General features: G+C 41.5%; 1 long non-coding RNA gene across 1 annotated transcript; it reads left to right on the forward strand.

Annotated features, from left to right (window-relative positions):
- Positions 1–24,214: 24,214 nt before the first annotated feature.
- Positions 24,215–45,731, forward strand: LOC129736813 (uncharacterized). Its single transcript, XR_008733897.1, has 3 exons — positions 24,215–25,326; positions 39,297–39,373; positions 45,557–45,731. It is a non-coding gene; the product is annotated as an uncharacterized LOC129736813 (long non-coding RNA).
- The last annotated feature ends 26,358 nt before the right edge of the window (positions 45,732–72,089 follow it).

Consider the following 72,089-nt stretch of genomic DNA (forward strand, 5'->3'; position numbering starts at 1 on the left):
CTTTTCATAGGACAGCAGAGATGTGCTGCATCTTCTGAAATGGTCTTATTGTATTAGTGCCATTCATGGAAGCAGATGGCGAAATGGAGCTTGGGGCAGTTCTCGTGGTTGCAGTTAAGAGCGACGTGGTCACATCTACCTGTTCTTCAAATTCATGCAGACAGCCTTTTTCCTAAAGCCAGTTAATACCCGTCTACCACTTGGCAGGTCTTTCATACTTCAGAAACCATAAGCTACTGGGTGATGCTGTTGTGTGGCCATTGGTGGCTTCAGGTCCCAGTCTGCCGAGGGACACTGGTGTTGGACTCCTGCCCTGGTTCTCATGAAGCCTGCTCTCCCATGCCTTGGCTCTGTCCAGCACCCGATACAGCACAACTGCCTCATCCACACATTAACAAGAGAGGTGCTGCAGAAAAAATAGGAAATAATACTGTAGGAAACAATTTCCCAGTTAAATTTAATGCAGAACAGTTGCTGCTCTCTTCAGTATGGATGTAGCTATTCCTTTGGCACTAAGAGGAGAACTAGGGGTTTTGTCCTGGCATTGAACTGTTACCCCCCGCCAGGCACGAAGGGAAAGGTCCTTGCACCCTGCACCCTCCTACGCGAGACACCAACCTCAGCCTCCACGCAGAAGTCAAAGGGAGTTACTTTTTTTTCAGGTGAGTTTCTGCCTCCCTCAGCTGGTGGAAATGTCAGAGTCCATGTTAGCCCAGTGAACACAGTTTTACTATAATTTTGTCCCTGGAAAAAGAGCTGCCGAGTCCCCTGGCTTCGATGCCCGGGCTTGCTGTATGTGGAAGCTCTTCTGCACTTCTGCAGGTGCCAGTCGAACAGGTCTATGCTAAGCGTATAGAGTAGGGCACACAAGGAATAATGAGACTTTTTAACCTTGAAACTTAAGCCAAAATCTGAGCTTAAAAGTGTGTGAATAAATCCTTGTCTGCAGTTTAAAACGCTCTTAAAAGAAGCAGTGATATTCTTACTACTTTTTCCTTGCAAATATACAGATTCACCCTTTCCCCTTAAAAATACACCTGGGATTCCTGCACATGAAGTTGACCTGATTATGAAGATGTTTAGGATTTTATTGGTTTCCATTTTCATCAATTTTTCCAATGTAAATTTCGGATTTATAGTCTCCTGTCAGACACTGTGTAAAGGGAATAATAATCACATACTAACATTTTTTTGCTTTACAGCTTAACGTAAATCTTTATTAGAGTTTGCGAGCAGTGAAATAACCTCTGACATGAGGCACTTCAGAGGTGATGTAAAACCCTCCTGAAGCCAAAGGGAAGGCTGCAGCTGGGTTCAGCAGACAGGCTCTCCAGTTTCCCTCAACTCTCTCTTCGTAGAGTTGGTCGTCCATCACTTTATTTTAATCCCCTTTTCTCTTTACGGACTTGCTGCTGGTTCATCCTTGTGCATCTGGATAGTCAGTAGGAGAAAAAAGAAAAGCTGGTGCACCAAGAAACTGAGGGAAGTCCTGGTAAGGCTGGAGTATATTGTCCTTTAGCATGGAGACCACAAGATAAATGCTGTTATAGTTGCCTACCTTTAATATACTATGTTATATGCACATTGTGCAGCAGCCTTGATTATTTATCAGCCCTAGATTTGTCAGAACGTATATATAATCCACAAAGATCTGTTAATTTGTTGTAGTTTGGCATTCCTGTATCTATATATACATTACAAAAAAAAGCTTTTCAGCCTTGTTCGATGAGTTAGCAGCAGCTCTGGGAATTTTGGCAATCAACGCTTGCTATGATTCCCAGTGTTGTAGCTAATTTGAATATAAGTTAATATGTTTATTAAAGGAAAAAAATAAACTTTTTGGTTTTTAAAATTGTTCATTCTTTGCCAAAGGATTTTCATTTGTGCTGTAAATTATTTCATTAATTTTCTTGAAATGTTCATAAACTGTTCATTAAGAATTTCTTTGGTGCTTATGGTAATGTTCACTGAACTCTGGAGGGGAAGAGTGGTGATTTCCTTCAGAGGAAGCAGTATATCAGTGTGGATCTCCACAGAAGCATGTTTGCAAAACTGCTTTATGCTGGAAGTAAGCAGCTTTGTAAACTCTATAACAGCGAAAAGTTGTTGCTGGCAGCTTTGAGAGGTGGCTAGGCCTTGGCTAGCATTCGGGCTTGTGTCAGGTTTGTTCTCACCTGGCAATTACTGGGAGAGCACAGCTCATGACCATCCTATTGATTCATCACTTGACCCTTGAACCACAATTTTCAGCTGTGCTAAGCAGTAGCATTCTCTTGCTGATTTCTTTGGAGTGGGTATTTCCACTTTTTTTTTTTAATTAATTCCCATAATGCAAATTAAGTTATAGAAAACCTCTTAAAGATGTTGGCAACTCCTAAGATCTCGAGGAATGTTCTTCCTATATTGCTTCAAGGTACCTTAGATGTATTCTAAGGTTTGTCTTCCATAATGCATTGATCCTGAAAAGAAAAGGAGCCCAGAGGATGCAAACCCTGCTTAGCTGTGCAGTCCTGCCCGTTTGATGCAATGGTGAGAGACTTTTGCCCACTGGGTAATGGTTGGACAAATTCAGATTCGCCTAGGCTAGCTTCCCAGGTCTTAACCTGGCTGTTTTCTTTTTGCCTTTTTAAATTAAAACTAAAGGCGATCTGCCAGCAGGACCAAAGCACACCCTCGGATTTGTGCATGTAACAGTGATACACAGTGATTCTCACAGCTGATGGAAATATGAGAAGGGAACTCTTCTTCTGCTGTCCTTTGCTCCTGGTGGCTTTGCTCCAAAGCTGGGAGGTTTTTCTGAATTTTTACTGGGTGGGAGTCCCACTGGGTGGGAACTGGAGGCCAGTCACAAGTGGTGTGCTGAGCACTGGGCAAAGGGGATTTTTGAAAGGCTTTTTTCTTCTCAGCATCACTAGAGCAGGTGAGAACTCTCTCCATGGAAAGTTTAGGCTTTGGCAAAACACAAACACAGAACAATTTCAACTCTCACCTGAGATACATGGGCACAGCAAAGAGAAAATTCACAAGATTTAGGAAAAGAAGAGAAAAAGGAGAAAAAAATAGGAGAATTAAGGTTTGGTAGTAAGGCAGGTGGGAGGTGAATTATACCGGTAGCAGTTTGCAGGACAAATTCATGTGGATGCCCAAGCCCTTCCCCTCTCTCCATGGTCAGATATGGTGAATGCAATTGCTGCTGCTTTCAACCAAACTGACAAACCTCATAATTTATTGCTACAACGCAGAGTGTTTAGCTGCTGACTGTGTATCGCACGTCTCCTCGCACAGCCCATGCACCCAGCTGCAACAGGAGCACTTGATGTTGTGCTCATTCGTGACTACAGCAGTGATGGAATGAGGGATGCAAGAATCTGGGAGAAAATACCAGCCCCACTGTGCTGCCTGCTCTTATCTGGTTCATGTTTGTGCTCTGGAAGACGGAACGAAGAGCACACACTGTGCTCGGTGCTACTGAGGAGCGAGCCGGCAGGCAGCCTGCCAGTACAGGTAAAGGAATAAAAAGAGACAGAGTTTAGAAAAATAAAGGAAGCATAACCAGGGAATCTGGGAATGTCATGGGTTTGGTGGACAACATGATTTGCCTGCGGTTCTTCCCAGCTTAATGCCATTCCCCAATTTAAAATAATTCCAATTCTCAGTCTACTTTAGCCCTCTCCTTGGTCAGGTAACCCAGGCTGTGTTTCCCTGGCCTGTTCCTGAGGGGTGGGGCAGTGTCAGAAATCTCCCTGGAGTCAAAGCACGGAGGCTTGCTGTCTTCTTCCCATCTACAAGAGCTTTTGTTTTGTCATAGGGGAAAACCTGGCTGATTTGATTAAGCTTATTTTGGTTGTTTCTCATTTCCCAGCTGGCGTGCTGCTGCTTGCAAAGGCACACACATGTACTTGGGACCATGACTTTCCTCTGTAGGTATTTCTCTCAACTGTTCACATGAAATACGAATCCTAACAGCAGATACTTGATAGACGGGAAGCAGGGTGCAACAGTGGTAAAAAAAAAAAAAAAAAAAAAAAAAAAGGGGGCGAGAAAATTTAGAATTAAAAGGACGTACCGTCTGTAATGAGGTGAAAAAAGGAAGATTTAGGCAAAAGCTGAACTTCTGTAGAACAGAGCCTGGGGGTAATTTGTTGGAGACCTGTGTTTAGAACCAAAAGTAGCAGGGAAAAATACTCTTAAGAAACCACCCACCACTGGTACTGAGGCTGAAGGCTGCCCCTCGCCGCTCACATCGCATTCCCGTAGCTCTCCCGTGGTGGTGGCAGAAAGGGCTGCTTTGCTGTCAAACTGGTTGGAGAGGTGAAAAATGTTTATTGCCTTGGAGTTTCTCCTCTATGTTGTACTTCTTGCCTAATTAAAACACTGGTAGCCCCTATGAGATAATTTATTATTTTTCTGCAGTCAGCACTGTAAGGCTTTACTTGTCTGTTTAAACTGGATGCTCTGCTTTACATTGAAGGTTTTTTTTTTTAGAAAAGAAAGGTACAACTTCGTTGTGCTGCATTGTAGAAGAATGTGTTTAACACAGAAACTCCAATCAATGGGATATAGATTTTGTGTTCTTTCTTGCCCTTTATTTCGTACCTACACTGCACATGCTTAGCGTTGGCTCTGACTCTGCTCCCAACATCAGAGCTAGTAATTTAAAATTCACAAAGCCACACAGGATTCACAATTGCCTGTGAGTAGCTGGTTGCTGTTGAAAGTAGGTTCATCGTGAAATGCTCCTCTGGTGTTTTAAAGCCGCCAGAAACCATTCATGCCCGCTATCGTGTGATAGCGATAATGTTGGAAATGATAATTTATGATATCTGCCACGTTAAAGACCCTGCAGTCTGTCCATCTTTGTGCTTGTGCTTTTGATTTTATTCAAATATATTTATTGTAAATACTTACAAATGCCAGTGGCTGCCATTAGTCATCTCTCTCAGATGTCATGTTGAAAGGTAAGAGATTCCACCCACAGGACATTTTGGGGAGGGTTGAAGTAGTCTCGTAATGAAGGGGGAATTGGGGAGAGTAAGGAAACAAGTAAACACCTGAGGCAAAACCATGTCTATATATAATTAGATTAACTATAAGGGCCTGCTTAATTTTAGAGCTGTTCTAAGCCTGGGAAAGGAGCAAAACTGGGATAAACAATAATAAATAGCAATGTACAGCTGAAAACAGTACTTGGTCTAATTACCATAAGACATATTTCCTGTTGGAAAATAACATAATTAGTCATATATTGAACTTAAAACCTCTTCTGTGGTAGTTATTAAATTCCATGACATTTCAGCTTGATTAACTTTTTAACAGATATGACTTGGGGCAGTTACAGGGAACCTTCTAAGGTGGATGGGAGATCTGATGACCTACCCCACTGACAGTCCCAATTACTCAAACTGAAGAAAATGTATTATAAAACCTCATTAGCAGAGAGGAAACTGATAACCCTATAGTCTGATCTTTTCCTGTTTTAATGTTGGCTGAGATGAGGGGATAAGATGTGGAAGAAAGCGGGCAGAGGGAGAGCAATGAGAGGTTTCCTGAGCTCCAGCTCTACCTCTGCCTTGAGGATGTTGTTTTGCAGGAGTTAATGATGACTTTTGTATAGGATATTTATTTATAGGGATAAAAATTCTGTTATTCTGTTCTGGAGAGTACCCCAGCACTACAGCTGCGTTTGGGAGTCTCTTTGCTCATCTCTCTGCTAACCTATATGGCTGTCCAGCGGCACAAAAAAAGCTGTACAGCAGCTTGTCAGTGGTTTCTGCCTCCTTTCATCTTCCCCCTATTCGGTGAGAATGACAGCTTTGGATATAATAAAGGGAAAGGGGCTTCAGGTAGGCGGGGAGTAATCGGTGACATTCCCAAGAAAAACAGTAATAGAAAACCTTTTCTCACGCTGCGGGATCTCCAAATGCTGCCCCGGTCCCGGGCACTCTCCAGGCCACTGCCTCCTGCCTCGGCAGGTGTTGGGGCCGGGGCCCTGGAAGGAGCAGCCCAGTGCCACCAGTGCCGCTCGCGGGGCCACCGGGGACCAGAGGTGAGCACGTGCCGTAAAGCAGACCGGCCTCCTGGCGTGCGGTTTGTCAGGCTGACAGCAAAAGGGTGGAAGAAATGGATGCACAACTGCTAATGTTTCCCCACTTGATACTGGAAATATTATTTATATGTTTTAAATGACATGCGCGGAAAGCCATGCCCATCTCATCATTGCCCAGTCTTAACTGCTGATGGCATTTGCCTATATTTTCTACGTTATAGAACAGCAACATATATATTTTCAATTTTTCCTAAAAAAGGAAAAGTGTGGCATTATTTTATGGATTTATTTCAGGGTTTTTTTGGTCTAAACTTGTACCTCTGCTGCGCAGACCTGCTTGGTGTAATGCCCAGAAACCACTGCTATTGAGGTGATATTTCCTGACTCTGTTATATTTGGCTGTTGCAGGTCTGGGGGCTTGATCCTGCTGGTGCTGGGCTGTAGGACAGGTGCTCACTGCTACGGTTCCCAGGGTCCTCTTGGGTCTGGTGCTGCAGAATTCCAAAGATTTATCCATTTACAAGTCTTCATGGAAATAAAAAAAGAAAATGTAACTATAATCTGAGGGCCTTTCCTGGAACGAACCATGGAATTTATATCAAATATTTAGGGAATGTGTATGGAGTTGTTTTTTGGGATGGGAAATTGTCCCTTGATTCTTCAGGAGTTTTCTGTGCAAGGGATCACAGATATAAATCTAGCTGCTTCTAATATTGTTGGCTGCTTTACTACATAGTACATAAGGAAATGTAGAATAATTCAGGTAAAAAAGTTATTTTTTTCAAAAATTTTTACAAAATACCAAACCCTAATGCAAAACAAACTCAGAGAAATAAAGCTCCAAACCAAAGTGATATTGGCTGAGTTAGTGAGTAATGGTCAGGGAGATGACGAAATTAATTTCAAATTGCTCTTGCTCCAAAGTACTGAAAGTGCATATAATGAAGGATTAATGGAATTTGCTTTTGTCTTTCTGTAAAGAAGAAAAAAAAAAAGGCTACTTAAATCAGTAGTGTGCTTGTTATGCATATGAAGACAAAAAGGTTATGAAAATACGGCATGAGGTCCTCAGTTCTGTGATTTAATTAAGATACGCCTCTGAGAAAAAGAAGCGAAAAGGCTGCTGGCTCTAATGGTAATTGATAAACTCGCGTTCTGTTTCTTGAAGGTGCGAAACAACAGCAGTAATGAATGACTGCTTAATAGTATAAAATGTTTGCTGAGGAGCAGTTGAAATCAGTTTTGAGGAAAAAGGGATAATGTTAATTTTACCAAATCTGTGAGAACAGTAGTTGAACAGCATAATTGGAAGACCCCAATACTTTGCAAAGACACACCAGGCTGAGCTCTCCAGGTGTTTCTGGCTGACCTCAGAGTGTAAATACCAAATTTTTCCTGGCAGCATTTTTTTCTCTGAGTTCTTGAGAGGTAGCATGGTGTCAACAGAGGCAGAAGTAGTTTCAACTATCACTGGTATCTGTAGAGACTGAAAAAATGTATATTTTTTCACGTGAACACAGCTCTCTAGATGCTTTTTTTCCCTGGCAAATTCAGAGTTAATCCAGCAATATATGCCATGCTTTAAACTGGATCCTCAGGTAACACGGTAATCCTAGGTTTGTCACTGGCCTTTCTTGCCATGAGAGTCCTTTTCCCAGTTTGATTTTAAAAGTTTTTAATAGGAAAAAAAAACAAACGTGGCAAGGCAAGTTTTCAGCTGTTGTGACGCCATTCTCAGCTGAGACTTACCGGATTTTGTAGGCTGCTCCAAAACTGTGTTTAACTGCTTAGTAATCCTTTGCTGCCATTACATGTGGATACAAGTGTAATTTTTTTAAATAAATGAAGGTAAAGAAATTCATTGTTGTACATTTAGAATGGGACATGTTCATATTAGTTCCCAGTGGAGCATACCTTTGGGCTCTCATACTAGGAATATAGCCTGAGAGAGCCTGAGGTTCAGCCTTACACACCAATTCCCTCCATCAAATACAATCCGTGCTTAGCTAAGGACCTCCCTGAGCCTCCTCTGGACCATACCTGTGAGTCAGGGAGCAGAGGTAAGTACATGTGGTTTGTTAGTTTACTTTCTCATCTAATACCAAAAAAAAAAAAAAAAAAAGTTGTTTTCTTCTAGTAACTATTTTTTTTTCCAGTTTAAATGATCGTTTCTCACTGTCAATACATGTGTTAATCAGTCTTAGTGCTGCAGTACCTCAGATACATGCTGAAGAGTTGGAGGATAATTAGTATTTAACCAATTAAGCTTGCTGCAAGCTCAGGAACACAGCTCTCTAGATGCTTTTTTTCCCTGGCAAATTCAGAGTTAATCCAGCAATTTAACAGCATTTTCAGAAATAAGCAGAGGAGCTGGTCAAAGAGTTGGGGTTTTTAATTTTAACAGCAACCATGGGATTTCACCTTTCTCTCCCAGCTGTCTCCCAAGCTCCCTCCAATTTCTCATTAGACATCATTAGATTATAGTTGTTAGATTATGGCTCTGACTCATGTAACCCCACAGTATTTGTTTCCACGTATTCTTAATGTAAAAATGTAGAAGTACTAGTCTGTGAATTACGATAAAGACCAATTTGGTTCTCCTTCCCTTTTTCTTGCAGACTGTGGCCATGTCCCAGTCAAGCAATTCTTGCAGTTGCCGTGGCACCTTTGGGTGCCTCTGTAATAAAATTGAAAGGTTCTCACCTTTCTGGAAGAAGAAAACAGTTAACAAATGATTTGTGAGTGTGTCTGAGGGGGAAAAAATCCTTAGTGGCTGAACAATACCACCAGGGCTTCTGAGCTCTTGCATGATGAAAGATCTAAATTAGGTTAATGTTTATGTTCATTACTAATTGACATACTAATTGCTAGTAATTCTTTTTACTCAAATTGCATAGACTTCAAGTGGGTGTTAACCTCCTTGTCTAGCAATCATTTCCTGCAGTTGACACAGTAGCTAACTACTAGGGTTGCCTGAATGGTCTGTTCCTGAGATGTCTCTCAGTGTGAAATGACAATACAAACCATAATTGGGGACCTTAGGTTTCTTCCTTTCAGCTGAATCCCTACATGGGTAAAACAGGGGGACAGGGCTCTTTTGGTAGTGGGTGAGGGTTAGCATCGGCTTCAGCACCTGTGTATGGGGATAATTCCCAATACCGCCAGTTTTGAGGGACATGCCATACCTCATTGTATCATAGAATCACAGACTGGTTTGGGTTGGAGGGGAGCTTAGGGACCACCCAGTCCCACCCCGTGCCCCGGGCAGGGCCCCCTCCCCCCAGCCCAGGCTGCTCCCAGCCCCATCCAGCCTGGCCTTGAGCACTGCCAGGGATGGGGCACCCACAGCTGCTCTGGGCAGCCTGGGCCAGCGCCTCGCCGCCCTCACGGGGAACAATTTCTGCCTCACAGCTCATCTGCATCTCCCCGCTCTCAGCTCACATGCATCAAACAGTTTGATTTGCTGTGAGTACGGTCCTATGAGAAGAATTCTTTAGATATTGGCTTCTTGCATATGAAGATTTTCTTTTCAGATTTTTCTATTGATGATTTTTGTTATCTTTCTTTAGGGTTTTACCTTGGAGCTGCTGGTTTGTAAATCATGGTGGATGTGTTAACTTAGTAGCAGCACTTTAAAGGCAGTCAGAAATGAGAGGTTCTTGCCCTGTGGCTCATGTTGTGTCCATCAGACCTGATGTAAGGAAGAGCAACACCTGAGAGCTGAGGGAACAACCTGGGGAGCACCAGGCTGAGCAGCGATGGGTGGATCTTAGTGCTGCTGGGGACATGCAGAACTTCTGACCTTGGCTGATGATGGAGGTTCTACAGTAACTGTGTATATAAATGAGCCGAGGGGAAAAAAAAATTAATGACTGTGTTTATGAAAATCTAAAACATTTATAAAATGTTATCTCAGAAAAAATGACTGGTAAGAAATTATAGGTAAACTCACAGCCAGCTCAAGCAAACTGCTCTATCTACAGCTGTACATTTACAAGTGCCCTATCTGAAAAACTGCACAAGAAAGCCCAAGGTAGGAGTTTTTTTATTTCCATTTCAGTTAATTGCCTAGTTTCTGCAGAAACTGCACTGGTTTATCTCTCATGAGAGCAAACTACTCTTTCATCTGGTATTCCATTTGCTGTAAACTCCTTTACTGCATGTGAGCTGAAGGAAGAATACCAAGAGACTGCTCTAATTAAGATATGCCGGAGCAAAGTTAATTTTCAGGGTTTCTTTCAGATCCTGACAGGAATACACTATAATTATTATACAGTTAGGGTAATTGACTTTTATTTAGTGTGGTACTTGCTTATAAACAGCCAGTCAAATATACCAATGTAAGCAATGAAGAAATTGTTCAGAAGAATTATCACTAAAATTTGAAATAAGTAATGTTGAGTGTATTAATGTCTTCACTCCTGTTACTTTGGCTAAGAGGAAAGCAGATGATGAATTTTCTGTGTTTTCTCTCAGTACAATGATCAGGCTGTAAATGTCTTAGGAATTTGAAGAAACAAAGTATCAGTGTATTTTTCTATTTCATTGAGCTTGCTTATGTTTATATTTATTATGTATGTTTATTTTTATTCTAGCTTTATATGAACATTTTAGTCTTCTTTTTTTTTTTTTTTTTTTTTTTTTTTTGCTGTTTGTGGTAGCTGCACCGAGCTTGCTCTTTACTGTGCCCAGAGGAGCTGTGGCTAAGGCAGAGCAGGATTTTCTTGCTCTGCATGCAACGTTATGGGGAAAATAGCAAAGAACTTGTTTTATGGTTCGAAGAACAATGTAAATATGTGGAGACCGTCTAATAGAAATATTTCATGTTAAGAATTTTTTGTCTTTCTTCAACCAGGTTTTATATATTGAAATATGGTTTAGAAATCACATGTTTTCTTTAACTTGTAGTGATGTTGGAATATTTCCTGGGCAATGCTCACACTATGGAGAGGCTGTCAGATGCATTCACAGCTTCTCAGGGTGATCACAGTGGGGATAAAAGAATGCTGAGGAGAGAAGATGGAAAATATACAGCATATATATAGATTTTTCCTGGTCCTGACAGGGGTCTTATGATTATTTTATTATTTTATTTCTATGAATCTCATAGACGCTGGAGATACTGATCCTCTCGCTGAGGTGGACTGGTTAGTAATTTAAGAGGAAATTTGTTCTTATCGTGAGGGATAAATGTGGTCATTCTTTATAAGAGCGTGGCAGTTACTGAGGAATTATGAGCAACTCTAATTCCCTGGGAATTAAATATGTCTGCTGAGCAAGATGTGTGCCCTGCCAGTCTGTGCAGGCAGGGCTGTCCTGGCAGAGGGGAAAGCCACGCTGCTGCCTTGCCCTGGTCCAGCCCAGCTCCCCATGGAAGCTACCGGGCAGCCTGCGAGGCGGGTGATGGAGAGATGCTACTTGCAGCAGTGTGCATTGCCTCCAGACCCTGCTTTTGTGAAAAGCAACTGAAGAAAGGTGTTTCTCAAATAAATATATTTAATTAAATAAATTAATTAAAAGAAAAAGAAAAAGAAAAAAAAAAAAAAGAGGTGAGGATTTCCATCAGTCTGCAGAACCAGGAAGGAGCCCAGACAAACCCTGGGCAGGACCCTCTGCAGCTCCCACAAGAGCAGGTCTCCCCCTGAGCGGGTATGTAACTCCTCCCGTGTTTAGGATTCACAAGCCACATCTAGATAAACTGTTATTGCATTTAAAAAGTCAGGCTCTAGTGGAGCTGGGAGTTCACTTCTGAGGCAGATGACGGGAAGAAGCAGCCCTCTCAAGCATGTGACACACAAGCGTTTCTGCCTCATAAGCAAGAGACAGCCAAAACTATAAATTTTGTAGACAAGCAAAAGAACCCTGACAAGCTATTTGTAGGCAAAATATACTAGATATACTTTTTAAAAAATAATATTCTACCTTTTGTTCATACACACTTTCTGAGTGACCTGTATTAATTTTTCCTGTAACACTGAATAATTAATTCTAACTGAGAAAGCTGGCATTACAGACTGCAAGCTTCAAGCATCAGTGCAATCTGAAATGAACCCTCTAATATTTATCCTTTATTTATTTCTGCCTTTAGCATTCAAGCAATGCAGTGGGTAATTCAGAAGAATATATGATCAAATGCAGCTTTTGAGCAAAGAGGGCAGCCTGTGATAACTTCTCTGCTGAAATAACCTTTCGTGATTTCTTTCCCAGACTGTTGTCTGCCTTTTCCTTTAGCTCTACTTTTTAATTTGACTCTGAGCTATAAAAAATACCAACCTTATCTGCTTTACACTTGTACAGAAATCCACATCTTCAGAGTGTTATAGAAATATTGATTAATCTATTCTTGCTACGTATCTCACTGGGTGAAGAGAGACAGAAAAACTGGCACCTGTCTGACCCGTGGCATGCAACGCACTGACAGTCATCCTCGTGATGTGGCAGCTGGTGGACTGGGTTAAAACCTGTTGTTCCAGCTTCTTTAGGGAGAAAGGTGCTGTGGGGGGTGGGGGGAAACGTATCAAAGCTCATGGAGGGACTGTTTCAGTCTGGAGTGCTTGGTGGTTCGGGTGGTTCAGGTACCCGCTTTCAGAGGAACTCACATTGCACTGCGCTGTTGCTTCAAAATAAAAAAAATCAGGGCTCAAAGTGCCAGCCCTTCGTGGACATCAGACAGCTGAAGGCTGAGCAAGGCGCTCATCCAAAAGGTTGGACTGAACAGTGTGCAGAGTTGAGTATAAATAGATTCAAGGGTTTATGTGGTTATTGAGGATTTTGCAATGTGGCAGCCGAAGCGAAATCTGAACTTTTTTCTACGTGAGAAAACAGTGAGTTAAAGAGTAGCGTGACATTAACAGCCCTCTTTAATTGCCTTTTTCTAGTGATATCACACTTGTGGCACCAGTGTCCCATCTGCAGAAACCTCACCTGATGGATGCATCAGGAAGATGCTAGCACTTTCCAAATGCTGGTATGGAAAAGGTTGTCACAAAAATCGTATTTCTGACACAGGTTTCTGTAACGTGCCAATACTAAACAAAGATACTCTGTCAAAATCAAATCCTCATCAAGTTTATATGTAATCTTCACAGTGACCTCTCTACCTCATTTGCTGGGATGTCACTCAAGTGTGGTGGCAGGTGGCTGTCATGCTGACGAGTGATGTGTGCTCCATAACCTGTGAGCTCTCCCTGGCACGTAGCATTGGGCTTGTCACGCTTTCGCATGTCAGAGCATTAGGAATTGATATGTCATCCTAATAGCACAGCATGAAAACATGTCAGCTGGATTTGTTCAAGTGTCAGGTAGGAAGAGGAGAGCAATGATACCGAGAGCATGGTAAGTATGTCAAGTGCATAAGAAAAACATACGCATTATTTATCTATTAATCTCTAAGTGAAGTAAGAGTAGAACTGAAAATACCTTTCGTCTAACATGAAAAGGTATATCCTTTCCCCGGGAACCTTTCTTTTTGTCCCTCATTTCTTTCTTGGCTGTTTCTAGCTTCTTTTAGAATGACGGTGTTTCAGGAAAGCACGTGTGCATGGGCTGCCTTAAACGTGGGTTTAAAATTTAACAAAGTGGTGAAGCAGAGCCTGTAAGTTCCAGGGCAATATTAACTGCCACAAAAAAAAATTTCCAAGTACTGTCTTGAGGGCTTGATCCTGTGACCCCCTGAGGGACACTATTTTTTTTTTAAAGAGGAAATAAAATCACAGTGCTAAAAATTACTGCACATCAGAGCTGTTCAAATCACTGCAGGTGAAGTTCATGTCAGCAGTTACTCACCTGTTATTTCCAAGGGCTTGCGAGTTGGGTAGAAAAATAACCTCTATGATGGAGCTTTAAAATCTCAGTCCAAACAGATTTCTTAGTTATGCAAATCAGAAGTAAAGAGAAATTATGTTGTAGAAGTGCCAGAAGTGTTTGAAAGTAACTGTTTCAAAGAATGATTCCATCAACTTAATTTGACCGTGCATGAGCACTGTGGTGAGCTGGTACAGTACGTTGAGCTGTTAGCGTGCAGTATAGAAACATAAACTGCTTATATCTGTCATTGACAGATGGTTCATTTCATAGAATACCATCAGGAAGTGTATTAAAAGATAAAAAGAAATCCAGAAAGTTTCTCAAGGGGCTATGGGTTTGAGTTGCAGAGACCATGAATCTGCGTAGGGCGATCTAAATGACAGCCAGTAATTCATGTTTCTCTCTAATTGCAGAGCTTGAAATGAGTTGTGCCTGTCTTACTTATGACTCTTACTTTTTGTATATGTTGCTAACACTATTATTTACACTGCTCTGTTGGATTTAAATTATTGTTCATATGCAAGAGTGAACAATTCCTCTGGTGGAGAGGTTGAAAGAAATTTGATGTGGTGATGTACCTTGATATTATGCTACAACAGCTTAGTGGAGCCTTAAATATCAAGGCTGTAAGAATGAAACTGTGTCAGGAGCAGTATCATGTATCTTTTAAGGAGTTACAAAATTTGGTGGGTTTTTTTGTTTTGGTTTTTTTTTTTTTTTATGTTAGCACTCCGGCGGAGTTGGGATAATGTTTGTATTCACTCCCCTATTGATGAGCACAGCATCCCAGCCGGGTCTCTGAAAGGCAATGTTTTCCAGTGTTGATCTTATAATCTTATTAATTAATAGGTTTGATACAGACCTAATAATATGAGACATCTTATCCCACACATATTATCCCTCTGTTGAACATTTAATCTGCTAGTGATGCTGGGGAGACTTACCAGAAACAAGAGGAGGGGAACCCCCAAACTTGAATGTGAGGGATGTGGAGAGGTTTTCTGGTACAAACTCTAAAGAGTTAAACTGTGATGAAAACAGCTTGTTCTCTGGAGTCTTGCGTTGGCGGTAACAGAAACTACTCCTCTATCCTATGGTGAAAAAGGACTTAATTATCTGATTTCTTTCTTTCTTCTGTAGAGAAGCTGGTTTGTTCTACTAGCAGAGCTAGGCAAATGGCTGTTTATGACCTCTGTGGAAGCTGAAAAGAAAAGCCTCAAAAAAAGTCATCTTTTCAAAGTGGTTGGCAACATAAAAAAATTGAAAATTAATGTGTAGCTGCAGCTAATGGGCCTTACAACATCTTGAATTCTCCTGCTGGGAACCAGAGACACTTGCAGAGGGTGGATGAGCTATTAATATTTGCACTAAATTTAATTCTTACAGTTGTAGTCTAAAGAAAATGTCAGCATCGTTCCAGCTTTTTCCCTCACTGAAAGAGCTGGCACGGGAAAGCCAACACCGAAGTAAATGGGAGATTAGATATTAAGGCAATATTTTCTTAATCTTCTTAATATTCTGTTATGGTGCCTGATCACCTCTGGAAAACCTTTTATTTGAAGTTCCACAGTGATGCAGATAATTTCTATAAGGTGTATTATCAAAACTCAGTGCCAACAGGCAGAAAATTGGACAGAAAGACTTCACTCACACACTCATAGTTTTAAGTTTCTTTTTTTCTGCTCAGTTTACCTTGGAACAATGCACTTCACAAAACTGCAGCCCCGACACACCTCAGGGTTGATTTGTCACTGCTGCATGGTGACTGACAAATCACCAGGTTTTCATCAATTCAATTCATTCCCTTGAATGAATTCTTTGACAAAGGACTACAACCACCACACTAGAGAAAGTTGTTGTTAAATGCATGCAAGGGCCAATTCAAGCATGTATCCTTGGTTTCATGGAAGGAAAGTCTTCAAAACAAAAGGTTATTCCAAATTTTTAAGGCAATAATCCTGGCACAAACTTCTTTAGTTGACCTGTATGCTTGTGTTTTGCTCCCAACAAGGATCCAGGATTTCATCAGTCATAGTGTTTGTTCATAAAAATTTTCTAGAACTCAGTGCTGCAAACCTTCAAAGTCAAGAAATGAGTGCAAACTTGGAAAACGTGAGCCACAAAGAAAAATAACCTGTCAGGGACCTGAACCATGCTAACCAAAAGTGTCAAGAACAAATGTTAGTCGTTTCCTGAGCCTGCAGAAACCCCATGGGAGGAACAGGGGTGGGTGCTTCAGCTGCCAGTACAATCAGAGTTACTAATACTGGGTGCTAGAAAGAAAACCAGTAATGGTGGTTAAAAATATAAAAGCACAGAAAAGGTGTTCAATTTATTATCATCTTTTTTTCCACTTGCAATGGAAAAACAATCCTCAAACCCCCACAAATTGATATTCTGATTAAACCTGAGGACACCTGCCTCTGGTAATGATGGAATTAAGCAAATGATCCTTTCATTGTTTTGTTCTCAAGTCTTTATATAATTCCTCTCATATTTTTCTTGTCATGGCAGTATCTGAAAACCTTCCATTTAAACAGTGGGGCTAATTTCTCTCGTAAGCTTGTTTCTTTACTTCTTTTTAGTGGCAGACATTTAATTGCCTTGGGTGGTTGATGTCTATAGGTTTTACTATTTCTTCAGTTTTTAAATAAGTCCCAATTATTAACTGAGTATTTGTTAGGGGAAAAAACACTATTGAAAAGACCCCACCGAGCCCAGAAGCAGAGATAGTTTTGTAAGTCATGTGGTATAAAGTTATCGTTATAGAAGTTTCTGGCTGGATGGGCACAGTAATTGAAAAGGCATGAGATGGTGGCAGGAAGGGCACAGTATCATTAGAAAGGTCTGTGTTACTGGGAAATGGCAATAGAACACTGTGAACCTGCTGGAATTGTATGAAGAGTGAAGATCCAGTGTGGCTGCGGTGACAAAGGTTGGGTCAAACTCTTTACCCTTGGTGGATTGCCTCCAAGCAAGGCCGAGCTTGGAATTGCTGCCATGAGCATCAAGGGCATTTGACTTCATTGATTAACAACCTCTTCCAGATCTGTGTGGGCTATAATATTGATGTGTCTGTAATCTGGCACATGGTATCTTTATTCATATTTCATTACACAGGTCTTCCCAACTCCAGCTGAAATGGCTGGTATGGGTGCCACTTCGTTAGGTGTGGCAAGTCAATCAGTTTTGTTTGCTTGGCCAAATGTGGGGTTTGGTTCAGCTTGCACATAGGTTGTCTTGGTGAATAAGAGACTTCTGATATGTGATTTTTTTTCCAACTCATTAGGCTTCCTTTGAATGGCTTTCCAAGTAAGATACTTGCAGAAAAACACATACGAATTACTTTAAAAAATAAGGTATTTTCTCATTTTTAGAATTCCCTGATTTTCCAGGGAACAGTCATATAGTGAAAAGAACGTGCAAGGAAAGCTTGTTTCCTTGAAACCGTAAGTTCTTGGAAGTTATGTCCTCGGAAGAATTTCTTGTAATATTAAATGTATTAGGGCAAATTCGGATGCCTGTGTGATGAGCTCTGAGGGTGTGGATCTCTGACCCAGAGACTGTGAGGGCAACCCTGAGTGCCCTGCATGATGGTGACCCTGCCTGGAGTTGACCCAAACCTCCTGAAACCCCTTCTGGCCTGACCTGCTTTGTGACTCTGTGTCCAACCAATATGAAAGAAGTGTTACCATAGTGCTGAACCACTGTGTTTGGGTGGACTAATTAGATTCAGAAAACGTAAGTGTTATTCCACTTTGTCAGACTGCTGATAACTGAGAGGTAGGAGCTTTTGATTGCAGGAAAAAACCAGCACCTTAAATACCAAAATAATAATGCAAAACAAGCAAAGGACATGGTAACAGTGTCTGGAAGGTTGTTGTAGGACACGACCTGCTCACAGCAGAAGCAGAAAACAAGGTAAAGCAGCCGTGGCCGTTCTCTGTTCACGCGGTCAGTTTTCCATCAGCCTGGTTACCTGGAGCTGCCCAAACCTCACGGGAGCCAGTCCTCCCTGATGAGGCCAGTCTGCACCTCGGCCTTTTCCCCCTATTTCTACACCCCCACCACCCCCACCTCCCCCCTCCATGCGTCGGTGTGGCTTGGTTGCAGTGCCCGGTGGCTGGGTTGGCAGGATGCCACCAGCTGATGGTGAACGTCACGGCATGTTTGCAATGAGCAGAAAGGACATTGATTTACATGTCATGTATGCATGGAAAAGCAGAGGGCATGTTTGCAGTATGATAGAATGTTTTCCTGTCTATTAGTACAATACTGGTATTTTGCTATGGATAAGTATTTTTTTGGATATGAGGCTCTGGGAGGTCAGTATGCTTCCTGCTGCAGATTGTTTTTTTCTTCTTATGTATTTTTTTCCTACTACTTTTTTTATGGTTTTAGGTGCTTTTTTTCTCTACTGCTTTTCACATGTTTCAAATAAGAATTCATGCTTCAGGTGATGTGCACACCTGGGACTGAGTTGGAATTGCCTCAGTAACAGGTAAGAGGAAATGCAGGAAATAATTGTCTTCTTTTGATACCTCTCCTTCTTCATGCGCCCCTCTCCCAAACAGGAAGCAGCAAAGGCTTGGAAGGAAAAACACAGGCTGCACCAATCTGCAGCAGAGGCAACAGAGAAAATAGCCTCTTCTCAATGTTTTTGCAGTTTCCAGGAGGGATTCCCCCAGGTATGTGACTGGAATAGAGGGTTGCTGAGCTCCGTCACTCCCCTTCTACCAGATGTGATCCCATTGCCAAGTTTTGCTGCTTTTGCACTGATGACTGCATTAATGAGGGCACAGTGATGTTGGTCCACGTGATGACTCTAGATTTTGTGCTGACTCACCGGGGTGTGTGTATGCATGTAGAGACATCAGGACTATTGAGATGTTTGTGTGTATGGGTGTATGTGTTTACATATATGTGTGCATGTACATATATGTGTAGGTATGTATGTGCACGTCTCACCTTCAGGATGGAATTTCTGTGAATTTTTAACAGCTGAAAAGAAAACCTGATCAATAACAAATGGCTTGCGTTGCAAAGTCAAAACAGTAAGGAATAAAACATGTCAGCACTGAGATTTCATTCCTATTTTAATGTTTTTCTGTGCTAATGAAGCCTGGATGAAGCACTTGGTCTCCAGAAGCATGGAAACCCCCAGGAGACCCATCCCCAGAAGCCTAACTCACCCCTGCCCAGGGAGCATGGTCTGCTTGCTCAGGAAGGGTTCTGTGCAGATTGCCTCCTTCATTGTGAAGGATGCTCCTTCTCCACTGAAGCCTTTTTGGGTGTTTCTGTTGGCTGGTTGGTTGGTTTGGGGTTCTTCTGACTTAAGAGAAATGTGAGATCAGCAGGGAAGGGCAGGTGGCAATAAGGGCTGCAAAGTTTCATTCATAGTGTGGCCGTATCATCAGGAGGGAATTCAAGACACCAACAAGAAACTTTAGAGCAGGACCATCTCTGCTGTGTGCATTGCAAGGATGTATTTTGACATTGCTCTTCTGCATCACCCCAGCTCAAGCAACACGAGTGATTGCGCTGAAGGCTCCCTGGAAGTACTTACACAATTGATGGAGTCTGGCTGGTGCTTAAGTACGTGGTTAAGTAGGGCCCTGATACAGCAAATACAGAATTTCTTTGAGGGCAAGAGCTGTGTAGTAAAAAATTGCCCTGAGGTAAATAAAATTATTTCTTATGGGCATTTTAGCAGTTGTATGATTCCAGTGAATAAAACCACTAAGATGCCAATAAAGATTTTTCTTCCTTTAGGTGATATTTTATGTCAGTTGCTCTGATAGTCATTCATTAACTTTATATATTGCTTTTACTAAACTCATTTTCTTTTAAGGGATATTTTCAGTGCAATGTAGTATGTTCTGAATATGTCAAGGTGGAGTGCTTTGTTGGTGTTTGTTTTGGGTTTTTTGTTTTGGTTTTTTTTTTTTTTTTTAAAGCCCAGAGATAGCCTTTATTTTCTCCAAATGAGGTGATCATTTTTCTGCCTATGAAGATTAAGGGCCAAAAGTGCTGTGGCATGAAGCCCTGTGTTTATATCCACAGGTCAGATATCACACCAATCCATCATGTGCATTGCACATTACGGCCAAGCCCTGGGGTCTGCCGAGCAGAGGTGAAGTTCATTACACAGTGAGAAACTGTGCCCCGTGGTTGTGTGCCAGAGTCACCGCTTTGTCTTCTGCGGATGAAGAGATGCTACCTTAGGTCTGCTCAGTGCTCAAGAGCATACTGAGTTTAGTTGCTGCGGTACAGCCGTTTATATTCTGCCACGCAACCCTCTTAAACCAGCTTGGTAAACTGGTTTTGCTGCCAGCTGCCTCGCCCAGGTACAACTGCAGGGGTAACACCTGTGGGCCACCCCAGCCTGACCCGGCCGCCCTTACACAGACCTCGTTCTTCATGGGAAAGCAGTTGTGTAAGAGCAACATCCAAAGATAAGTCAGAGAGGATAACACTTTAAACCTGAATCTCAGCATCATCAGCTAGGGAATGTCTTTTGCTAGAACAAGCTTCTCTTTTCTACAAGTTATTTCATATTAGATTATATGTTGGAGTTTTTACAGCACCTTTGCCATTGCCGGTGTTCCCCTGCTGGCTCACCCTGCTTACCTCCTCCTGTTCCCAGATCTTCACATATAACAAGAGTTTTCCATATGAAAATTATTACATTTGCTCTAGAAAATTTGCTCTAGAAATTTTAATTTCTTCAGTGGAAATTAGCCCTGGATGCCCAGCCTGATGGACCATAGAGGCAGAACATCACAATGCAATTCTCTCTTACAGGATGGGGAGGCAGAAAGAAAAAATCTTGTCTCCTGAAAAGGAGGGGGGGGGGGGAATTTCTGAATTTCTGTAGTAAATGGCTTTTAGTCCTGAGAACGTTTCACTATATCAAGAGCTTTGCTACTGCAAGGTTCAGCGGCTGTCACAGATATTTACAACCTGCGAGCAAGGAAACCATTGCAGATAGAAGGTGGAAAAAAGTACAGGTGCATAAATTTAGCAAATGTACATCTGACCGACTGTGGGTGCAACTTCTCTGAAAGAAAAGAAAAAAAAAATAGTCAGGAAGAAATACGGGTAACATTAGTCTCTCACAATGGATGTGGTGACATCACCTTTCTAACACAATTGCTTTTTATTTCACTTTAAAAGACTTTGGCTTGGCTGCCAACAGGAAAAATGAGTTTTTTAGGAAGAAGACTGTGAAGATGCTGTGATTAATCTTGAGGCAAATCTCAGACCTTTTTTTTAAGAAGTTTCTATTAAGCAAGATCCTAATTTTATCCTTTCCCCTCTTTTCCACATTTTCCCCTTGGGATATAATCAGAAATTCCAAGTATTAAAAAATGCCAGTCCCTTGGTCTTCCAGCTAAAGGGAGTAAACAGGACTTCCCAGGATGGATTAACTTTTCTTTGATTCTTCTGGAGTCACTGTGAGCATGAACTCCATTTAAGTAACACTACCAGAGACGTAATTTATTATCTAATTGATAAGAAATATAGCACAGGAAGCTGAGACAATGAGAGCAACTTCTACGTGAAATATTTTACTGAGAAGAAGCTACCAGGGGCAGAAAATTGAGTTACAGCTTAAAAAGGTGAAAAATAGTTCATATATAACAAAATTCTACTTTTTTAAAGCAGCTTGGGAGGGTCTGGTGCTATGTATTTGTGGATGGGGGAAAAAAAGGGACTGACACGCAGAGTGGGCTGGAGAGGAAGAATGAAAAAGGAGTTGGAAGCTAAAGGGGAAGGAAAAGAGCTGGGAGGTGGGACTGGGGGAAGTAGGGAATGCAGAAATAGGTGGAGAGAGGCAGAGTGGTTTGTGAAGGAGGGAGCATGAGGCAATGGCATTTCTGAGCTCTGGAGGTATCGTGAGTTATGAAAAGCTGGAAGATAGTTCATGCAGGGCCTCAGGGGCACATCACCTGCCCAGGGGCAGGGCCTGGCATTATCAGGGATGCGTTTGTGTCTCTGCAGAAGGTGTTTCTACTGCAGTGGAGAGTTGTTTCTATTTCATTTGTATGCATCTTTTTAGGCGTTCGAGACCATCTAATAGATGCTGCTCCATGGAAGTGTTACTGCTGAGCACAAGATGATTTCTCCCTTCTGTACGTGTTTTGTAAATGTAAGAAATCTGTTGCTAGATTAATTTCTGTTTCTTGCGTGCTGTGACCAGGGAGAGGTTTGATTTACCAGCTGCTCTTTTGCAATTTGTCCTTTGCCATCATTACCCTTGGGGATAACAGTGCTTCCCTTCCCTTGCCCTCCTGCAAGAGGCAAACGTGGTAGCAAAAGCTGCTCTAATTTAAGGTGGTCAGAACAAGAAGAGGGGATTGAAACTATCAAATATTACATGCTTTTACAGTCCTGCCCTTGTAAACTGTAAAGAGGAGGGGTGATTTCTCCATGAAACCCACAGGCAGTGACACCAGACCATCCACCTCTGTTTTCCTCACTCCTCTAGCTCTTCCCAGCATGTCCCTCTGCACAGACCAGCTGCTCTGCACATCCCTCCCACCCACACACTGCAGCTCGCTCCCAAATGTGAGTCCTTAACACGCCTTTAAAACAGTTCCTTCCTCTGCCCCGTAATTTCAATGTTTACACTTGGCTTATGGAAATTAAGGCGAAAGCTTGAAATGAGGGAAAGAAAAAGGAAAGGGGAAAAACCCATCAAACCCTTGACAAGTTGCCAAGGCAACTTCAGGAAGATGATCGCTCAAGTTTGGAATTAAGCAGCAGGTATCAGGAAAGATGCTGCAGGCTGAGGAGCGAGTAGGAGCACAGTGCTGAGCCAGCGTAAGGTCCAACAGCTTGCAATTAATTCAAAGTAACTATAAATGAAATAAATGCGGGGGAAACTTGAAATGTTTTCTACCTCATAGGTTTTTCAGCCTTCTTTAAAACAAAGACTCCACCCCCGTTTCAAGGCTAGTTTCTAAAACTAGATTTTATTTTTTTTCTCCCTTCAGATAGACCTTTGCTCTGTTCTGTATCTAATGCTATAAAATATGGAAGTTAGTAACGTTTCTAATTAAGTTTTCGAACTCTGTGCCAAACCTTTCTCTCAGGGATGAGAGAACACAAATCACTTGATGATTATTTCTAACAATGGTCAGCCAACCGGTTTGAGAAATACAGATCAAAAGGATGATTTTCAAATATTTATTATGATAACCTGAACAAGCAGCAGGCTATAATTCATACAGCAGAATGAAATCTTTGTTAAATCATCACATCATAAAGAAAATTGCTTTTTTAATTTAATATTTCTCTTTCAGCTGTTTCTATAGAGACATGCTAATTTGGGAGCTTAATTTATTATCTGGAAGAACATTATGCCTGATACAAGTTTTCTCCAAATTACTTTCAAGTGAAACCAAAGGCTCACGTAAGCGAAGCATGTGAGCGAAAGCGCAAATTGCCTCCTTCGTTATGGCATAATGGGAAATCATGTAATGGCACATCATTCCTTCAGCAGCAAAGGAGTGGATAACGATGCTCTTTGCGGCTAGTTTGGTCAGTGAAATGCTGTAAACTCAGCAGTGGAAACCAGCAGGCTTTTTGCTAGTGAGGTAGTGTGGTAGTGTGGCAAAGAAACGTTTCTTCTTTGGGATGATGGTAGTCCTATTTAACAGTTGATGCAGCATGTGGTGAAAATTGATAAGAACAACTAATTGCTTTGCTACAAACCTGCCTCTGGAACCTCATTAGTTTTCAAAAATTAGATGAAAACCTTTGGTATGCATTTTCTCTATATTTTACCCAGGACAAGGTCCTGAAGCAGTAAGATGAATAGGAAACATCTGCATTGCCAACAGGGATGAGTGTCCCTTCCCACCCCTGGTTGCACTGGGATGCTGCATGGCCACATGCCAGCCCTGTTCCTCCCTGGCTGGACAAGGGCTAGGACAAAGCCCAAAGGCTTTGGAGGTGTTCAGCTCCTTAGGTGCACCCTGACCCTCTTAGTCTTACGTCCATGCTCCTCAGCTACAGCACAGCTCTTGGTGTGAGCACCAGAAGCTCCCACTGGTTTTCCCAGGTAACCAGTTAGTCCTGCAAGGCTGTGAGGGGTGGGATTAGCCACTGATGAGGGATGCTAAATGGACAGGCTGTAGACCCCAGGAGCACCTACTTTCCAAAAGCTGCCTGGTAAAAGACCAAAACTAGCATGATGGCTTTGTGGAGTTGCTTCTGTGACCTCAACCTATTAGACCTTTTTCAGAAATATTTTATCGACACCATTGCAAAGAGAGGACAGTCCATGGTTGATCAACCTGGTAGATGATTATCTTTAATTTGAGTGACCTGGCTTATAGCACATTATTTTGTTCTGTGAATCTGTCTACATTAGAAGTGATCGTATATTACCAAATGATACATATTTCATTGTCTGTGAATGAAGGTTTGATAGTTCAGTTCAAATAGAGATGTCGCTCGATTAAGAAACTGCCAGCCAATTGCCATCTTTGTTGAATCACAGCAATAAGCAATTTATGTACTTTGTACATATGTGCTATGTACATAAGATTTCTTTATGTACTTTAAAAGCCGTTTATGCAGAGCATAAACTATGTAACAAACTCTACATTAAAAAAATTAGAAACGGATTCTTTGGTGGTCTAGTGCAGTAAATAATCTCTGAAAGACTAGCAATGCTAACAAAAAAAAATAATTCACTTCTTGCCTCTATAGTGTACATAACAAGTAATTAAAACATGTAGGTATGAGAAAATACTGTTAGTTCCTTGATGCCATGTGGGTATTTAGAATTTTTTCTTACGTGGTAAGGGAAAGCTAGCATGTTGGGAAATGCCATGGAGATGCTACTGCAACCGGAGAAATTATTCTAACTTCCAACCACCTGCAGCTGTACAGAGATTCACTGGGTGTTCAGGTTTCTGCATTTCCAGCGGTGCCAGGTGAGCAGGGCAGCATGGAGCCCTTTCAGGCAGTGTGTTGCAATCTTCACACCTCTGTGCTGCACGGGGGTTTCCTCTGGCACTGAACATAGCCCTGCCCTGGTGTGAAGGATGTTACTGGGACTGTGCTATCTGTCTCAACATTGCTGGCTGACCACAAACCAACACAGAGACCCTGTAGAGAACTTGTCTACATCTTGCTTCGGTGAACCACATATGTTTACCCAAACACCGCTGCATTTGTTCGACCATGAAAACCACACATCTCCTGTTTTGTACCTTCACCCCAGCAAGTACACCCAGTCCCCAGAGGATGAAAAATTCTCTGAAAAGACAGTATGGGTGCTTGCACCACTGCTGAGTGAGGGGTGAGGCTATGCAAAACAGCTCTTGGAAGGAGCAGAGACTTTTGGGTGAACAGCTCTCGAACATTTATAAAAGAACTGTGACAACCAGCACCGCGTGGAATTCCCCACCTGACGTGAAGTCGATCCGGGCTGACGGGACCCCCAGCTCCGTGCAGTGGTAGTTATTGCACCTTTCTTTACTTTATTTTTCCTCTCTTTCTCTCCATTTCCTGCCTCTATGCGAGTACCATTAAGCTTCTTTTCTTTATGGCATTTGACCTCGTTTGTGTCTTAATCTCACTCTGGGAATCACAAAGAATCTCCCCAGACCTGACCATTCCAGGCCTGGACACCTGGTAAAACCCCCGACACTTCCTCAGACCAAGGAAATCTTGTCTCCTCAGTCTTTTGTGCTTCGTACCTGATTCTGGATCCACCTGGGAGTCCAGCCCTACAGGAGGTCTGGCATTATATTGGACAATGTCAAATGCTTTTAATATATTTTTTAAATTTCCTGGGTTTTTTTCTTGTCTTTTACGCTTCGGGCATGCACCCTGATTTTATATGGGAGGTGCTGCTCTTTTGCTAATTGCAGATATTTCTACAGCATGAAGGTATAAAGATGAACTTGGAGATCATTATCTCATTACTTTACCACAACCAGTCATTACTTGCTGTTTGCAATTGATTTCCCTTTATACTAAAACATTTTGTTTAATTTCACAGCAATTGATCCTCAGCCTACTGAAGGCTTAAAACTCTTTTTTTCTCAAGGATGTTCACGTTCCCAGCCTGTGAGCCTGGACGATAGCACTCTTACTCTCCCTCTGTGCTGTCCCCTAAAGACACCACCTTCTGGCACGGAGATAAAAAGCCCACCCCAAACCTGAATAAAAATAATTTTTGCCCAGCATGCCTGGGAAGGTAACTGTGTCTGTCCTACACAATCTCAGCTACAGCATTTGCTGTTGCTGCATCCCCACATTTGTGTCTTCCCTGGGGTGATGCTGACCTCCCCTCCTGCCCTCAGTGCTCACCACTGGCCAGCCTGATGGGATTGCTTGTTTATCTATTCGTTTGTTGCTATATTTTATAGCTATGGCTTATCTGTTGAATTGCTTTGAATATTTTTTTAATGTATACTTGGGAATTTGTCGAACTATTGATATTAGTTTCATCAGCCCACAAATACAAGCATCCAGTGTAGTTGCCTAAATCACATATAGGACACTGGCACACTATAAGAGGGAAAGATTTTGAAAACATCACAATAAAAGGATTATGTGCGTTCGATGTGTGGCTTTCAGCAGGGAGAAAGCAGTGTTGGTGGTCTGTTCCTTAAAGATAAGCTTGGGGCAGTAAATTTATTGCTAATGGTTTTATTTTCATTTTCTGGCACGGTTCTTGGATGCTATTAATTTAAAGAATTATGTTATTTTCATAAGATAGATCTACAAAAAAGAAAATATTTCTTTGCTCCTTCTGGCTCAGAGGTGGAACTATGTCTGTGGGCTGGGAAAATACTGTTTATTTGAACCCTGGAGAAAAGTGGTCTCCCTACCGCTATCCTGGGTGTTAGGAAGGCAAGATTTTGACAATTTTCTGAGAGGGAAGCTGAGAATTTGTCATTGTTCGAAGGGCTGTAACTGAGTCCCATGTCAGAGCTTCATCACCAATGGAGCTGCTGCTGATTGGTACCAAAGAGGTGTTGAGAAAGTTTAGCAAATGCTCAGAAGAACTATTCAGCTTAAGTTACTGAATATAAACATCTTGGCATTTTCACCTCTTTTGAATAATTTGATATGATTTGATACTGGCATATGTAACTGCAAAACTGAGGACTTATCAATGAATTATAATGAGTAGCTGTGATTTGTACCAAATAGCTGTTCTATTTCTGAGTAACCTGTGGCAAGTTACTTGAACTGATTGCATGGGATAATTTGAATTAGATGTTCAGGTATTTTTATTTGCCCGTTTCTCTAAGGATTGTCAGGTTCTTACGGTAGCACCAAGTGATACTATTTTTATGATGCTTCTTTGTGGTGACATGAAACGGGAGGTCATTATGGAGAAGCTAAGGTCAAAAGCACCTTTCTGGGGCTGAAAATTTTGTGGCTTACCTTGAGGCTTTTCTAGATTTTACCTGCTGTATCATTTTCTCCAGTCAAAGTGCTGGTCTAGTAGATGCTTTTGCAAACTTGCAGTAGTGTACAGCAGTTCTGCAAATCTAGCTCGTGCCCCGCCTTTGGCTGCTCGGAGAAGATGTTGCAATACATAGTGAGATGCTGAGTTTAAGCAGTGAGCCCAGCACCAAAGTGAATTCTGTTCCAGGGCAGAATCAGGAAAATGATGAGTCTACTGTGGATGACAGTCATGTTTGGAGCATTAGGAATGCCTCAGTGGGTCAGATCAAAGGTCCAGCAGCATGCTGGTCATTACCACAAAGGTGTTAAGTCTCCTTGCCTAAAGATGTGATCAGCAGCTCTGAAAAAATGAGTGAATTTCTGTCGATTTGCATATGCATAAAGTTATGTTTGCTTGTTTGGCTTTTGAGGTGTGTTGTTTCTAATACACCTCACAAAATCCACTTATACGTAATACCACCCTAGCTTCTGGCCTTATCAGGAGAAAAAGGAAAATGCAGTGTTCCCCAGAATTTGTGCATCGCTCTTTCACGAAGCGGGAAGATTGCAAGGTGATAAAAGCATCTTCAAAGGGAACGGCAGATCTTAGCAATGAGCACTTCTCATGTGCCTCCAAGCCATGCATCCAGCCTTTCTTATCAAGAGTGTAGCTACTGTGTGTATGCGTGCGTTAGCTGTAGAGCAAATGTACTTGCGGTACTTCCCAGTGTGGCGCAGACCTAATTGAACAGCTGAGCTCAGGAGGAGTGCAATTGATTTTCTGTAGTCTGCAGATACAGGGAAGTGGTTGGAGAAGCCATGCAACCCTTGCCTGAGGAAGAATTGCTCAATCTATATTAGACTGAGATGAAAAAACATCAGTTAACCAGCATCAAATACAAGTTCAGCATACAGATTTTGTAATCGCCGTGTATTGAGTATTTTTTATGATCTCCACAAATGTATGTAGAAAAAGACTAAAGTTGTGATGATTTTCCAATGATAGTATATAGACTCTAGTGAGGTTGTCATTGAAATGAATTTTTTTTTTTTTTTTCAGTGTAAGCAGGACAGGTCCCGTACAACAATGAAGTCACTGGATCAAACGCTTCACCCTACAGGGTTACGTGGCAGTTTACAAACAGGGTTTCTTGTTCTTGCAGATGCAATAAGTCATGGTAGAGGCTTAACAAGTCTATGGTTTTGTCTGATAAGGTAGTTATTGATGAGTGCGGGAAAGGAAGAAGTGAATGAGCGAGTAGAGGGTGAAAGGGACTGAAAGAAACAGGGTAATAAAAGTAATATATCTACATGAGAAAAGGAAGCATGACAGGATGACTGGCCAAATGATGGGAAGCACAGAAATTAAAGTGGAGAAAGAAGATGCAGGAAGAACCACATGACAGAGTCAGGAACATTTTAGGGAAAGAAGAGGAGGATTTGAAAAAAAACTCAACCTGGTGTGTAAGGCACATGGTGCAAAGCGAGATCTTGAGTGGTCTGGATGTAGGAGGTGGAGAAGCAGTGGTGGAGCAGTGGATGTGGTTAATGGTGAGGTCCTTGGTGCCCCATGGAGAAGACCACCACCATGGTGGGAAGATCCTGCTGTCCCATGTTACTCTAACTGCTTCTTGCTAAACCCATCAGTGCTTTCAAAAGCCTGCTGTTGGGGTTTGTTTTCCACACAACCAAACAACCTTCCTGCTTTCCTTCAGACTCTCCAAATGGTCCACAGGTTTAAGTGCAGTACCAATAGCTGGGCATAGTAATTGCTGCTGGGATTTCCTCTCCCAGAGTGTGTGCATCCACCTCCTGTGCAGAGCTCCAGTAGGTTCAGAGACCCTTGATGAATCCCAGTTCACGCAGTGAGTGATTTTTGTTCACCGAAGCTTGAATTAGCTTCTTCATGACATTGCTATTGCCATCTTCAGTACTTCATAGACCCATTAACAGACACTAAAAATACAGCTATTTATGCTTCTTTTTCTGCTAGAATTTCTACTATATTTCTAGATCAAGTATAATTTTGTCATTACCGATTGATTGTATTTAAGTAGTATTGAGGAGGAGAACATGGGGCTTGGGCTCTTGTAGATGAGTTTCCAACACGGAGCCTATGAACTATGTAATTTTTCTGCCATGACAAACCATTTAAAGCTGCTGTTTGTTATTAGAATGGACTAAAAATAATCACTGCTGATAAAGTTTTGGCATCCCTTTAACTGATCTTAAAATCACACTTTGATTTTTTTTTTTTTCTTTTTGCATCATAAAAATTATCTTTTCTTTGAAAGTGACTGCTGATGTGCATTCACTGCTGAATGCATTTTGAGAAAGATGCAGTTATTAAAAGCGGGGAAAGTAAGTGCAACAAGCTTGGTGGACGCTTTCCTATACAAAGCCAGCTTCTGCAGGAAAGGATGGCAGATCTTGGAAAAAACCAACTTTTCATTTATTTTACTGAAATACCAGTTTTGCAAACAAAGTATTGCTTTGCAGAAAGGCAGTATTCAATGTCACTTACTGTTTAAGGACTGACTATAAATTAGCCATTTTGGGAGACTTTTGTTCTGTGTTTTGGTTGACTGGGATGAATGTAAACTGCAAGTGGCTGGGGAGGATTTTCTGTGACCATGGCCACACTGGTAATTCTGCATAAATCAGTGTGATTGTGGTGAGCAGCATCCCTGAAGCTGTTTTCATGTGCAGCTGTTTGCTTTGCAGCTCTGCTACCCTTTGCTGAATGTAGTCTGGTATATTAATATTCTAGCTATTAAACCATTAAAGTCTACCAGTGAGTTAATTACATTAGAGGTTACTTTAAAAACCTGCCAGTGATCCTCTCCTGAGGGCTTCCCTGGGGAGCTGCATTCAAAGGCACTGTTTCTCAGCATCCCCTCTCAGAAGAGAGTTCCTCGACTAAACTGAGAGCAAAGAGAATTGAATGTTTTCAGCACTTCTTTAAATTGATGTCTCTGAGAGTAGCTCTCATGCCATGTACTTGAAAAAAAGACAGAGATGCTGGAGATGAAATCTGAATAACCAATTCTAGCTGATGTCCAGGGTTTGACTTTCTGGAGTCCTTAGGCACACATTCCCATGTCACTGGCAGCGGTGAGCACTGTGGCAGCATGGCAGCAGTGCTATACTCCTGAATTTACAGACTCAAAGGGAAAGAAGACTAACCAGGAGGCAGGATTCAACCTGTTTCTTACTTTGTATGTCTCTGCAGCCGAGCTCCATCCCCTCTGCCTGCTCCTGGCAAAGCGCATGGGCATGTGCACAGGTTGCCGGGGGAAGCGTGTTGCGCAGATGCTCTTTGCAAGGGCTGTGTTAGAAGCCTGGGTAGCAGTAGGGCTGGGGGGGTTGAAATAGCTTCTGACTCTGGGTCTTTCCAAACCCCAGTCTGGATTGAACTACAAAAATAAAATTAAAAACATAATCCTTTTTGGGTTTTTTTGAGGATTTTTTTTCTCCCAGAGAACGTAGTGAGTGCGTAGTGAAGCTCCTCTGGCTGTTCTTGCTGACTAGAAAAGCTTCTGCGCTGTGAGGGTGAGCACGGGCACAGCTGCCCGGAGAGGCTGTGGGGTTCTCCTGCTCTGCAGACACCCCAACCTGCCTGGACGTGGCTCTGTGCAGCCTGCTCTGGGGGACCCTGCTCTAGCAGGGGGTGGGACGGGGTGGGCTCCAGAGGGCCCTTCCAGCCCCCACCATGCTGAGATTCTGTGACCACCCAGTTTAATTCCAGACAATTAATAAACCCCATCATTTCTTGTATAAGCCATGGTTAGCCCACGCATGTCACAAATACCAGCATTGCTGAGATTAAGAGTTTAAGGAGATTTGAAAAGGATTAAATAGTTCTATGGGTAATAAGAATATTCAGTTATTGATTAAGCAGGGTGAATTTACCGAAGGAACCCAAAATGCTTTTGTCTCAGAGTAGAACCATACCCCTGAAGGCTGAAATTAGGAAGATTTTTACTGTGATCTATCGAATGTTTGTCCACGGTGAGGTTTTGCTATACAGAACCAGCAAAGGTGGGATGCGGGGAGCAACTCGCCAACTAGGTACAGGGTGTGGGTGAGTTGCGTAAACACTGAAATAAATGCGCAGTTGTCTGAGTACCTTGGAGAACCGGGTCATTCCAGGCAGAAATATTTTGCAATCAGGAATGTGTTTATTACTTGTCCTGCTCCTACAGGATAAGGAGATTTGGATATGGTTGGTTTGATCAGTGCTGCATTGTGCTGCATAAGAGATTCCTTTATAGGACTAGGGAAATTATCTCTGGAAAGCCTGATACCAAAACTCAGTCACATCCAGTCATCAGAAAACCTGAGCGAAGCATCTGTACAGAGGTTGAAAAGGACTCTTATATAGATACAATAGTCCATGAAGTGCTAACTAAAAAAAAAGAGAACATGCATCAAATATCACGATGTATTTAAATTAGCGGGCAAGTCTTTTTACCTAATTGATTAATTATGAAGTGGCAGGCTGCATTGGGTAAATTAATTATGGAGAAGGAAAGACAGAAGAAAGTGAAATACTGTCGCTGTTGTAGCAGTATTAATTGTTCTCCATCTGTCTGTGGAAATTAAAGTGAAATGGGAGAGACCAGATCTCCTGGAACAAGAAAAGAGATCTCAAAAGGTTGGTTCTTAATATCAGAAATAATCATTAAAATTTTGAAGGTTTCCTGAAATTCAGAAAACATGCTACTGCTAATAAGGAATAAAAAGCAAGAGCTGAAGCAAGTCAAAATGGTAAAGCCATAATTCTGTAAGATTTCAGTAGATGAGGGAAATTTTCCCAGACAGGGGACAGTGTTAGCCCAGCTCTGCATGGTCATTAACCCTCGAGCTCCTGCCAGGAGGGGTCTGGAGAGTGCGCGGAGCGATGCTGAGCTCTGCAGAGCTCACCGCCCCCCCCCCCACCAGCCAGCCTCCCCTGGGCTCCCGTGCTGGCAAGCAGGTGTTTTTTCCCTTGGATCTGCAAAAGATATTATTCAAAATGGGAGGAAAACTTAAAACTGAGAGCTGGCTTAGACACCAATAGAATACGTATTCATGCTTAATCAAAAAAGAAAAGTACAAAAGTCTTTTTTATCTTACTAAGGGACAGAGTTCAGCAGCTTACTGAGATAAATCAGTGTTAGCTTTGTTAACTTTTTCACTGTTGACCAAAATGTAAAAACAAAAAAAAGATGTTCATTGGCTGTGTAACATCTTAACCAGACAGCCTCATTAACAGAGATTATCCTATTTCTTCCTAATTGCTTCCATTCATTTAAACAACATGTCTTTAGAGACAAAAAAATTCTTTAATCAGAGAACTGAAGGGCAAAGCCCTGACTGTAATGAAACTGCATTTAATCTTCTCTTTTATTGTGATGGCCTTATGACTAGGTGGAGTTTGGGGTGTGGATACAGCTTGTGGTAAAAAGTACATGACAACTTGTTCACAAATTTTTTGGTTCACATGCTACAAGAATAGGCTTTTTTAAAAATGTAAAGCAGCTCAGCATGGTGTTCAGCAGCCGTGCTTCCTCTGCGAGTGGAGAGCACTGCCCCCACTGGAGGTGATTTGGGGGTGCTTCTGCTTTTATACTGTCCCAAGGGCTAAATTTGCAAATGGGGTTTCTAAGTTGGAATTTACAAATGTGTACCTCATTTACAAATTTTTTGCTTACAGCTCATAGGGAGCTGAAGGCAGTCTTTACTTATCCTTGGGAATGCAGTTATCCTATGGGAATCCAAGGGTTTGGTTGATGCTGGCCTCCTCGTTGCCTTTTCAGTTCCTGCCCTGATTTTCCGTGGCTGTTGAGAGCCACTAGTGAGCCATGCTCGTCACCTTGACAAATCCACGGTGCAAGATAAACCTGATTATGGAGATTTACATAAACAGATCTGTAGAGGCTTTTCATTCTCCCAGATTTTTGATATCACTCCTCGACATCATGCCTTGTTGGTGGTGTTAGTATTTAAGCACTATGTCAGAGGAGAACGGCCCTGGGAAGTTTCCCTGGGACTAAAGGGTGCCTGAAGACATGGGTGTGGGACAAAGAGCTTTTCTCTCCTACTAGATTAAAGGAGAAAAATCAAAATTTTAAAATAAGTTTATGGTTTTTTTCTGGCTAATCATTACATCTATATACCTAGCAGAGAGCTGCTTAGCAAATAGTCTTAAAGCTGTATACCAGGTTTCCATTTTGTTGATGTGTTCACACACATCATGTATAGTCTTTCCTAAGTAGCACAGCAAAGGTACCTAAACAGCTTCCAAAAAGATTTGGGGTTTCTATTCAAGAAAAAACTCTTTACCTGGGATATATTTACTAATCCCATAATCCTGTGACAAAAACATTGATGCTATGAGTAAAAAATGGCAATTGCTCTATATGATGGAGAAAGTTAGAGAAAACATGGAACAATAAAATAATTTAAAATCAAAACAGCCAGGAGGCAAGAAAGATGCAGTTGTGTTCCCCAGCTGTGTTAGTTTACAAACTGGTCATTACCCTCTGGCCCACTATTCCACAGTGAACACTAGAATATGAAAATCAGAAAATTATTTTTCCTAAGGTATGAAAAGAGATGCAAGGCATTTAATCCTTCTGAAGTGAGCGAAGGATAAGACTACGTTCCCCAGCAAGTGCAGCTCAGCTGTATTGCAGTGACAGCAATTGTGCAGAGCTATTTTGTCCATAGAGTCCCTCTATTACATATAAAATAGAAACCTGAAGCCCTCTAGGGCAAGATCTAGTACTCTGCCCCTTCACCTGGGTGCTGCAATGGGGTACTTTGACCTAAAATGCTGCATTCAGGAAAGGAAGTATCAGTTATGCAAGCTAATACATATGTGTTGCTATTTAAAAGGAAATAAAATTTCTGCATAATAATACTCAGTCTCCGGAAGAATATCAGAGGAGATTATGGCTCAGCTTGCTATACTTTATTCTTCCAGTTTCTGAAGTTACACAGAAGGGAATGATTGAAAGACAGGAGAGTTAAATCCCTCTAGGACTCGCAAGACACCAGCCCTGATGGTTGTAGTTTTAATTCTCTTTTGGACAGAGATGCAGCATGAAAAAGATGCATGTTGGTTAAAGACAAGGAGTTATGACACCAACAGATGTGCGGTATAACTCATAGTGGTCAGTTTGGTCAAATTGCTACGGAATTCTCATATAAACAACAGAAGGCAGGCAATTTACTTATAATTTCAATCAGAGCAAAAGTTCCCTTAAAATCAGAATTCTTCTGAACATTGGAAATGCATTTGATTTCTAAACAGTGCTGCTGTGTTTAATATGTTCACACTAACTGGTTTTCTTGGGGTATGTGTGTACACATGCAAGTTTGGTGGCCTTTTCTAATAGGGTTGTGCTCAAGATTACAACAAATAGCACACTTCAAAAGTGGCTGAAAAGCCGAGCCTGCAATTTTTCTCTGCAGTGGCTGAACAGGAGTTTTTCATTTCATACATCATTTACAACTTGCTGCAGTGATTCTACAAAGTCAGTACACATCCTCCAGACTAAGCAAAGAGAAGAAGTAAATAGAGTTGTTGTTTTTTTGTTTGGCTAGTTGTTTTTTTTAAGATATCTGTTGTCATCATTATGCATGTTTGGCACCAATTATATTTTACTATGCCTCACCAAGTTGCCCAGAGCACTGTGTGGCACTTGGAGATAGAATCCAGCTCATTAAATGTCTAAAGTCAGTCTTGTAATTGCACCTTTTCCCATTGCATGTATATGTACCTGCCAGCCTGCCGTGAACCGGGGAGAATGGCAGGTCTATCTGTCCAAAGTCACTTGTCCCCTATCTCACACATGCACAGCAAACCTGCTTCTTTCTCATGTGCCTTCACCATGTTTTGGCTTGACTGTCTTCTCCCTTTCCTTGTGTAGGATACTGCGAGGTACTAGTGTCATTGATGATTTTATAGGTTTTATTTTACTGACTTTGGTGGCAGCGAGAAAACTGGAGAGGATTCCTGGGTTTACCTGTGATGAAGTTTTCTTTGAAAACTGTTCATCCTTCTAAAAACCCAACTTGAGATTTTTTTAGCAGCTGTGTGTCTTTGTAAGGAGCTTTCAGCAAACTACGTCTTAAAGCACCTAAAACAGGCACTATATTTTCCTTCCATAATTTGCATGTTGCAGCAACAGAGCTTAAAGGTTATCTACTTTTGGGGATCTGGTTTAGGTGATTCCAATAATTATGAAGGTACAATGTTTGACAATCCATTTTAACCTTTGATCCGCAAAATGAGGCTGGATTTTTTAGAAGAGTGCTCTCAAGATTTTTCTCTTGACAGTGGCATGAGAATCTATAGAATTGTTTAGGTTCAAAGAGACCTTTAAGATCAAGTCCAGCTGAGAAGGAAGCAGTGTCCATCTCTTCGTGTCTCAGAATTGCTCTTGCACAATGGAGACTGAAGGAAAAAGGATACAGTATACAGTTTCAATAATTTTAAAATCTAAAGTATTCCCATCCTGTTTGCTGTTGCAGCCCTGTGCTCCCCTTTTTCACCCAGCTTGTGGCTGTTTTTTTGCCTGCTCCTGGGAACTGCCTTTAGTTTCCGCTTTCTTATTACTGGGAAGATCAGAGTCTGTCCTCAAATGAAATGGCACTATTATTATTATTATTATTATTATTATTATTATTATTATTATCATCATCATCATCATCATCATCATCATCATCATCATCATCTCTGACTCCAACACATCTAGATACCATTACTGTCAAATTATACAGATTTTAATAAGTTGGCCAGTTTTCAGCATTCCTTTTATCAGATTTAGTTGAACTTTAACTTCAGTCGTTTAAGATTTGATTATTACTTTCAGGGCATGTTAAAGTGGGTAGTAATTATATCTGTGTAGTACAATATAGGAATCTTGATGGATTTTTAAGACAATTTCCCAGTTTCCCCACTTTAATTAAAGAATTACTCTAAAACTATCTAAGAGGCTATTATCTTTGAGTGGTGATTTAGTATTTTGACCCTTCTTCATGCGAGCAATAAATTATTTGGAAGGCAAACATTTGCAGGTAAGCAAGGAAGTGAAGCAGGTTGAATCGTTGCTCAGAAATGGAGCAGAAATTAAAAGAATTGTGAACTGATTGCAGTGAAATTGTCTGCTTGATTGCCTTTCTTCTGTGTGGCTGAGAATTGCAATAAAACTGGGAATACAGCAAAGATTAATGGCTTTGCAATGTTAGCTTTCTCGTAAAAGTGGATGAGTCTTTGGACAGATAGACTCATTCATGTTTTCACCTGAGGAGAACTTTACTGAAAGGTTATCTACAGAAGAGATAAAAATTAATAAAGCTGTAACATAGCCAGTGCTTTAAGCCTACTAAAACAAAGGGCAAGTCTGGTCTGAGTCCAGCTGTGGCTGCGGCTCATGTAGAGATACCAAAACTGCTGCCAGCTGTGCTGGTTTAGCTTGATGCTTGGGAGGCTGGGGTCTTGCTCTACATTATCTTGAACCCACCCTTGCAGACTGATACAGATTTGCTACCAGCAGACTTCCACTACCTCCATCCAGGAATGCGCTGGGGTCCCCTTTTTTTACTGGACACGTAGAAAACTACCAGGATCTGGCAGCGTCTGCCTTGTGGGACTGTGTCCTGGCCTTATCTTAACTGGACAGCTAGGGATGGTGACACACGCCACATCAGTTAGTGGTATGTGGCCATGTTATTTTCCCAGTTTTCTGTCCTCATGTCATTGTTCAAGTGTAATCTGAAGCTTAAATGATTTGCAGAAGGACGAAAGTAAAACTGGATATTAATCAGTAAGGAAAGCCATGCCTGGAGTTTGGTAAAATAAGGTGCAGGGTCTTGGACATCTCACCAAAAATTTGGGTGGGATTTGGAACAACTCAGGGTACAGAGTGAATAAATCAAAAGATTGCAGTATCTCAGTGTTTCCATGGTCTTTCAGCCTTGACTTAATAGACTGCATTAAAACTAGGATGATGATGATGGTGTTGTAGACTGCGTTATTTATTCACAGGCTGGCAAACCCAGACTTATTTATTCAGTTCATAGGCCATTAATTCATGATCATTCCAAGAATATAACTGGATTTAACACTGAAGTGAATTTTGCAGCCTGTGTAAGAAAATACATTCATTGCTATAGTTAAATGGAAGGTTTCCTATTGAACAAATACATTTCTGTTGTTAATGAAATGTTATATGCAGAATTTTAAGAATAGATACACACTGATTTTAATACTAGGATAAAACTTTTAAAATAATAAATTTTCAAAAGAATCCTATACTTCTAACATCAAATCAGAATATAGAAGTATTAAAACACCAAAATTTGTGATAATATTTGTTAAGTGTTAAAACCTGAGTAGTTTTGAAATAGACTTTACTCATACATGTTGGCCTGTGAGATCCAGAAGGTATGTGAGTAGCAGACAGTCCATTAGCTACAAAAAATGTGTCTTGGGTTTTTAAATATACATTTTTTTTTATTTAGGAAAACAAAACAAAAAAGTCTGCATGTTCTGATCTGTATCCTTTTTTTTTGTATGTCAGGGATAAATGGATCCATGGATCCCTCAAAATTGGGAGAACTTGTCCAATGATGTTATTTTTCCTCATTTGAAAAAGCTAATCTGAAGAAAATTCAATTAATAGAAAAGTTTTTCAAAGCTCTCTTAATTTTTATTTTTTTAATGTGTGTGCTTGGGAGGCGGTATAACATGATGCATTTCATTCATCTTCCATCTGCATTAGAAATGCAGCTGTTAGTGTTTAGACCCACTGGATTTTAACAGACCTTAAGAATTGGGGAGAACACTGAATGAAGGATGACTAGAATGCTAGTAGGTTAAATCATCTTTACATTTCTTTGCCTTGAAAAGGAGGGCCTGCTTTTCATTTCCTAGTGTTCTGTTCTACTCTTTACGTACACCTTGTAGTAGAGACCTTGCTTTGCCTTTAGGCTTGACCACTGTAGTTCCCAGAACATTCTGAAAACCAGTAATGATTTTAGGCTTTTTAGCTTCACTTGTTCTGAAAATCACTACATAATATTTGTGGTTTAGGGGAAACTATGAAATGGACATACGGCCCTCCTGCTGGGACGAATGACATGCTAAGAATACTTCAGGAAATTAAATGGAATATTTATTTCTGGTTTTAATCTATACAAATTTATCATGATGTTATCTTTGGGAAACTGGTGTTTTGTTAGCCTAAGTGATAAGACAGACAAGAGGAAAAAAAATATTTTTTGTTTTGTATTGAATACCTTCACTGTGTTTCCTAACTGCTCTCTCCAGAGTTCTGTGTTTAATCCCTTTTGCAATTTTTTCTTAAACATATGAACTGTGCTGATTGCTGTATTTTGAAGCTTTCTACACCACAGAGAACTCTGTGTCCATCTGAATTTCTAGCAAATAAGAGACCAATATTATCGTTAAAGTAGGTGATAAACAGACTAAGAACCATGACTCATTATCAGTTTTTCATGGATAACTCAACTATCTCATCACTGGAAAAGTCCAAATAGCTTTTGTCTGTATCACATCTCAAAAAGCAGAATGAAGCCATGAGTTTCTTGTACCAATGACAGCATTTGCTATTAACCATACTGAAAATTAGTGGCCCTCAAAATTTTAGGGTTAGCTTCCATAAGGTCATAGAACTGGTTCAGGGGGAAATCTTAATCAGTGGGTCATTACGGCCTGGAAAACAACATGATACAGAACTTGCTAATGTGACTGAATGGCTACTCGCTAGTGTGTTTAGATTGGCATTTCTGAGCAAAAAGAATCAGAAGAAAGAGATCAGGCAGCTTTTCCGGTAGTGTTTATTTGCAGTAAGTGTGCATTGGTACCAGCATGAAAAAAAGATGTGCTTTCATGCAAAGTTTCAGAAACGCTGAAGAAAAGATACTTCATTGGGCACTTATCACCTGTCCATCCAGGGGCTGTTTGAGAGATAATTTACATGTCCTGTTCTCTGCATTGATTTGTTAGGAGGAAAGTTATAATCATGAAGAACCCACAGTTCCTGTTCACTGAAAAAAGAATCAAGTAAAATCTTGACTGCTTAAGTGAGTAACAGCTTTTCTTAATATCTGAAACAATGAAGAATACAGGTTTTTGAACTGTTTTACTGTTTTAAATTAATAACTTCACATCTGCTTAAAAAGATAACACTGTCCTGAATAAAGCACGACTTTCTAGCTTTGTATAATGACTTTTTCAGATGATATTACAGAGAGCCATAGAATAGGAGATGAACCTTAATTAATACTCTTTCAATTACAATATATTTCACTGCCATATTCTTCTAATATTCATGAACTAGTGAGGAGCTGGTTATAAATCTAATGACTAGGAAACTAAAGGAATATGAGAGTGCAACTCCATCTCCTCCCAGAGAAGACAACTATTTAATTCCTACCTTCCATGCATTATTCAAATCTTTGCTTTTAAAAGTATAGACAGCGATCCAAATCCTGCCATCGCTGATATACAGAAAATGCATAACTATTAACATTTCATTGGAAGTTCATTTCGGTTTTGTTCAAGTTGCTTGATGGGAAATGTAGTCTTGTGCGGATTATTTTCTGGGGCAATACACAGCTGCTTTTGGCCATTTCTTTTTGCAGATGTTGTAATGACTATGTGTTATAGCAGCTTTAGTGATGGTGAGTTTTAAGCTCTTTGAGAACCAGAACTTAGGTTGCTAATATTGCGGTTGGCAGGAGACCTGGTGGTACCAGGCTGTGCTGCTGTTTGTTGTGAGATAATGCTCTTGCTTGTTTAAATTGAAAAAAAGAAGTCATAAAAGAGATGGAATTAGTTTTTACCCAGCATGTTGGAAGGGGTCAGTGCCCCATATTCTTCCTTTTGAGGTGGAGTTCTGATACTTCAGCTTTTAGCTCTGTGTGTGTGTGTGTGTAACCTGTTGACCTCCACTCACAATGCTTTACCCGCCGCCTCTGACCCTGCTCTGACTAGCTTGCAGCTGATTATGGTGGAACCCAAAACAGGCCATGCTTGACCCTGAACTAAGAGATAGATTGCTGGATTTGAGAGAGTCAGAGAAAGCTTTGCTCTAGACTGTGTACAGGATGAAATAAAAATAAAATAATCTTTTCTCAGAAAATTGCTACAGTGACTTAGCAAGACATAAATTTGATTGTTACTGTTTATTTTTTTTTTTCCTACCCAAGGCTAATGGCATTGAGTTGATGTAGCTGGCTTCATATAGTGCCTATTCAGGATACTGACCTCAGACCATGCTGGCTAACCTTTGAAGGCCACTGCTGTTGGCTGGTCCTTGCCACCATCACTGCCAGCCCCCAAGAAGTGCAGTCCTTCTTCTGGGATAACTCACAGGATAATAGCCATTTCCCTGGAAAGGCTTCTCATGCATAAGCATATTATCAGGTTCACACATTTGAGATAAAAATCACGTTTAATAAAAGCTGGCAAGGCAAACAACAGTATGTACAGTTGTTTTAATTAGCAGCTTTCCTTTGCTATTGCATTTGAAATATAAGATAGGAGAGTGCAGTCATAAAACAGAATGACTTTTGAAAATGATTATTTGAAAAATATTTTTTAACAATAAATAAATCAAAAATCATGTCCACAGCTCCTGCAGTTTAAAAATAACAGCTGACAAAGGAAATAAATCTTGATAGTAACATATAAGTGTGAAAGAAACCACTTTTCAGTTGACTACTCCAAAAGTCATTAACTAGCAATGTGCTGACAACATAGGAAAAATAACCTCACAGAGACTTTTAGTAGTTTTCCTAGTGAGTTTCAGGTAATGTCAAAGTCAGTTTAGGAATTTAATGCAATAATTATATCCTTAATTATTTCATATTACATTATCTGGGTGTTTTTTGTTGACTAGTTCACAAAATTTAAAACTCACCATTCATCCCAAACATTAAGTGCCAATTACTTTCATAATGAAAATTGATCCTACTTGTAATTTAAGATCAAACCAATTACCATGCTCCTGAGGTTAACAGGATTTTTGATATTATTAAATAGACACTATATTCTAAATTCTTTCCTCACTTCCAAGTTTACTTGAATAGCCTATTCTTTGAACAACTACACGCAGAAAACTACTTTCTCAGCAAAGATCGCCTGACCCTGTGATTAAATCAGGACCATCGACCATTGCCTGGACTGGCAAGCAGCAGTCAATACCTGCTCCAAGTAGACAGTGATGCACTTTGATGGAGCTGAAGTGATGCAACAAAGTGGAAGCTGATTCATTATCTGGATAGATAGATAACCTTTTAGTTGGTGCATTTTATCTATGTCTATTTATGAGGTGGACAACGAATAGTAAAAACCACAGCTATTTATTTGTAGTGTTTTGGGACAGCTCCATAATGACTGGAGCATGAGTGAGTGATGCTGCATCATCTCAAGATGATACAAACAAGATGAGAAATTCCCTTCCTGCTGGCCACTCTTTAATAACATTAGCTGTGCATTCCCTAGAATAAATCATATTTTTTTTATCAAGAAGGGAATATTTTTCAGCAAAGGAAACACTGAATTCCTCAAATAATTTTTATGTAATGGTGTTGTTGGTTTTTTTTTTTTTTAATAAAAGTGTCTCTAACCCTTTTCAGGAATTATGTGCACTTGTACTTGAGCATTTGGGGGCTCAGACCTTCAACATCCAGCATGTTGCATCTTTCATAAGTCAGCAGTGATGGGGTCTGAGTCAAATTCTTCTATCATTTATTACTTTTTCAAGTGTTCCTGTTATTAAAGGACACAATCATTAATTCTGGCTCGCTTTTACTACTTCCAAAGAAAGAAAACATTAAATTTGATAAGATGATAAGATTTAAGTCCAAGATGTGACTGGACAATAATAGATGATCTTATCTAGGCTCCCTTTCCCATGAAAGGCTAGACCAGATGATCTTTTGAGGTCCCTTCCAACCCAGGCATGCAAGCTTTAAAAAGAAGGAAAAAATATGTTTGGACATAGGAAATAATACCTAAACCATCTTATTCTTCTGTGATCAAGTCCACTTTCTTTGCTGTTTAACCTCAAGGGAAGGGTTTCCAGGAGAGACTTCTCAAACACCAGGGAAACCAGGATTTGTCAGATTTATCTCATTTTGGGTTCTTGGTACTTGTCTGACAGGTGACAGCATGCAGATGCTGCTGCTGCACTCCCAGGTGGGAGGGACACAACAGGATCTCTGCAGACCCCTTGAATTCCAAGTGCATTTCCCCGTCAGTTTGGAATAACCAGATTCCCTGATACTTAATTTCTTATTTTATTTTTTTAAAAAAGCTTATTTGTCCAGCTTAAGGGGATGAGCCAAAACACAGCTTTCCCAGAGGAATGAGTCAAAATATCTCCCCACTGTGTGCCTATTTGAATTAATCTACCATCATGACTTGTACTTCAATAAGCATATCACAGAATCACAGAATGGTTTGTGTTGGAAGGGACCTTAAAGCCCACCCAGTCCCACCCCGTGCCCTGGGCAGGGCCCCCTCCCCCCAGCCCAGGCTGCTCCCAGCCCCATCCAGCCTGGCCTTGAGCACTGCCAGGGATGGGGCACCCACAGCTGCTCTGGGCAGCCTGGGCCAGCGCCTCGCCGCCCTCACGGGGAGCAATTTCTGCCTCACAGCTCATCTACATCTCCCCTCTCTCAGTTTAAAGCCATTCCCCTTTATCCTGTCACTACATGCCCCTGTAAGAAGCTCCTTCTCCAGTTTTCTTGTTGTTCCTTTTGGGTGCTGGGAGCTGCTCTAAGGTCTCCCCAAAGCCTTCTCCTCCCTAGGCTGAACAGCCCCAACTTTCCCAGCCTGTCCTCATTTGTTAGGATTTATAATTATTGTTATAAATATGGTTAAGATGATTATGCTGGGCAATATAAATCAGTTAACAATAAAGAAAGTTGATTGCTTAATTAAATATAATACTGTAAGGAGTTTTCTATTATTATTTTTTAAATATAATTGAATATATATGTTTACAGTGATGCTATTTCTTTTATTTAAAGAGAAAAAAGGGTTATAAAATGTTATGGTTATTTCAGCTGTCTTCCCCGGGGGGAAAAAAAAAAAAAAAGTGATTTGACTCTTCATGTCAAGGTTCACTAACGTGGAGGCAATCTTTGAGCTATTATTGAAGATATGATAATTTCATTGCTATAAAGCTAACTGTTTAACTGTTATAATGCCCTGTCCCCAGTAAATTGTAAATCAAACCTTTGAAATTCACTGTCTCCCTGTGACACAGATACCAGTGTTTTGTAATTGCAGTACAAATTGCTTTCCAAGGAGATCGTGTTAAGCTCTTGATTTCTTCCGTGACATTCCTGGAGAGGTGAAGTTCTTTATACTTATCATTAAAACTCAGCGATCTATACAAATCACTTCCCAGTGTGGCACTCACCCTGTTACTCCAAGACAGATAACTGGTGCATCCTGGATGAGCTTCAGCTTGCGTCTGGGTGACAGATAAGAAATTCCGTTGGACAAGTTTCTGCTGTGATAGACAGAAGTAATATCTCTGGCAGCAGGAGTACTCTACCCCTTCAGCCTCTATAAAGTTAACACTTTTGGAGGAAACAGTTTTTATGCAAAAGGAGATTCACAAGAATGTCTTGGGAAATCCTCCACCACGTGCTCCCATATGGAGTTAATGTCTCAGGTGCAGGCAGAAACCTGCTGCAGATGAGCTGACATTTAAACCTTGACCCAGAAACATAGATATGACCTGGAGTTGTTTTGCTGAACTTTTAGGGAGCGAAGCTGATTTAATTCAAAATCAGAGCTTTCATAGGGAAAGTTCTGTATTGGTAAAATTGTCCACCTGTATTTGGCAGAGGAAAGAGGGGAGGGTAGCTCCGGTAACTCCCTGGGTAAAGCTGCTCTTCAGCATCACTCATCTGGAAAGTTAAGACTGAAAATTGTTCTGATTGGCCCAGACTTATTTTGTTTTCATGTCTTCTTTGAGATATGGCAGTGGAAAACAGTGAAATCAAGACAATAACCAATATGGGAAAATGTAATCCACCTCTACTCTCACTGGGTGCTTTTTTGTCTTTTTATACCTGGAGTTGCACTCTGACTCCAGTGGACCCAAAGCAAGCCAAGAAGTTTGAGCTGCCTAGCGTGTCCCTTCCTGGGGCCCTGCTTGCTGTGTGTGTTCACCTGAAAGCAGAGGACACTTTTGGTTCTTGGGGTAATTTTGAGGATTGGTGGCACTTTCCCATGGTACATAGATAATTCTCAGGCGTTCAGTAAGCATTGGTATTTTCACCTGGAAAAGAAGCTAGGTGTGATAAAAATGAGATGTTGAGCTCTTTTGCTCTTACACACTGGCCAATATGTTAACGTCTTAATGTGGAGGCAGTGCAGGTAGGGAATATAACTTTAGGACTGAAGGGTCAAAACTTTAAAAATTAATTCAGGACCTTATAATTAATGAAAGTACTAATCCAGCACATCATTGCTGCATTTGAGTTTAAAGGAATTTGAGACATCGTGTTCTCATGGGGAAGCACATCCCCCAGTGAGGATAAACATTTAGGAGCTGGAAAAATAACCTGTGGGTTTTCAGCTTTTTGAGTCACATTGGGATGTCTGTAGTATCTCTTTCAGGTAGGGAAATTATTTCTAGTTTTGTCTTCCAAAAAGAATTTTGTACCCATATCATCAGAGGAGGCTTTAGAAAAATAGAAAGGAGCAAGAAGCCAAGCTCTCCTGACTCAGAGCTCAGTTTTTAGGGCTACGCAAAGGGAAGGTCCCTGTGCACCAGGGATGCAGGCAGAACAGTTCAGAAAAATACTTCTTTGTATTTGCATTGCAGCTCATAGGTACCTAAGAAAGCTGTTGCATAGCCATGATGTTTCCTCATATGATCAAATCTTAGATAAAACTTAGATATTCAAGAAGGTAGCTACTGTGGGTTTTTTTCTCTTTTTATATAGTGTAGTTTTTTTTAACTTCTGGCACTTAATCTTTTATGTTGTCAGGACTATGGTTGTTCTTACATAATGAGGTAGAGCAAAATGGCAGAAACTGTCTCTGCTAATAATAATAATAATGATATTTGTTCTATCCCTCTGTGTGTGTAGAATGACTGCAAAATTAAATGCAGTGTAGGCAGGAAGCAAAACTGGCTTTGCATTTGATCTACTTATAAAATAACATGCTCTTCCCTTTTAGAAAACACAAGCTAATCTGCCATAGGTAAAATGTTTTGTTTTTCCTTTTTCTAGGACAGGCAAAACAGTGGACTTGAATACAGACACTGCTTGGGAATGAGTCTGTGGTCAACATGCCAGTGCTGATGACAAAGGCTGTTATTCAAAAACAGCTTTGCACTGCAGTTTGCAGGAGTTGGAATTCAGTACTTAGATGACGCTCCAGATCATTTTGATATCAGGGAACAAATTTGGGTCAGTACTGTCTGATTTACTGCTGAAATACTTTGCTGCATTGTAGAGTACCTAAAGCTTCTTTCATAAGGGTACAACAACCAATTGAAAAATGTTGTTATAAGATAGGCACTTTACACCCCCCTATTAAGAGATAAATTCCTGTCAGATGCTTTTCACACTCAGAAATGCTTTCAATACTCAGGAGCTTTGAAAAAGATCAACAGGTATCATGGGAAGGGTGAAATTAGGGAATGGTGACACAAGACATGCCATCAGCATTGTGAGACCCCCCTGCATCGCTGTGTCCAGCTCTGGGCCCCCCAACATAAGGAGGACATGGGCCTGTTGGAGCGAGCCCAGAGGAGGCCACGGAGGTGGTCAGGGGGCTGGAGCCCCTCTGCCATGGAGCCGGGCTGGGAGAGCTGGGGCTGCTCAGCCTGGGGAGGAGAAGGCTCCGGGGAGACCTTAGAGCAGCTCCCAGCACCTACAGGGGCCGGCAAGAAGCTGGAGAGGGGCTTTGTACGTGGGCACGTGGTGACAGGCCAAGGGGGAATGGCCTTAAGCTGAGAGAGGGGAGATGCAGATGAGCTGTGAGGCAGAAATTGTTCCCCGTGAGGGCGGCGAGGCGCTGGCCCAGGCTGCCCAGAGCAGCTGTGGGTGCCCCATCCCTGGCAGTGCTCAAGGCCAGGCTGGATGGGGCTGGGAGCAGCCTGGGCTGGGGGGAGGGGGCCCTGCCCAGGGCAGGGGGTGGGACTGGGTGGGCTTCAAGGTCCCTTCCACACCAAACCATTCTATAACTGTGCCCGGATGTGCAGGCTGCCAATGCTCCTCAACAGGCAGGGACAGAGACCCAGGGACAGGGAGTCTGGGTGAAAAACCTTAAATAAATTAAAGTTAGATCTAGTAAGAGATTAAGGAAAGAGAGACAGAGTGCTCGTTGATTTACCATCTATACGCTTTACTGCAGCTTTGGTGGTACCTGGAGTTTGTAGGGCAAGGTAAGATATGTATCTCCAAAGTCATATAAAGAAGAGTAGAAAAATATAAAGAGTGTAATTTACTCGTTCAAAGTTCAGAAACCGATGGGCACCAATCAGTAGGGGCGCAGGCAGAAAGCCCCCTCTGCCTCCTGCCTGGGGAGCAGCATGGAGCAGGTGGGTGTGAGTTCACTAAGACTCACTCCTCGCACCCCGGGGGGAGCTAAGAACCAGCTTTTTACCATACCTCAAAAAGAAGGACAAAGAACAAACCATATAAATAATGAGTCCCAGTCTCTTGTTTCCCTTCTTGCACCTTCTGAAATACTTTTCCTATCTTTCCCAGCTCACCTTCTAACATTATTTTTCTGATGGAAGGAGGAAAAGGAAACTGAGAGGTGTCTTGTTGGGAGCAGACAACTTGCATGAAGAGCATGGGAAATCCAACACTTCCCTCCCTGGCTCCCCTAAACGAAGAGAAGAGAAGGGAAGAGAAGGGAAGGGAAGGGAAGGGAAGGGAAGGGAAGGGAAGGGAAGGGAAGGGAAGGGAAGGGAAGGGAAGGGAAGGGAAGGGAAGGGAAGGGAAGGGAAGGGAAGGGAAGGGAAGGGAAGGGAAGGGAAGGGCCATGCATTTTCTGAAACGACAGTCCTAAGTACTGTCTCACAAGAGATATGAAATAACAGTTTGATGTGTATTGTCTAAGGAGGGGAGGTTCTGTGACACAGTATTTTAACTGCCCCTGCTTTGCTCATCTCCCACGAGCTGTGGTGTTTGACTGGGGCTGTGGCAAGCAGCAAACTCTAGACACTATGGTTTAGCACATAAACAAGTACAGTATCATTTCCTATGTAAATAAAATTATAGTAATGAATTACTCATATTCTAGGCTAAAGTATGAATTCAAAAGATATGAAAGTATATAATGCATCTTTCTGAAGATGTTTTAGAATATTTATGAAAACAATTCATAAAATTAAATCCCATTAGCTCTAGATTAGCACTTGACATTTGTCAGACTAATAACTTTTCTTTGCTAGAGGGGACACCCTGACTTTCAATAATGCTTAATGGGTTTTCTTCCTGATATCTTTTTGGCAGTGTTATTTTTATTCTTACTTATACAAATGACACTGATCTGACAGGATTGCATTTTTATCTGGGATGCAATCTTTAATCTGCCCTTTTCTGCCAGCTATATACATGCACATGTACAGTTGGCATTTCCAGCTAAACTACTTGTGTATTTTGTGTGCTCAACAGTCAGCTTAAACATGACAATTCACACCCATTAATAATAGCTAAATCATATATTTTTATGTCAATGCTGACAAAGTTCTTTATATGGTTACCTGTGTGTTTGGAAGGGAAGATTGCCTTGGTGTGATTAATATATCACAAATATTTATGAACCGTATCCACTGGGCTGTCATACTCTATACCAGAGACAATTTTTATAGACATTTTTTAAGATACATATCTTACTTCCATGGGCAAACAAAATGCAGGAAGTAGTAACAGCTACATCAAACAGGTATTTTTTCTCACTTGATTTAAATGTTGTAATAGAACAAGCTTCAGCCTTGCAGATAGAAAAAACTTCGATGTTTGTGAGTGTCAGATCAATACAGTATCTTTAAATTACACTAAGTTGTCTTAGCTGGAAATGAGAATCTGAGAAGAGTATCTTTACCACAGCCTGGTATACACCTATGTTTCCACCCTGCAGGTTCCTGATTGCACGGTACCAATGATTAGAAAGCATCAGCTAATAAGAATGTCCTTACTAGATACTTAAATTTGTTATCTTAATTACTGTAGAGTTTTTCCCTTGCTATAACCTACTCCTTTACCCTCAGTCTCCTACCTAGTCACCTAGGCTGAATCTACAGACAGGAAGCACTCCCATCGTACATGACATGCATATTTTCATAACTTGTCAATAGAAAGTGGAATTACATTATTTACCTTGCCTTTCGGGTCTTTCTGCTTGGTCATTGAAGAAATGCTCATTTTCACCTGGGAGCATATTATTTACATGAGTGATTGCACTGACTTTGGACACAAAGGTAAAAAAATGCATCTGAGTTCTCACAAAAGGGCTGGAAACTGTAAGTGGACTAGCAGTAGGCAAAATCTCGCACTCAAGGCAGTAAAAAGTGTGCCTCTGTGTACATGCTCCAGCATCAGCACTTTCTCCTCTGGCTTAAAACCAGCTCTAAAATGCAGACCTGAACACTTTCCCAGGGAGAGCAGTGTCTGCCCAATGCCTTGGCTGGGTTTCCCTCCAGGTTACAGGGAAGGCAGTAAGGTTTGAAGTTTCTGATCTACCAAACGTTGAAGCTGGATTTATTTTGGCATCTAACCATAGTAGGTATGCACTGAATGTTGAATTTGTAACACATAAATAAATAGTAAACTAACCTGGCATAAATTACCTTTAAAATAATGCACTTCACTGTGAACGTGGTTTGCAGAAACTTTCTCATAGATCTTCAAAACCATCTGAACTTTGAACTTCTGTGGCCTTAAAGGATTTTAATTTAAGCAAAAGACAGGCTTAGCTAGCAACAAAACACCATAGTAAGAACTGGCCCCAGTATTGAGCCCTGGGGAACACCACTCGTGACCAGTGTCAGCTGGATGTAACTCCATTCCCCAACACTCTTTGGACCCAGCAATCCAGCTAGTTTTTTATCCAGTGAAGAGTACACCCACCCAAGCCATGAGCTGCCAGTTTCTCCAGGAAAATGCTGTGGGAGACGGTGGCTTTACTGAAGTCCAGGTAGACAACACCCAGAGCCTTTCCCCATCCACTAGGTGGGTCACCTTGTCACAGAAGGAGATCGGGTTCATCCAGCAGGACCTACCTTTCACAAACCCACCCTGGCTGGGTCTGATACCCCGCTTGTTCTGCTTGTGCCACATGGTGGCATTCAGGATGATGTGCTTCATAACCTTCTCCAGCACCGAGGTCGGGCTTACAGGTCTGTAGTTCCCCAGATCCTGCTTTCTGCCCTTGTAGATGGGTATTACATTGCCTGACCTCCAGTCAACTGGGACCTCCCTGGTTTGCTGGGAATGCTGATAAATGATTGAATGATTGATTGAAGATGATTGCACAGAACATAAAAGTTTTATTTTTCTTGAAGAATCAAAAAAGAAATAGTGTCTTATCTTCCACATCTGTAGCCTCCTTTGGGTCAAGGCTTAGCTCAAAAGCTCTTTTGTAGATATTTTCCTGTGATTCCAGTACTCTTTTGTTTGTTTTGCGTTTTTTTGGGGGGTTTGGTTTTTTTTTTCTGTCTGCAGCTTCAAAACCAGCAGCTTGCATGTGGGCTTTCTACATGCCTTTGTTTTTTTGGATAAATATATTTATCTTTAGACTGGAAAATATGATTAGTGCCACAGTCTTGCTTCATAATGAAACATAATGAATTAAGCCAACTGATTTAAAGGCAAGATGGTGGTAATTTCAGTGTATATGCAGTTCTGCAGTAGATAAGAAAAAAGGCTACGAAAGAGCAAAAAGGATAAGTTGTAGTAGATAAATTAAAATGAAAAAGATCAGTTTTTATGAAAAATAATCATTGTGTACATCATGTTTTCTTTTTTATATAGTACCTACCACTAAAAATCCACTGCTAGCTATAAGAACATTTTAATAAAGGCTATTAAAACTCATAGCTGTGATATACAGTCTTAAGTATAAAAAAATATGGGAAACATTTATAGTGCTTATTACCATTTCTGCAATAATCTTTTAAGACCTCTGGCAGGTATTTCTCCTTCATTGGGATGCTTTTATTGGAAAACAGTGTTCCTTTGAGCCTTTCCTGAGAAAAGGAGCTGGGGGTCTTATTAAACAGGGAGGTACTTAGTGAGTTGAGATGCCTTCAGCTGGGGCAGAACTTGCGCGAGGTGGGCCTGTGTGCTTCACTTGGACCCTCATCTTCCTGCTTCAGGAGTGTGCTCCCATATCCTGGCTCTGCGAAACATGAGGAGTATCTCTAGTGGACCACATAGAGGATAAAACAAGTAGGATAATCTAGATCGTATTTACTGATTAACCATTGGACTGTGGGACATTAATAGAACACATTTGACCCTTCCTTTCTCTGGGCAGCATGTGTTAATGGCTGTTTAATGGAGAAGCAGCTTTGGCTTGAAGTGCAAGCACTACTTAATGAGGTGATATGGTGAGAAATCACACAGGAGCTCCCAATAAGTGCACTGTTTGTTTCCCTCATCATTGTGGCAGTTATTGTCATCTCTGTCACATGCATTTTATTCCAGATAATGAGATCCACGGGTAGCACTTCTCTGGGTGGGAGTGCTGGGACTCCATGGGATCTCCATCTATGGCACAAAATGCCTTGGAGAAGTGCAGCAAAACGGGATTGGGGTTAGAGTTAATTAATGCCTGCAGACAATGAGACAAAGGGCAATTTGAGGTGAATATTGTCCTCTTTGTGTGTGAGAGATCCCATTGTCACAGCAAGGAAATGAGGAGGACTGAAGAGGGCATTGTCTGGCACACAGCATGCTTCCTGGCTTTAGCAAGAAGCTTTTGAAGAATTTTATAAATGTTTTTATTGTTCAGTTACTTCTGCACCTTTAATGTTTTCTCACATATTCCTCATACGGAAAAGGCACATTATTTTGTTCCAGTACTGTACAAAATTAGCCATATCTCAGGGAAAACATCTCGGGGTCAATGCAACTAGATTGATAAATATTGAATGAGTGCTGAACGTTCAGTAGCTGTAATTAAAGTTAATGGGAGGCTTGCAATTAGAAATAGGGAGAGGGGAATCATAAAAAGCAAAGCTACTCAAATTATTTATTGCAGACGTTTAGACCTTGATCATTCAGAGAACCTCATGTTTAATAGGTGTGTGCTAAGTGGCTGCTTTGGTTTTGGCTGTTGTCTGCAAAATGTTGGTTTGATGGTTATTGTTTTTTGGGGGGGTGGTGGTGTGTGGATCTGGGGAATGCATCATCTGTGACCAAACAAGGATTTCCCCACACCTTCTGGGGGCTGTATGTGAAGTGCTGGTGGTGTGGGTAGCCATAACTGGGTCCAGTTGCACCATAGCTGTTGCCTGATAGGAAGATCAAACCCTTGCTAATTATTTCTACATCAAGTGAAGTGTGTCTTTTTTTCAGCTGGTGTGGTTTTTTGATGCATCTAGTGAATACGGTGCGTTTTTTTTACTGAAGAGAGTTCTTTGAACTGAAGTTGTTGAATGTTTGTGAAACATGAGTGTATATGGGACTGCCAAGGCAGCGTTTGCAGGTGCCCCAGGGCAGGAGCAGCCCTGTAGCCTGAGAGACTGGGGCAGCTGGCAGCAAGGACAGCACACCAAAAGACTGGTTGACTTGGCAGGGGATGAATAAGATAAAAGAAAAAAGTAACAAAGATAGAATACTATTAATTGCTATGAAGTAACAATTTGCTTCCTGAACTTGTCCAAAAGCATTTTTTCCTAATTTTTTGATTAATTTCTGATGAGTTAAAGGCCAACATGTAACTTTATTGCTTCATTACTGCATAAACAGATATTAATATACTTTTAAGGGTATATTAAAGTCTTCATTTGTGTTAGGAGTTTTCTACTTGACAAGTGAAGGGATTTTTAAGCAGTGTTTTCAGTCCACATGTTGGTTTATGTTCTAGAGAAGAGTTACCAGACTCTCCATGGAGCAGATGAGAGGACTGCAGTCATTTGTTGTTAATGATAAGTTTTATTAAAGAAAGAGTTTAAGACAACTGTGTTGCATTCAGTTTAAAGCCAAAATGAAATTACAGGCCAGGCTCTAAGGAGTTTGTGGAAGAGCTGGGTCTTGAGAGGGTGGCTGAGGCCATGGGCTGATTGGGGTGGGCAACTAACCCTGCCCATGGCAGGGAGTGGGAACTAGATGATCTTTAAGGTCCCTTCCAACCCAAACCGTTCTGTGACTCTGTGAAGTGCTGAAGAAGGGGATGAAGAATCTGCCCTACATGTCAACACTCATCTGTGAAGAACCTGCCTTGGACTTCTCTCACTCTTTTGTTTACCACTCTGCTTTTGGAAATATCCATCCTGAGCTACTGTATTGATTCGGATTCATTCATTTATTTATTTCTGTAGACAGAGAGGAGCCATTCTGCTACAGGTTACCTGAGTATTTGCTGTAGCTATGGGTGGCTCACAAAGGCAGCCTGACTCTCCAGTGAGCTCTGGGAAAGATTTTGGTTTATTTCTCATTGTCCCACTTTGATTTGATTGTTAATAAATTAAACTAATTTTCCCCAAATTAAGTCTGTTTTGCCTATGACAGTAATTGGTGAGTGATCTCCCTGTCCTTATCTCGACCCATGAGCCTTCGGTTATGTTTTCTCTCCCCGGCCCAGCAGTGATAGAACAGCTTTGGTGGGCACCTGGCCTTCAGCCAGGGTCAATCTGCCACAGCTAGGAATTTTTTTTTTCACTGAAAGGGTGGTCAGGCATTGGAACAGGCTGCCCAGGAAAGTGGTGGGGTCATCATCCCTAGAGGTATTTAAAAGACGTGTAGATGTGGTGCTTAGGGACAGGGTTTAGTGATAGACCTGGCAGTGCTGGGTTAACGGTTGGACTCAATGATGTTAAAGGTCTTTTCCAACCTAAGCGATTCTCTGATTCTATGATTACAGAGGATGGCAGCAGCATGAACCTTCCCTGACATGGTCTTGAGTGGGGATTTGGGAGTTCTGGTGTGTGGAGAAAATCCATGGGTGAGACAAACGCACTGTGCCTCATGAGACCCCAGCAGCTTGTGAAGCTTGGTCTTAGCCAGTAAATCTGCTTTTGAGTTATTTGCAGTTCCAGCAACAATCCGGTTGTTAATTTCAGGACTAGGTCTCTGAACAGAGCAGTCTTTCTGGGATACATCCAGCATTGTGCAACCTGAGTGTCTGCAACCGTAACAGTTTCAGTACCTTCTGCCAAACCCTCTTACCGGCGTGGCAGGGCTTTGCCAGTGTTACTTGTGCTGCCCTTGGCTAATTTTATATCCAGATAAATACCAGACCCCCCTGCAAACCAGACCCCAAATCTCAAGTTAGGCACACACAGAAAATGAGGAAAAATATCTATTATTACCATCCCAAATTTTAATCTCTTTTCTAATAAGCATCACAATTCTGGCAATATGAATTGAGCTTTTTGTTGATTTTTAATACACCCATCTGCTGCAGTAGTCCAGGAGGAGAAATAATCACGGATGTAGGTGAGAGATCTTGTTTTGTGTTGGAAAGATGCCATAGCAAACAGAAGGATGATTGTTTGGTCTTGAGATCTGGGCTTTTGTAATCCAAAAGCCCCTCATGTTTGTTAAGCAATACAAGATTTCCATCAGCTTTTCCTATCCGGTGCACAAATCTCAGGTTCACTGGGCAGAAAACTAGTACTGGGTGCTGAAGTTTGGTATGGAATCAGATGATTTACAAGAGCAAAAGCAGAGGACAGAAATGTAAATTCATACTGTCATACGACCAGCAGGCTGGACCAAAAAATACTGATCAACTACTTCTAGGTGAAAAAAATGTTCCTTTTTAAATAAAACCAGGATTGTTACATGAGATTGAGTTTAGACATGACACAATATTCATTCTTTCCCTTAAATTTCACATCCACGTTGAAGTTATCACAGAAAGTCACAGCTTTATTTCAGCAAAATTCAAATTAATGCTATGTAGTAAAAGGATGATGTTGAAAGAACCATAAGAACATTTCCAAAGAACCTCTCTCCCACCTGCTTTTGATATATTTTGTCTGGTTTACTTTCCCAAATTTTTCTCCATGAATAGAAATCTTATACTATCGATAAATATTTATTCATGTTGACTATATGAATTGCTAATTTATATTTTTGTCAGGCTTTCATCAGCACGTGTTAGTTTATTACTTTGGTTGTGTTATTATTAACATTAGTTAACAACTCAAATGTTCTGCCTAAAATGCCACGGTTACATTTTCCCTTCTAAGAGCCATCTAAGGTATAAATCATTAAAATATGTCAAGCCAAATACATAAAGCTTATATTTTACCTCTTTGCATTTTTGGAAGGCTAAAAAGTATCTTAATAGGATTGCAAGGAACCTTTCCAACAAAAGATGTGTGCATTGTATGGGAAATATCAATTACTGAGGCAAACCAGAAATTCCCCTCTGAGGAAGCACTCGGTTGTGGATTCCCATCTCCCAGAATCTCTCATCTCTGGCAAGGGGAGGCAGCACACTGTAGTGCAGGGGGACCTTCGCATAAACACTCCCACAGTGCAATTCTTCTACTGATAATTATAAAAAGCTGAGAAAAAAAGTACAATTCAGTTTCTGGCATTGACTGGGCTGAGCAAGCGGGCATTGTCTTGTAGGTGAGTCTGGTCCAACATGCATGATTCATTCCTGTTCAAAGAATTCTACTATATATTGAGAAATTCCTCCTCAAACCTACTATTTGGAAATTAGGAGTAACTAGACAGCACTGAATCACGCTTTGTTTTTATTATGGTGTTTGAGTTTCTTTTTTTTTCCCCCTTTTGCAATTAATTTTCTATTAAATGTAAAAGGAAATGGCTGTATATAAAATTAAAATAAAGCACAAAGTCAAGGGTAGCATCAATTTGCTCACCGTCTTCCAGGAACAATTAGAAATTGCCTACTGGCTATGGATTTCCAGATATTGTCTTATTTGTCATAGTTCATAGTAATTTGATGATGAGAAAAAATTATAGTGTGGTTTTAAAAGGTGCTTTTACCAGGCCAATTTGTATGCTCAGTTCACCTGGGGGAGGGAAGGATTGCAAAATCTGGTAGATAATATCTCTGAATACCTAATAATGGAAGTTACTTTTTTAAGCAGATTCCTGGATGTACATGAATTTTTCATACTGAGTGAAACGGATATATTTTTTATCATTTTAGCATGAAAGATGGAGTTTAACTGGACTTGTTTGTCAATTGTCTGAAGAACAGTAAAGTCAGAGACCCCTGTTGGGGATGCAGCTGGCAAGAGCTGTGGGTTCTCTCACCCTCTCACAGCAGGTTTGCTTAGAACATTTCCAGGCAGGTTTGAGCATCTCAAGGATGGAGACCCCCTGACCACTCTGGGCTGCCTGCTCTAGTGTTCGACCATCCTCACAGCTGAAAGTTTTACTTATATTGAAGCTTCTTCAGGAATTGAATTTGTGCCTTCTGCCTCCTGTCATGTCACTGGGGGTCACTGAGAAGGATCTGGCTCCGTCTTCTTTACACTCCTCCACAGGTTATCCATCCAATATGTAAGATACAGATAGGGTCCCCCTGAGCCATCTTTTCTCCAGGATGAACTATCTGAGCTATCTCCCTGCTTCAGTCCTTTCATCTTCTTCATGGTTCTTTGCCAGACTAACTCCAGTAAGTCCTTGTCTCTCTTGTTCTGGGGATCCCAGAGCTGGTCCCAGTGCTCCAGATGTGCCTCACCAGTGCTGAGCAGAAGGGATGGATCTCCTCTCCTGACCTACTGGAAAAAATTGTCTCATAGACACCAGGATGATGGTGGCCTTCTCTACTGTAAGAGTGCTTTTATGTTTCATGGTCAACTTCTTGCCCACTGAGACCCCTGGGTCATTTTCTGCAGAGCTGCTTTCCAGTCAGTCAGTCCCCAGCACGTCCTAGTGCATGTTTTTTTCTCCTCCCTGGGGCAGGACCTAGCATGTCCCTTTTTTGAGCTTCATGGGTTCCTGCTGACCCATATCTCCAGCTGGTCCAGGTCCTTCTGGCTGCCAGTGCATCAGCCACTCCTTCCATCCTTGCATCATCTTCAAACTTGCTAAGGTATTGAGTGGCTCAGACATGTACAATCTATTTATACATTATGAGCATGTACAAAGAGCTCAAAAGATGGAGAGGACCAGAGTGTTGGCTAAAAAACATATATGGCAAGGCAAGATGGCTGGGCAAAATTTTCAAAAGGGATAAACCAACTTAGAAATCCGAACTGACTTTCAATGAGGCATTGCAACTAATTTTGAAACTGAGTCTTGGGTTTCTGTGTCACCTACATGGTTTTGAAGGGGTCATCTTTGACTGCTCTCACATTTTGCAGAATTTACAACCTGCATGGGACAATTTGCAGGGAAAATGAGATGCCAGTAAAATGAAAATGAAGTAAATGAACTGTAGAGAAATGTCAAGTGAATTATTTCAGAATTTTTTTCCATTTCACTTTGTTTCATCTAAAAATTTGTATCAAATGGAACCTTTAAGTTTTCATATTGTCTTAATTTTCATCTGACACAAAACAGATTAGCTAATGCTCCCAAATTAATATGCAAGAAAAGGGAAGATGGAGTTAAATAACAAATGTACACAGGAATCACCACAGAAAACGTGCCAAGAGCCATTTTTAAAAACTCTGCTTTGAGCTTTATCATCAGTTCTGTTAATAATTCATCCAAGCCTGCTTTCTGTTTGGAGGTGGCACAGTCTAGGGTATGGAGTGAGGCTTCTGCTTCTTCAGGACCACAGTTTACTCTGCCAGGAGTTGCTTTAACTCATGTCTTTGCATGTGGCTGTATGGTCCTCTGGGGACCACAGAGGTTCCAAGAGTCTTCAGTTTCTGGAGGTGACAGCACAGACCTAGAGAACAGGGGTTTTTAAATATTGACCTTGAGATATGCAGGAGATGGGCCCAAAATTACAAATGTGCGTAAGATGGGACACCCTTTCTCCCAAAGTACCAAAACTGCTCTATATTTTAAAGCTGCAGCACAACCCATTATCTTTAGGCTCTCCAGGAGAGAAGCACAGAAGGTTTCAGACCTGGAAGTAGCAGCCTTGGTTTCTCTCCTCCCAGTGTGGATCAACGTGATGCTCGTCATGTCTTGTCTGTCACAGGCAATGGCAATTATGAGTCCTCAGCACATTTTTTTAAAAAAAGTAGAGCGCCATTTATTTAGGACAAAAGCATTACTAAGCAAATATATATTGTAGCTGCACCTGTGAAGGTGCAGCTTTCCTGGACACATATCCCAACTCCCTAGTTTCCCCCAAGGTCTTGCAGGTCCTGCCCAGATTTGGTACTTGCTGGGTTTATTCCTTTTTGCGCACATTGTGTCTGTCTCTTTATGCATTTTTCCTTTGTACAGTAGGCTTCTTGAAGCAGAACAAGTGTATATATGAACATGTGGAGCAGTGATTTACATTAATTACTTCCTAAGTGAGTGGTTTGCTGAGGAAACTCTCCCACTGTGCAATGTACATAGATGCATACAGCACTCACAGTGGTGATACGTGGGTCTTTGAAGATTTCATGCTTCCTGCACCACAGTAAGATTTGTCCTGTTGCAGAGTATCAGCCTTTCAGGAACTGCTACGCTGGAAAGAAAAACAACATATGCTAGAAATGCAAACACATGTCGTTATCTCTATTAAGGGAACTGCTGATGAAAAAATACATACAGAATGAGTCCGTTATACATGCTGAGCTTGACCACCTTTATGCATCATAGGTGAAAATGAGGTATCACCACTTTGTTGATTAGTACTGAGACCATAGAAATTAGCAAACAAACAACAAAAAAGTTTGCTGTTTTCCAGAGCTGCAATATAATTCATTATTTTATCTTGTTTTTGAAGGGAGGAGAAAAAGGAAATTTAATGTCATCTAAGCAGAGAAATGGAAAGCTTCCAGAGTAGAAAAGTCACGGTTGTACTGAAAGCATTGCATGTATGCACTGATAGAGATATTTAAAGATACGTGGTCTTTTGAAGGATGGAAAGTCATTGGTCCTATGCTTTTCTGAGTCTTGAAAATGCATAACCTGGAAGTATTAGTTGCTTTTGCATAAAAATGATGTCCTCCCAGGACTGCCCAGAAAAGAGGTGTGGGTGGCTACCTCACACTGTGCTTCTGCTCTCACTATCTGATCTGCCAACAGAGACCTTTGCTATAGTATTATTATTATTATTCCAAATCTGGTATAATGTTGTGAATGCCCACCAAGCTGCTCAGCCTTCCACACCAGTAACATTTATCATCTCTGTTGCAGTTGCATTTGGCATATTGTGTGTTTCTTATTTTCCATTTGGAATAGCCAAAGGAGGCATTCCATTTTTCTTCACCCAGTGATAAGGGCAACAGGTTGTGGACTAGTTTTCTGCCAAGATTCCCACTGAAGACTCTCCTAGGTGTTTCGGATAGCCATAACATGCCCTTTGCTATGGAGGAGGTGGCATGACCACGTCAGTTGTGTGTTTTGGGACTTGGGATGGGAGGACAGGGGGGAGCCCTGACACTGATGCCCACAGGCTGTGTGGGGACAAGGTCCAGGCACCATGGAAGTGAACACCATGGTGAGTGGCAACCAGTAAGTGCCTGTCAGGAAGAAACACGTCAGATGAAGCTCATTTACTTCTTCAGAAAAGTGAGAGACCTCAAGGTCTGAGGAGCAAAGGAAGAGGTCATGGACCTTGACTCAGTGGTTTCTTAGAAAAGAGCCCCTGTGGAGCAGAGACCTCATATATCACCTCCAAGATCACTGAGCATGAGCCGTCCTGTCTCATTGTTTCCTTCTGGATAGATATTACTTTTTTCATTGATGGTAAACAAACTAGAAAATACTTCTGCTTCCTCTTAGAGAACAAGTATATCATTCTGCTTTTTTATATATTAGGAAATAAAATGTTTATTGGATGGCCTTGATCTGATGACCTTAAGGATCTTTTCCAACCTAAATGATTCTATGATTTTTCTGTCCATCACTGTTAACATTTGTTGTAAGCCCCATCTGCCAACGGGCTTAGACAACTGCTGTGGTTACTTTTGTTCCTATTGCACTAAAACACCCAAACCTGTTCTCTTCTATATTGATGTTACTGCTTCCAGAGACGTATTTTCCCTTGATGTCACTAATGATACAAGCCAGCTCTCTGTGCGTTGCAGGCTGTTTGGAAAGGTGATTTGCACCACACCTGAGAATAAGCATCCCTCCACATCACTACTGACACCACCCATGAGTGTCAGTGCTTGCTACTGTCTCTGCTTTACACCTGAGAGGCTAAATTACGATTTTCATGGACTTTTCTAATCTATATGTTCATAGATAGGTTCTAATGCACCTAATGGATGGGTTTTCTAATGACTTTGCGGTTTTAAGGACATAGATAATATGATAATATTGGAGGAGGGAAAAAATTAGAAACTGAAAAAACAAGGGTTTTAGTATCTTTTTAAAATTCTGAATAATTATAAGGGGGGAAATGCCAGTCATATTACTGTGACCCTGGTACATTCAAGCCTTGAACCTTATGTGTTCAAGGCTATGGAACCAAGGAGGTCTATAAAGTAGATTTTTAGATGTGTTTCTCTATTACTGTATTGTTTGACAAATCCATCTGCACATGACTGTCCCTCCTGACTGGATATGGCAAGTCAAAAATCAAACTGAAGAAGAGTATAATCACCTTCCCTCCCCCACATCCATTTATGTTCCACACGTTCAAAGCCTGGAGGATCAGAGCTGGAGTGTTTTTTGTTGTGTTTCAGTACTCATTGGGTTAGAGATAGAGGAGTTATTTGCTGAGGGATGGAATAGTCCTGAGGGAAGTCTCTCCTGTGGAAAGTGAATCTGTTTTGAATACCTCTATCAAAAAATGCCCACCAGACAGGTGCAAAAAGTAGTTTACATCTGTTTTCCCCAGAAACAGTCTCTGACTTGGCAATTGAGTACTGCCATGTATTCCTTCCATCCCACTGATGTCTCCGGATCTGCTGCACATTTTAGTATTTTCTCTGCCCAAGCCCTCAGTGCACAACTAAATATGCACTTTGTAACTATGACAATGTCTGAACAGAGTAATGTGGCTTCATCATGGAGAGTAAATAAAAAGCAGATGCGGACCTTGTAGATGAAAACTGCTGTCATAGTAATTCAGAGTAGGAGGTAATGGCCAGCTAAACAGAATTAAATAACTTAGCTGTTTCTTAAACTGAGAGACTAGGAAAAAAGCCATAAACTATCAAACAAACAAGAATAAGCAGGCCTAAGAAAGCTAAAAAAAAAAAAAATCCCTGTAAAAATCCCAAAGACAAAGAGCTACCATTCTCAAACTGTCACTGAAATCCGCTCCTTGCAAATAGGTCACAGGGTCCTCTGATATGGATCTCAGTGCTGGTATTCTGAAACAAAGACCTAACTAGTCCTAAAGTTTGTCCTAAAACGTTAGTCCTAAAACACTCTAAAATTAGTTAGTTAGTCCTAAAATTAGACCTGAAGTGTTAACTTAACCCATCCTTCAGTGTAACAGAAAAAATTGTAAAATAATATTTTATTTTTTTATAAAAGTATTTATTACAAGGTACTGCAAAATACAGAAGATCTGCCTTGAGAAGAGTAGGAAACACCATCAGAAACCAAACTCATGAGCTCAGTCCTTTCCTGCCTTTTAAAGGGGCTGTACCAAAGGAGCTTTCTTTTGCACAAATTCTGTTTTCCTTCTTGCTCTGTAATACAGAAGCTTTCAGTTCAGTCCAGATGCCCATTGTTATTGGTGTCCATATGACTTGGGCACTGGGTCATCTGAGCCCGTCTTTCCCTCCATGTTGAGTTAAAAGAGACTTTGCACACATTGAAGAGATGTGTGCATATCACAGGCAATAACTACTTATACTGTGAGAAAAAAATTCTGCTTGAATCAAAAAACAGAATTGCTTGGCCAGACTTTACAAGTGGGCTTAGCAGTGGAGTGCGCGGTTATTGCATTGCACCTGCTGAGATGCTGGTAAAAAAATGGTATTGCTAACTGTCTACTAGTAATTATGGAACATATTAACAGTTTCCAGTAGATGGTTTAATCGCTTCCTCCTTCAGCAAAAGAAATTTTACAAACCTCAGCCTGTTATTATTTATGACACATTTAAAGCTTTTTCAGTAATCTCAGCAGTGAATTATTGCACATGCATGGAACATGTGAAAGTCAGATGTGCTAATGTCCATCATTACGAAGCCCTATTGAATATTTGTGTTATTGCTTTTGTTGCTACAGTTTGTTTTCCCACTTGGACATTAAAATCTGAGACCAGCTATAATAATCTTTGAACAATAAAACTAAAGATAATGGCATTTAAAATGGAATTTCAGTGTAATGAGCTATAGTAACATTGTTGCTGTTTTTTCACTTGCATCTCTGTTTAGTGAACAGGTCAGATGTGTTGAGCTGCAGCAAGGCAGACTCACCGCATGTGCCAGCATTTCAGTGCTGCTGTTCTTGTCCAGACCACCAACAAAACCGATGCTTCTGCTGGCAAACTGAGGGGTCAGGAAGGCTAGAAATGGGCTGAGGTGCAGTACCTGGAATACCTAATGATGCAGTTGCCAAAACGGCTGCTTTGCACTCAAAACATCACCAGGTGAGGTGGGACACATGGAAAGAGAGCCTTGGGAGGGAGGATGGGTCAGGGATGCAGACCAGTTGGAACAATTTTGGTTTAAAGTCCCCCAGGGAAAAGGAAACTCTGTATCTAAGCAATTAATTGATGTCATGGTGGGATAAATTTACAGACCACCCATCCAGGATGAAGAGGCAGACAAAGTATTCTATAAGCAGTTGGGAGAAGTCTCACAATCAGTAGCCCTTGTTCTTGTGGGGACTTCCACTTACCAGATGTCTGCTGGAAATACAATACAGCAGAGAGGAAACAGTCCAGGAGGTTGCTGGAGAGAGACCTTCCTGACAGAGCTGGTGAGTGAGCCAACCAGGGAAGGTGCCCTGCTGGACCTGCTGTTTGTGATCAGAGAAGGACTGGTGCGTGATGTGATGGTGTGAGGCTGCCTTGGGCAGAGCGATCACGAAATGATAGGTTTGGATTCCTGGAGAAGTAAGGAGGGGCGTCAGCAGAACTTTCTGTCACCTTGAACTTCTGGAGGATAGACTTTGGCCTGTTTAGAAACCAGGTTGACAGAGTCCCTTGGGAGGCAGTCCTGAAGGACCAAGGCGTCCTTCAAGAAGGAAATCGTAAAGCCCCAGGAGCAGGCCATACCCCTGTGCTGAAAGATGAGCCAGAGGGGAAGAAGACCAGCCTGGCTGAAGAGAGAGCTTTGGCTGGAACTCAGGGGGAAAAAAAGAGTTTAGCATCTTTGGAAGAAGGGGCAGGCAACTCAGGAGGAATACCAGGATGTTGTGAGGTTATACAGGGAGAAAATTAGAAGGGTCAAAGCCTAGCTAGAGCTTAATCTGGCTACTGCTGTATAAGACAATTAAAAATGTTTCCATAAATACATTAGCAACAAAGGGAGTGCTAAGGAGAATCTCCATCATTTAATTGGTGTGGGGGAAACATTGTGACAAAGAATGAGGAAAAGGCCGAGGTACTTAATGCTGCCTTTGCCTCAGTCTTCAAGAGTAAGACCAGTCACTCTGCAGGTACCCAGCGCCATGAGCTGGTAGACAGGGACAGGGAGCAGAATGAAGCCCCCGTAATACATGGGCAAATGGTCAGTGACCGTCTACACCAGTGAGAAGGGCCAGAAAGGAGGATCTGGGGATCTGCAAGCATGTCAGCTTGACCTTGGTGCTGGAGAAGGTTATGAAGCACATCATCCTGAATGCCACCATGTGGCACAAGCAGAACAAGCGGGGTATCAGACCCAGCCAGGGTGGGTTTGTGAAAGGTAGGTCCTGCTGGATGAACCCGATCTCCTTCTGTGACAAGGTGACCCACCTAGTGGATGGGGAAAGGCTCTGGGTGTTGTCTACCTGGACTTCAGTAAAGCCACCGTCTCCCACAGCATTTTCCTGGAGAAACTGGCAGCTCATGGCTTGGGTGGGTGTACTCTTCACTGGATAAAAAACTAGCTGGATTGCTGGGTCCAAAGAGTGTTGGGGAATGGAGTTACATCCAGCTGACACTGGTCACGAGTGGTGTTCCCCAGGGCTCAATACTGGGGCCGGCTCTGTTTTATATCTTTATCAACGATCTGGACGAGGGGACCGAGTGCACCCTCAGTCAGTTTGCAGACAACACCAGGCTGGGTGGGTGATCTGCTGGGGGGCAGGGGGCTCGGCAGAGGGTCTGGGCAGGCTGGGCCGTGGGGCCGAGGCCACTTGTGTGAGGTTCAAGCAGGCTCAGCGCCAGGTCCTGCCCATGGGTCACACCAGCCCCCGCAGCGCTACGGGCGGGGGGCAGAGTGTCTGGGAAGGGCCTGGTGAGAAAGGGCCTGGGGGGGCTGGTCAACAGCCGGCTGGGCATGAGCCCCCCGTGTGCCCAGGGGGCCGAGAAGGCCAGCAGCACCCTGGCTGGTAGCCGAAGCAGCGTGGCCAGCAGGGCCAGGGCAGCGCCCGTCCCCCTGCGCTGGGCACTGGCCAGGCCGCCCCTCGAAGCCGGGCTCAGCTCTGGGCCCCTCACTCCCAGACAGACCCTGGGGGGCCGCAGCGTGTCCAGAGCCGGGCAGGGGGCTGGGCAGGGGGCTGGGGCACAGGGCTGGTGGGCAGCGGCTGGGGGAGCTGGGGGGGCTCAGGGGGGATCTGATCACTCTCTGCAGCTCCCTGACAGGGGCTGTGGGCAGGGGGGGTCGGTCTTTTTCCCCAGGTAACAAGTGACAGGACAAGAGGAAATGTTCTCAAGTTGTGCCAGGGCAGGTTTAGGTTGGGTATCAGGAAAAATTTCTTCACTGAAAGGGTGGTCAGGCATTGGAACAGGCTGCCCGGGACAGTGCTAGAGTCACCATCCTTGGAGGTGTTTAAAAGACATGTAGATCTGTCAGTTAGGGACATGGGTCAGTGGTGGACTAACACATGGGTTAATGTCAGGTTGAGGGTTGGACTTTATGATCTTAAAGGTCTTTTCCAACCTGAACAATTGTATGATTTAATTCTATATGTACTCTGAAATAAGGGATTTAATTCTGGCCATCTGTGGTGTCCCTATGTGCTCTCATCACATTCTTACATCCTATCAAGTGCAGGAGGCACCTTGGCATGGTACCACGTCATGCCATGCAGACCCGCTTCAGCCCCAAAGAACATTGTTGCCGTATTAGAAGGCCCATAGTGGGAGGAAGCCAGATGTTTCAGGTGCATGCAAAAAAAGGGGTGTGAAAAAGGGTATGTACAAGTGGAACTGCTGCACTCACCCCTCCCCTTGATGAAGTGTCCCCTTGCTGTGTGGCTGTCAGAAGCATTGAACTTGCTTAACTTCTCTGCCTCCACATGTCCATGTCTGAATTTCACTTAAGCTGTTCTACTTTTTATGGATTTTTGGCTATGCACCAGTTAGAGCAGAAACTTTGCCTGCTTGATGTAGCCTGGCAAATCAGGCCACTATATAATTACCATAGTTTTTGAAAGGCTGTGCTAAAAGGAAGTTTTTTAGATTGTACAGGCAAGTACTTGAAGGTCAAATTCATATTTGTCCCTGCAACCTCAATACTTCTCCATACATTTCCATCCTGTGCATTGAATGGAAAAGATATCATGTGAGCATGTAATTACAGACTGTATTATAGCACAATAATTCCCCAGCAAGACAGCTAAAGACTGACTGAGAGCTAATCTATCCAAAACCAATATACCAGTCCCAGCACAAGCTGGACTCAGGCCAGGATGTAAGCCTGGAACAGCTTTCATGACACTGATTAATGTGGTTTAGCTGCTGATGGATGGAGAACAGACATCCCCTTTTATCCTTTTAGACCACTCTGGCATTCAATCCTGTACTGCTATCCTGCCTGAAAGTAAGGGCAAAATGTTAAGGAACATACTAACCAGTGTTGAGCTTGTTTCCCAAGAAGCGGTGGCAGAAAATTCTATTTCTGCTACTCAGGCTGACTGGAGCTCGACAAGCCTCAACTCCAGCCCAGGCTGGCCCGCCACAGAGCCCGAGTACCCCACGTGCCATCTTTAACATATACAATGCTACAAGTGTAAATATAGCCTTTTCCTAACAAAGGATGAGCTCACAGCTCTCCAGAGAAAGCACCAGGGTCTGTAGGTAGAGGCTGCAGCTGTAAACTAAGGGTACATTGGTTATAACACTGCAGTTTTCATTATTTAAAGAATAGTAAGGTAAATGCTGAACTCGTGCAGTGTTATACATGCACAATGGCCCTGTCCTGTTGTTATTTTCAAAAGCTTCCTAAAAAGCACAACCGAGAGGAAGAAAACAGCAGATTTGGGTAATTGATGGCTCAGCCAGAGCTGAAAGGAATGCAGGGGGACAGGGGAATAGACATCTCCAGCTGTGAGGCTTTGTTCTTGCTAAATTTGAAAAACCTGCTTGGAAGAATGGCTTTAACAGCTTTTCTTAATCCCCCACCCAGCACTGATAATTCTTAAAATGGAAAATAGAAGGGAGTTTAAAAAAAAAGTGCTTGTTATACAATTTCCTATGTTACTTAAAGTCTCAGACTATTAAACCAAATTCCGAACAACTTTGGGAATGTTAAGGTACTTTTAAAATAAGTGGATGTTACTGCCGTATTTCTGTCTACTGGATCAGCTAAAGTGACAGCTAAACAGAAAATCCATTAGAAAATTTATATGTGTACTGCTGTTTGGGAGAAAACATATTTTGATGTTTAGATACAAGAAGTATGATGTTCAGGGACTAGAAAAATCCCCATAGGACACAGTTCATTCGCAGTACATCATCCAAGGACAGTCAGCTTCAGGCTCCACTTTAATTTCCTGGTGAGCTTCACAGTAATATTTATTGTGCAGACAAAAGAAACTGCATCCAGTGAATATTTATATCAGAAAGGAAAGATTTTTTAATAACTGATAGTACATAAATCCAGGAATAGGAGAGACTGGAAAAAAAATCGAAAGGTCTAAGTAGGCAGATAGTTTGGTTATATTTTCTAATTAGAAAAGAGTATAGAATATAAGCATTATAGTCATGATTCATTTTTATATAGATGGAAGTGTAGGAGTTTCAAGCCAATATTTTGCAAGAATTTCCACTCAACACCCCCACTGTAAATCAACACCACCTGCTATAGCCAAAGCACCTGTAGTGTTGGCTGTCACCCTGCGCTGCTGCATCCGCACAGGGTTGTCACACCTGGCAGGCCACAGCCACCAGTCCCACTTGCCTATGGAGGTTCAGGGTCAGCCACTATTGCTTCGGGCATAAACTGGGAGTAATGAGAGGGAGTGGTGAGGGCAGGGAGCAGGGTGTGAGCAAGTGAGCTCTTCCCTGGGCATGCCTACACCAAGAAGAAATCGTGTCTGGTTGGTATTTATTTTATAAGGAAATAGATTTGGGACACATAAAGAATGCGAAGATTTGCACTTTAGCAAAAATTATAGTGCTTTATACAGTCTGACAGCATCATGCAGTACCTGCTGCCTGATACCTATACATTACTCCAGGATGTAGCCAGTGTAAAAAGGCATCTGGTAAAGAAATAATAACAAAAATGCACATTGAAAAGCACTAGATCCCTTCAGAGTATTCAAAATGAGTTGAAAATGCAGCAAATGGCAGTATGTATGGTGCCTTTAAAAAAAAAAACCAACAAACAAACACAAACTAGTTGAGAGAAAAATTTTGCCATTTGTTAAGGGAAAATGTAACTATAAGATGATGTGGGTAGAAACAGATCTCCAGAGCTCCTCCAGTCCAGCCTCCAGCTTGGAGCAGGTCACATAGTGCCCTGCCCCACTGAGTTCTCAGCGTCTCCAAGAATATTAAAAGTACTAGAACATATTGGAAGATTAGAGGCAGAAATCACCATAGTTCAGACAATGCCTTTAGTATCGTGTGTTATATAAGGTGTGGGCTGGAAAACCATAGCCTGAGAATAAAAACTACTGTTGAAAATGTATAAACCCATTGTGCCACTTCCAGTTGGCAGTTGAGATCCATCAAGATCTCATTAAACAAATGCCTTCCTTAGATATGAAAAACTGGGGGGAGGGGGCGGGGGGGGGGGGGGGAGGAAATTGTGTGTATTCCGCAGCACCAATGTAAGTAAAGGTAACAGGTATTATGAAAAGAATTTTTCAATCAAGAATTTGCAAATATTGGGACTGTGCTAATAAAATCTAGCTGGTGGAGAGATCTGACAAAGGGAAAATATGTTGTGAGAAGCTGCATTGGAGATGGACAGAAATTTCCTCAGCATGAATAACTCCCTGAGCAGCAGCAACAAATGCACCAGAAATTATAGGTGTGTTTTATAGTGAATTCCAGATCCGGCTTTCACTTTGTTATGTCAGACTCAGCATGCACTTATGCATCATTGTCGGGGAACAAAATTTACCTGTGTCCAGAAAGACAGTGAAAAGCTTTTTAAATAGTTACCTTACACTCCAAGAAGTGCCAGCCTGGGAAATGAACAGGAACGTGCAGCATGCAGATGAATAATGCCACCGCTTGGTCTTGCTTGTAGAGCAGTTGAAATGTGAACGTTAGCGATTGCAAATAAGGCACAGTCGGGACCTGACTGGTGGAACAGATGTAGAACTTTAAAGATATTGCCTCTCAGCTATTCATTTCCAGCCCTCAGCTGAGGCATGGGTAACTAAGGAGCTCACCACCACTTGTAGCTGTTTCTCTGCAAAGTAAAGCAGATTAACATTAACTCTGTTCAGCAGTGGTTTGAGCTAATCCTGTCTGCTTTGCAAGAGATGAGTAGGCAAGGTGGGTTCCTGCATCCCAGTGAATGGATGGTCAGGAGTGGCTGGAGAGGGACCCCTCCTTACCCACTGCCACCACTGCACCTGGAAAAGTTTGGTGATGTCCCAGGAAGGTGCTCAGATATCCGCACAATGCTGCAGGGTCTGTGGACATGATGGATGTGTCACCTGTCCCTCCTAGGAGTAAAGCCCAAAAGCCAAAGTATAAATCTTGCTCTGGATTCAGAGGTTGGGCTGTGAGGGGTGTTGGGCTACGGAGTGCCTCACTGCCAGCCCACCTCACCCTTTCAAAATAGCCATGAAGGCAATTTTAAACAAGAAAAGATAAAAAAAAAATTAAAAAGATGGCAAATACTATCTCTTCTTCTTTCAACACCTGCAGATTTTTCATAGAAACAATGAATTGATTGTAGGAGAGAATAATATTATAAATCAAGTTGTATTTCTATTATAATGACGAAGAGAGAACACACTTTCTATATGCTAAATATATTCATGGAGTTATATTATAGTAACATTCCTTAAATTGATGATATTTATCAGTTGGGGAAAACAAATTGCTGTGTACAGAAGAAAATAATTAAAGGAAAGGGAAGAGTAATAGCAGCATCACAGCAGTCAAGTCTAGCAATGTCTTAACAGAAAAATTGATGTTGCTTTGGGTGCACGTCAAGGAAAAATGGAAAGATAGCGGGGCAATTTCTTCTACAGTTACAACTACAAAATATCTTTAAACACTTGCAGTCACATATACCCAGGATTAAATTCTGTTTCCAGGAGACTGCCTTGTCTTTGCTTTCTCTGATAGGAAAAAGAAAAATTGGTTACAAGGGAATTTTTGTTTATTTGTCTTTCTGAAAACTGTTGAGTGTCATCTGTGCTATGCTTAATCTAATGTATCACTGTGGAAAGGAGGAAAAAATACAACCTGCAAGTATAGGCATCATTATGGTGAGGCCCAGTGGTGCTGTTACACTTATTTAAGGGGGCTATCGGCTTTTCCATCATTTCTCTTCCCCCTTTTTTTCCAGCTGCTAATAATTCGTCTGATATGTTTGCCAAGAGTGAAACTTTGTGTGGAAATGTACAGGTCAGGGGCAAGCTCGTTTCATGTAAATGGATTGGATTTGATTCCATATTCTTAAAGCAAGAGCTTGTTTATGAAGGTAAGGAGCGCAAATCTGGGAACTTCTGGAGCACGAAAGGTATCACAGTACCCATCTCTTGGTGGACTCAACGTAATGGGCAAAGCAGGTGGGAAAGGCACGTGTCACCTCGTTATCGGCCTGTCAGTGCATAACTGAGCAGGTGCAACGCTGCAGAGTGAGCAGCATATGTGTACACTCACCTAATATATACACACATCAGAGGTGCTTGATGGGCCTTTTGTTACAGTGCTGGAATACAGCACTTTTGCTAAAGCTATCAGGGCTTATATCACTTGAAAAATAATTGTCCGGTCTCTGAGGACCTGGTTAGTGCTTAACACAACAGTTTTTCTAGGTCATAATACGAAGCATGACATCAATGTGCTGCTACTGCACCTTGCGATGCCAAAGCTGACTCCCAAGGTCTGTGTTTCTCTGGTTTACTATGGACTTTCACACTAAAATTGTAAATGCTCCTCCAAAACTTACCTCCCTCCAGAGCTCCCTCTTGCAGGAGGGAATGCTGATCACATCTCTCTAAATGCTTTGGTCCCAGCACATCTACACTGAGGAAGAAGTTGTGGGCATCGTATTTTGCTGCCTGTTTTCCCCATCCCCCTCTTGCAGAGGATTCCCTCTGTCTCCAGAGGCACCCACTGGGCAGCAGCCGACCAATTTCATATCTGAGTTGCTCTGGAGCTGTCTCTTCACTATGACTTTGCCCAGTACCTACCTTTAGGAGATCTGATATATTGGGTCTTACATAGTAAGTAGGAATAAGTGGGAATGGATAGAAAGCTTCTTTCAAGTTTTTCTGAACTCTACATGTTAAATTTTTAACTGCAGCTTCCTTTACAGATGTTCTTATAAACAGAAAACAGCTTGTTAACAGTAACAAAATGGATATTTCCTCTGTGCAAAATAAATGTAAGCAATACACATTTATGAATATAAAATACTCGATGTAAAGCTACACTCTTTGCAAAAATAAATATGCCTCTATGTTATACATAAAACTAATACATTACAGTCATTAAGAAATATATAACTTTGACATTAATTGAAGTTAAATGAGGGTATGCTTGAACTAATAGAACTGAGGGAAAGCAGATGAATTGGGGTTTGTAACTGATGGGGCTACTCTGCAGAATAATTTCTGGGCATACTATGACTGTAATCCATCAGAAGCATGTGAGTGAATGGGATTTTGGTAAAAGCATCTACTCAGAAGTAAATTTTTGTTGCAGCTTCACAAAAATGGCTATGCTCACTCATTAGCACAGAGGAGCAAGACTAAGTTCTCAGGTTCTTACTGTAACGTTACCCAGTAAGATGGGTTAACGTCCTTACAAATGTTACCCACGTTTCCTTACTGGAGACAGAGATGAACTAAAGGACATGTAGCACTAGGAGCAAAGAAATACAAATATTTCTACATTTTCCCAATTGTTTGCATGTGTAACTAATATACTTCTTTCAAGCATCTCTCTCTTTTTGGTGATAGCACATATTTTATTGTACTTCTACTGCCCAGTACCATATAATACATAATCTACTCACCAAATGACTACTCGCTCTTGTCAAACAAGGCAGTAGTTATCAGTATCCCAAATGTAAGGCAAGCATAACAGATCATAATTCCTCAGTAAGGAGGTGTTTATAAACTCTGGTGTTTCTAGTGCAGCATTTATGTTACTTTTCATACAATAGAAAAATAATCAGCCTGAAATTAAAACGTCTTGTATTAAGTTGGTAAGAGTATATTTTTTTGCTAATGGATAGTTACATTTCATTTACATATATTTTCCCAACAATTTTATGCCTAAAAAATCATCACCCTTTTGAATTATGTGAGGCTCTTTTTACTGTGAGGCTCCAGCAATTTGCCAGCCTCATGTGTATAATTAGTTTAATTAGCACTACAGCTTTATTGAGAGCATCAGTGTCTGCTTTATGCACTCTGTTCTTTACCGGACAAAGTAAAACATTGTGTTTCTTAATCAGCTGCAACTGCAATACTCCGGTCCTTACAAGTCTTCATTCAGTGCCTGAGCAGAGGTAATATATTTTGCCTTTTCTTAAAGCATCACACTCTTTATTTTGGCTAAAATGTCTGCATCCATCTGGGCTGTACTTAGAAAATGTACATACACATTGGGTATGTTCAGTGAACTGGTTTTCACAGCTTTTAAAATACATTACCTTGGCCTTTCAGGTAATCCCTAATTATTAATGGTAGACAAAATAAATAGTATTCTTACTGTCTGTGAACAGTGCCTGCATAACGGATGGAGAGAACAAGATGCAATGCATCTTCTTAATATAGGATAAGGATATTTCACCAAATCCAGTGAAAGCCTGGCACTGAAAACAATTCTTGGGGAACTGTCAAGATGATAATAGAAAAAGCATTAACGATTTATCAATGTGCCATTAGCCCTGCATGTTAGACCTGACAATGTACAAAATCTATAGATCATTTTTATGTTCTACAACAGAAAAATTTGAGTGGAAATGGAAGCGTGCGACCTCTAGACTACATCAAACCAGTATTAACTAAAAGATCATTATTTGAAAGGTACAAAATCATATTAATTCTGTCTAC

Source organism: Falco cherrug, chromosome 9, assembly GCF_023634085.1.
Source record: "Falco cherrug isolate bFalChe1 chromosome 9, bFalChe1.pri, whole genome shotgun sequence".
In the NCBI taxonomy this organism is placed as follows: domain Eukaryota; kingdom Metazoa; phylum Chordata; class Aves; order Falconiformes; family Falconidae; genus Falco; species Falco cherrug.